The 51,402-nt window shown below is 42.5% G+C and overlaps 2 protein-coding genes across 5 annotated transcripts; one reads left to right on the top strand and one right to left on the bottom strand.

Annotated features, from left to right (window-relative positions):
• Positions 1 to 9,378: 9,378 nt before the first annotated feature.
• Positions 9,379 to 19,688, top strand: LOC124040203 (uncharacterized protein C16orf52 homolog B-like). Of its 4 annotated transcripts, none has more exons than XM_046357146.1 (4): positions 9,379 to 10,222; positions 10,444 to 10,854; positions 17,627 to 17,839; positions 18,841 to 19,688. In XM_046357146.1, the coding sequence occupies exons 2-4, from the start codon at positions 10,833 to 10,835 to the stop codon at positions 19,023 to 19,025; spliced, it is 420 nt and encodes a 139-aa protein (XP_046213102.1). In that variant the 5' UTR covers positions 9,379 to 10,222; positions 10,444 to 10,832; the 3' UTR covers positions 19,026 to 19,688. The 4 variants fall into 4 exon arrangements, with proteins under 4 accessions (XP_046213102.1, XP_046213099.1, XP_046213100.1 ...); XM_046357145.1 differs by having other exon boundaries at positions 10,116 to 10,231; XM_046357143.1 differs by lacking the exon at positions 10,444 to 10,854 and having other exon boundaries at positions 9,379 to 10,231.
• Positions 19,689 to 24,685: 4,997 nt separating this feature from the next.
• tmem235b (transmembrane protein 235b) lies at positions 24,686 to 35,924 on the bottom strand. Its single transcript, XM_046357147.1, has 4 exons — positions 35,406 to 35,924; positions 35,145 to 35,210; positions 34,832 to 34,969; positions 24,686 to 25,761 (listed from the first exon to the last, which is right to left on the bottom strand). Exons 1-4 carry the CDS (start codon positions 35,671 to 35,673, stop codon positions 25,508 to 25,510), a joined length of 726 nt encoding a protein of 241 aa, XP_046213103.1. The 5' UTR covers positions 35,674 to 35,924; the 3' UTR covers positions 24,686 to 25,507.
• Positions 35,925 to 51,402: the final 15,478 nt, after the last annotated feature.

Below are 51,402 nucleotides of genomic sequence, written 5' to 3' on the forward strand. Positions count from 1 at the left end.
TGATTTGATTTATGGGCAGAAAGCTTACATTCTTGTTAATCTAACTGCACTTTCTAATTTACAGTAGCTATTACAGTGAAAAAAATACCATGTTATTGTTTGAGGAGAGTGCACAACAACAAAACACTTTTATCACGGCAACTGGTTTGATACATTCACCTCTGAAGGAAAATAATGTTCTTACATTCAGAAATCTTGCTCTGATTTGTCATCCTGAGGGTCCCAGAGATAAAAGGTAGCATAGTTTTGTTTGTTTGTTCGAACTTTAAGCATCAGCTGTCAGAGCAGCTTATCGATCACTGTACCTGTACACAGCCAATCTGTAAATAGCACAACCAACTACCTCATCCCCATATTGTTATTTATCCTCTTGCTCTTTTGCACCCCATAATCTCTACTTGCACATCATCACTCCAGTGTTAATGCTATATTGTAATTATTTCACCTCTATGGCCTATTTATTGCCTTTACCTCCCTACTCTTCTACATTTGCACACACTGTATATAGATTTCTCCATTGTGTTATTGACTGTACGTTTGTTTATGTGTAACTCTGTGTTGTTTTTGTCGCACTGCTTTGTTTTATCTTGGCCAGGTCACAGTTGTAAATGAGAACTTGGTCTCAACTGGCTTACCTGGTTAAATAAAGGTGAAATAAAATGAAATAAATACATAACATGTAAAAAAGGATTACATTTTTATATTCAAATATAGGAACTGGGTTCTGTAGTTTGAACCCCTGCTGTCACTGTCTATATTCTCCTACATTAATTTCACATTTCCACAAACTTTAAAGTGTTTCCTTTCAAATGGTATGAATAATATGCAAAGCCTTACTTCAGGCCCTGAGTTACAGGCAGTTAGATTTGGGTATGTCATTTTATACAAAAATGTTAGAGAAAAAAAGGGTACGATCCTCAAGAGGTTTTAATTCCCATGATTTTTGGAATGAGATGTTCGACAAGCAGGTATCCACATACTTTGGTCATGTAATGTAGGAATGAATGGTGTCACGGTGATCGATGGCTTTGCCCATTCATACATTCAACAGTCTTGTTCGACATTGCAGCCCACAGTGCAGGCAACTGCCAGACTGAGTGATCTACAAATCACCTTGAATGACCTAAAAATGACCTTGAGTGATCTACAAATCACCTTGCATCATAAATAAAGACTCATTATGATTTGTAGATCAGTCAGCCACAATTGACCCATGATACATCATGATTTTGATGCTCTAGACACTGCCATTGGGCGCGTTCCACAGACATGACAACTTGCTATAACACAGGATGTGGTTAGCTGAAACTTAAAATACCTATCCAGGAGTTGTTCTAATGGTTCTTTCAAGACAGCTGGGAACTACGATTTTTTTGGGGAGTCAAATAATGAAGTCAGTGATCTTTGAAAAGTTTGAACGTCTGAGCTCTAGAACAATGCCAGAGTTTCCTATTTGGTATTCCGACCTGAATGACAGTTTTTTCCAGCCGGAGCTCATTTTTTCCTTAATTCCCAGTTGTCTTAAATTAACTGAGGTTGGAAGTCCGAGATTTCCGAGTTCCCAGTTGTTTTGAACGCGGCATATGCATAGGAATGTGCTCATTGAATCTGTCAGTTTATTCAACAGTCGATGACGTTGCACGCAAACATTGGGTGATGGATGCAACCTCTGACCTTTGTGTGACGGAGTTACCGAATCTCGCGAGAGCTGAGGTTAGCTAAACATTTGAGAACAAAGCTCCGTGAAATCAGCAGCATTTAGCGTTACGAACAGGTCCAAATCGCGCAAAAATAAAAGTCATTCGTTTACTTGAACACAAGATCACAAAAAGTTTTGTATTTTGCATGTTTCAAGATTCGTTCTGTTTCTCTGATCCTACCCTCTCATGTTCATGCTATTTCAGGAGGTATTGAGGCATATTTTTGCGTTCTAGTGGTTATATAGGTACTCTGCCAAGTTGGGTAAATGAAATTTTAAAAATGCAATCAGTACATGTTCAAAAGCGGACATCAACATGTTAATTATACAACCATGTTAAATATTGATGAATAGAAAAGGAATTAATGATTGATATTTCAATATTCTATATATTAAATCATATCTGGAATAATAGTTGAATTTTCATTCCAGTAGATGGCAATGTCCCCATGCTGATCCAAGTCTGGGGTCTGAAGATACAGAAACAAAAAAGTTTATGAACTTGAAATGCATCCTTGCATTGGTAGATGTGCTGTACATTGTTATAAACAGTAATGTTACACTGCTATAAACTGTTATTATCGCTGTTGTTGACTGTTATAGACACAAATAACATTATACTGTTATTACGTTGTTATAACAACAGACATACTATGAAGGTCTTTATTTAAAAAATATATATATTTGGAAAGTTTACATCAATTGGACAGGCAGCACATGTATCTGTTTAATTATTACTTGATTCAAAAGTTATGGACAGAAATGTTGGTTGAAATAAGGGAAGGGTGTAGTCTGTACAGTGCATTCAGAAAGTATTCAGACCCCTTCCCCTTTTCCACAGTTTGTTATGTTACAGCCAAAATACCTTATTTACATAAGTATTCAGACACTTTGTTATGAGACTCGAGATCAGGTGCGTCTTGTGTCCGTTGATCATCCTTGAGATATTTCTACAACTTGATTGGAGTCCACCTGTGGTAAATTCAAATGATTGGATATGATTTGGAAAGGCACACACCTGTCTATATAAGGTCTCACAGTTGACAGTGCATGTCAGAGCAAAAACCAAGCCATGAGGTCTGTAGAGCTCTGAGACAGGATTGTGTCCAGGCACAGATATGAGGAAGGGTACGAAAAGTTCTGCAGCATTGAAGTTCCCCAAGAACACAGTGGTCTCCATAATTCTTAAATGGAATAAGTTTGGAACCACGGAACCTCTGGCCGCCTGGCCAAACTGAGCAATCAGGGGAGAAGGGCCTTGGTCAGGAGGTGACCAAGAACCTGATGGTCACACTAACAGCTCGAGTTCTAATGTGGAGATGGAAAACCTTCCAGAAGGACAACCATCTCTGCAGTACTCCACCAATCAGGCCTTTATGGTAGTGGCCAGACGGAAGCCACTCTTCAGTAAAAGGCACATGACAGCCCGCTTGGAGTTTGCCAAAAGGCACCTAAAGGATTCTCAGACCATGAGAAACAATATTCTCTGGTCTGATGAAACCAAGATGGAACTCTTTGGCCTAAATGCCAATTGTCACGTCTGGAGGAAACCTGGCACAATCCCTACAGTAAAGCACGGTGGTGGCAGCATCATACTGTGGGGATGTTTTTCAGCGGCAGGGACTGGGAGACCAGTCGAGGGAAAGATGAACAGATCAAAGTCCAGATCGCTCAGAACCTCAGACTGGGGCGAAAGTTTACCTTCCAACAGGACAACGACCTTAAGCACACAGCCAAGACAACACAGGAGTGTCTTCAGGACAAGTCTCTGAATGTCTTTGAGTGGCCCAGCCATCTCTGGAGAGACCTGAAAATCGCCATGCAGCGACACTCCCCATCCAAACTAACAGAGCAGAGAGAGGATCTGCAGAAAAGAATGGGAGAAACTCCCCAAATACAGGTGTGCCAAGCTTGTAGTGTCATACCCGAGAAGACTCAAGGCTGTAATCGCTGCCAAAGATGCTTCAACAAAGTACTAAGTAAAGGTTCTAAATACTAATGTAAATGTGATATTTCTAAACACCAGTTTTTGCCTTGTCATTATGGTGTACTGTGTGTAGATTAATGAGGGGGAAAAACGATTTAATCAATTTTACAATAAGGTTGTAACGTAGCAAAATGTGGAAAAGGTCAAGGGGGTCTGAATACTTTCCAAATGCACTGTATTAACGAGTGATCTGCTACTGTATAATACAGGGTTGGTATAATGTAAAGTTAAAGTAAAATCATGACAAGCAAATCTTATTTTTTAACTCAGGTTTTATTCAAAGAATAAATAAATAATAAATAAATAAATTATATTAATTTAATTAAGAATTCATGTATACAGAATTGATTTATTAATGGTAACTTGGTTATCATGGCTATGTGTAATAGCATTGAGAACCCCTCTGGGACCAGAACTGACTTCACTATTACTGAACTGATATACTGACTATTATATACCCAACTACACAGAGAGACAGCAATACATATCAAGACTGTTTCAAGGACAGCTTTTTTCCATCTACATAACATTGCAAAAATCAGAAACCTTCTGTCCAAAAATGATGCAGAAAAATGTATCCATGCTTTTGTTACTTCTAGGTTAGACTACTGCAATGTTTTACTTTCCGGCTACCCGGATAAAGCACTAAATAAACTTCCGTTAGTGCTAAATACGGCTGCTAGAATCCTGACTAGAACCAAAAAAATTGATCATATTACTCCAGTGCTAGCCTCACTACACTGGCTTCCTGTTAAGGCAAGGGCTGATTTCAAGGTTTTACTGCTAACCTACAAAGCATTACATGGGCTTGCTCCTACCTATCTTTCTGATTTAGTCCTGCCGTACATACCTACACATACGCTACGGTCACAAGATGCAGGCCTCCTAATTGTCCCTAGAATTTCTAAGCAAACAGCTGGAGGCAGGGCTTTCTCCTATAGAGCTCCATTTTTATGGAATGGTCTGCCTACCCATGTGAGAAATGCAGACTCGGTCTCAACCTTTAAGTCTTTACTGAAGACTCATCTCTTCAGTGGGTCATATGATTGAGTGTAGTCTGGCCCAGGAGTGTGAAGGTGAACGGAAAGGCTCTGGAGCAACGAACAACCTTGCTGTCTCTGCCTGGCCGGTTCCCCTCTCTCCACTGGGATTCTCTGCCTCTAACCCTATTACAGGGGCTGAGTCACTGGATTACTGGTGCTCTTTAATGCCGTCCCTAGGAGGGGTGCGTCACTTGAGTGGGTTGAGTCACTGATGTGATCTTCCTGTCTGGGTTGGCCCCCTCCTTTGGTTGTGCCGTGGCAGAGATCTTTGTGGGCTATACTCAGCCTTGTCTCAGGATGCTAAGTTGGTGGTTGAAGATATTCCTCTAGTGGTGTGGGGGCTGTGCATTGGCAAAGTGGGTGGGGTTATAGCCTTCCTGTTTGGCCCTGTCCGGGGGTATCATTGGACGGGGCCACAGTGTCTCCTGACCCCTCCTGTCTCAGCCTCCAGTATTTATGCTGCAGTAGTTTATGTGTCGGGGGGCTAGTCTATTATCTCTGGATTACTTCAAATCAAATCAAATCAAATTGATTTATATAGCCCTTCTTACATCAGCTGATATCTCAACGTGCTGTACAGAAACCCAGCCTAAAACCCCAAATAGCAAGCAATGCAAGTGTAGAAGCACGGTGGCTAGGAAGAACTCCCTAGAAAGGTCTAAACCTAGGAAGAAACCTAGAAAGAAAACTAGAGAGGAACCAGGCTATGGGGGGTGGCCTGTCCTCTTCTGGCTGTGCCGGGTGGAGATTATAACAGAACATGGCCAAGATGTTCAAATGTTCACAGATGACCAGCAGGGTAAAATAATAATAATCACAATGGTTGTAGATGGTGCAACAGGTCATCACCTCAGGAGTAAATGTCAGTTGGCTTTCCATAGCCAATCATTAAGAGTATCTTTACCGCTCCTGCTGTCTCTAGAGAGTTGACAATAGCAGGTCTGAGACAAGGTAGCACATACGGTGAACAGGTCAGTGTTCTATAACCGCAGGCAGAATAGTTAAAACTGGAGCAGCAGCACAACCAGGTGGACTGGGGACAGCAAGGAGTCATCAGGCCAGGTAGTCCTGAAGCATGGTCCTAGGGCTGAGAGAGAGAGCATACTTAAATCCACACAGGACACTGGATACGACAGGAGAAATACTCCAGATATAACAGACTGACCCTAGCCCCCCGACACAAACTATTGCTGCATAAATACTGGAAGCTGAGACAGGAGGGGTCGGGAGACACTGTGGCCCTGCCTGACGACACCCCCGGACAGAGCCAAACAGGCAGGATATAACCGCACCTTCTTGAAGCACAGCCCCCACCCCACTAGAGGGAAATCTTCAACCACCAACTTACCATCCTGAGACCATCCTGAGACCATCCCGAGTATAGCCCACAAAGATCTCTGCCACGGCACAACCCAAGAGGGGGCGCCAACCCAGACAGGAAGATCAAATCAGTGACTCAAACCACTCAATGGATGCACATGGAAGAGCACCAGTAAGCCAGTTACTTAGCCCCTGTAATAGGTTTAGAGGCAGAGAATCCCAGTGGAGAGAGGGGAACCGGCCAGGCAGAGACAGCAAGGGCGGTTCGTCGCTCCAGTGCCTTTCTGGTCACCTTCACACTCCTGAGCCAGACTACACAACAACAAAGACTTAATGGTCAAGACCGAGTTTGCGTCTCTCACATGGATAGGCAGTCCATTTCATAAAAATGAAGCTCTATAGGAGAAAGCCCTGCCTCCAGCTATTTGCTTAGAAATTCTAGGAACGTGCGTCTTGTGAACGTAGCGTACATGTAGGTATGTATGGCAGGATAATAATAATAATATATGCCATTTAGCAGACGCTTTTATCCAAAGCGACTAACAGTCATGTGTGCATACATTCTAAAGACCCTAGGTTACAAGCGCCATGCTCTACCAACTGAGCTACAGAAGGACCAGAAAGATAGGTAGGAGCAAGCCCATGTAATGCTTTATAGGCTAGCAGTAAAACCTTGAAATCAGCACCAGCCTGCAAAGGAATCCAGAGTAGAGAGGCTACCACTGGAGTAATATGATAATTTTTTTTTGTTCTAGTCAAGATTCTAGCAGCCGTGTTTAGCACTAACTGAAGTGAATTACCAGTTGACAGTTGACAGTAGGGTTTCCTCCCAAAAATACCATAATGATGCAAATCTTCATGGTATGACACCAGATCCTATTAGTACAGTCTCTGAGGATTCAAAATGTCCCTCTTTATTGGAGACAACTTATATAGAATTAACAATATGCTAGCAACACGAATGAAGACAGTTGGTGGGGAAGAGAGAGAGAGAGAGAGAGAGAGAGAGAGAGAGAGAGAGAGAGAGAGAGAGAGAGAAAGAGAGAGAGAGAGGAAGCATGCCTAAGATCACACAGTACACCAGGTAAGACATCCAGTTCCTAGCCCCTAGGCACATAGGTTATTGCAGCATAAATATTGGGGACTGAGACAGTTGGACTGGGCCAATGTGAAAATGTTCTCTTCAAAACATGTTTAAATCGTGTTCTGTTAAGAGTTGACAGCAGTTATCTGCCGCAATTGTTGCACCCCCTATTACTAGCCTGTTCAACCTCTCCTTCATATCGTCTGAGATCCCCAAAGATTGGAAAGCTGCCACAGTCATCACCCTCTTCAAAGGGGGAGACACTCTAGACCCAAACTGTTACAGACCTATATCTATTCTACCCTGCCTTTCTAAAGTCTTCGAAAGCCAAGTTAACAAACCGATCACCGACCATTTCGAATCCCACCGTACTTTCTCCGCTATGCAATCTGGTTTCAGAGCTTTCAGAGTCATGGGTGCACCTCAGACACGCTCAAGGTCCTAAACGATATCATAACCGCCATCGATAAAATACATTACTGTGCAGCCATATTCATTCACCTGGCCAAGGCTTTCGACTCTGTCAATCACCACATTCTTATCGGCAGACTCAACAGCCTTGGTTTCTCAAATGACTGCCTCACCTGGTTCACCGACTACTTCTCAGACAGAGTTCAGTGTGTCAAATCGGAGGGCCTGTTGTCCGGACCTTTGGCAGTCTCTATGGGGGTGCCACAGCGTTCAATTCTCGGGCCGACTCTTTTCTCTGTCTACATCAATGATGTTGCTCTTGCTGCTGGTGATTCTCTGATCCACCTCTACGCAGACGACACCATTCTGTATACGTCCGGCCCTTCTTTGGACACTGTGTTAACTAACCTCCAAACGAGCTTCACTGCCATACAACTCTCCTTCCGTGGCCTCCAACTGCTCTTAAATGCAAATGAAACTAAATGCATCCTCTTCAACCGATCGCTGCCCGCACCTGCTCACCCATCCAGCATCACTACTCTGGACGGTTCTGACTTAGAGTATGTGGACAATTACAAATACCTAGGTGTCTGGTTAGACTGTAAACTCTCCTTCCAGACTCACATTTAGCATCTCCAATTCAACATTAAATCTACCTATTTCGCAACAAAGCATCCTTGACTCATGCTGCCAAACATACCCTCGTAAAACTGACAACACACCAATCCTTGACTTCGGCGATGTCCTTTTCAAAATAGCCTCCAACACTCTACACAGCAAATTGGATGCAGTCTATCACAGTGCCATCCGTTTTGTCACCAAAGCCCCATATGCTACCCACCATTGCGACCTGTACGCTCTCGTTGGTTGGCCCTCGCTTCATATTTGTCGCCAAACCCACTGGCTCCAGGTTATCTATAAGTCTTTGCAAGGTAAAGCCCCACCTTATCTCAGCTCACTGGTCACCGTAGCAACACCCAGCCGTAGCACGCGCTCTAGCAGGTATATTTTACTGGTCAACCCCAAAGCTTATTTCTCTTCGGCCACCTTCCTTCCAGTTCTCTGCTGCCAATGACTGGAACGAATTGCAAAAGTCACTGAAGCTCGAAACTCATTTCTCCCTCTCTAACTTTAAGCATCAGCTGTCAGAGCAGCTCACAGATCATTGCACCTGTACATAGCCCATCTGTAAATAGCCCATCCAACTACCTCATCCCCATATAGTTTTTTTGCTCCTTTGCACCCCAGTATCTCTACTTGCGCATTCATCTTCTGCACATCTATCACTCCAGTGTTTAGTTTCTAAATTATAATTACTTCGCCACTACGGTCTATTTATTGCCTTACCTCCCTAATCTTACCTCATTTGCACACACTGTATATCGATTTTTTTTCTATTGTGTTATTGACTGTACACTTTTTTATTCCATGTGTAACTATGTGTTGTTTGTGTCGCACTGCTTTGCTTTATCTTGGCCAGGGCGCAGTTGTAAATGAGAACTTGTTCTCAACTGGTCTACCTGGTTAAATAAAGGTGAAATAAAAAATAAATAGTTTAAAACGATTAAAAATTCCAGCAACAGTGATGTTATTGTTGTGCAATTATAGTAAAAAATATAGACAGCAAATAGATATTTGTTCATTTATTTCGTTAATATATTGTTCGTTTTTAAAAATGTATAAATACATGTTTAAGTCACTTTAAACTATAAATCAGAAAAACATCTTGTAACAGTCGTGTTACATTTTTTTCAGGGGGACTTTTATTTAGACATTTTGCCGAATGATCACGTGACCTTAATGTCGCTTGTTTCACATTGCCAGAGAACAGCGAGTTTTGTTACCGCTGATTCCATTGAGCTGATTCCCCCTTCACTACATTGCTAGGCTACATTATAACCTCGAATGGATACATCTGACGGGCATTACAGGCTACATTATAACCTCGAATGGATACATCTGACGGGCATTGCAGGAGGGACAAATAACGGTATTTCTATTGAAGGGAGTATTGGCAGATTATGAAATCTGACCATTGCATACAATATATGTATTTGATGGAATTTCCATTTGTTTGCAATGAAGACATCTCAGATGGAGAAGATAAACGGACACAGGAAAGAAGCGGTATAATATGCACTCTTGCAAGCATCTCTTAAATAACATAATTTCGGCGAAAATGGTCGCAGAACTTTTGAGTTTTCCTTTAACTCATCTTTCAAATATATTTTCCTGACACCATAAGCTACCCTGTTGCGATACTGAGCTATGGTAATGGGTGAAACAGTGGGCGTTCATAACCAGGGCCATAGTCGATAGTTATAAGGCAATGAAAGGAAACGGCTTTGCATAAATCCTACACCAGGACTGCTGCGTGAAGATGAGAGGCTTGCCCTTCTACCAAGAGGACGATGACAATACATCCACTGGGCATGACCAAAACATTGATATGGGACCTTGAAATCCATGCCCGAATCCCTTTTGTCCTATCTGCCCTTGGAGGGGGCGAGATAGAGGAGACTTTCCTCTTTGACTCAATTATAAAGGAGAAGAGATCGTTCACATCTGAGAAATGGATAAACTCACCGTCATATCAGGATGCCTCTTTCTAGCAGCTGATATCTTTGCTATCGCCAGTATTGCCAATCCGGACTGGATCAACACAGGAGATGCAGCTGGTAAGTTAGGTGAGCTCATTTAACTTAATTGACTATTTACTTGACAGCCGTGCACACACCATCTGTCTACCGTTGGTGTCTAGGCTGCTACAGCTGACTGTCAATAATGTGCATTGACACACTATTCTTCTAGAAATTCACTTCACATTGGCCAAACTTTTTGAATCACACTTTTTTCCAAATATAACACTTTGGCATTCTGGTGTCCTTCCTCTTGACAGGTCAAAGGAGCTCCAGAATGTACCGAGGCCTCATCTAAGACCTTCTAAATGTTGTGTTACACCTATAGCCTTCCTGCTCTCTTTCTCCCTACATCCACATCATCACTCTCCAAAATACAGCTGCTGATAAATGATCTGCCCTCTACTTTTCCGCCCCACCATGCTCCTATACCCCATGTCCCTTCAAGGCATATACGCCTTCCTGTACCAGCTACTGACCCCCGTTGACAAATAGTGTGTCAGACTGAGCGATGTGAAGTGAGTGCCACTTATCCAGCTATGCCCTTGGAGGTCTGTTCAGCTCTCCACTCACTCTCTGTCTGTTATATGCATCTGACACAGACCGACTGAGGCATTGGTATTTCATCTACAGTCACCAGTCTGAGGGCATGGTGAAGTGCAGCAGCAAAGGTAGGCTACGCCTTTTTTGTTGTTGTTGCTACAGCTACAAAACAGGCTACTTGGAATGAGCTGGTGACCTTTAGCTACAGCTGTAGTCAGCAGATTGTAGTTCTGTGCTGTGGCCTACTGCATAAACGATGGGGTGACATTTTCCCCTGGTTGGTGTGAGGTAGGAACCAGGACAGAGATGTAACTTATTGAGTCCTGTGTTTAGATTTTAAACGGTATCATTTGTGATCATACTTTTTCATGTTTTGATACATCATGTACACCGGGACAAATAATTAAAACATAGGAAGGACCAAACTAGAGATAATATCCCACTTCCCTCCCACAAGACCACCAACATCACATCATGAATCTGAGGTTTTAAAACATGGTTATAACAATGCTATAACTGTCATATGTGCCCAGCACATTGAGAATTTATGCAAACCTGAAAATGTACAATTTATAGCCTACATTACACTGTTACAACAGTCCATTAGCATTCAGGTAGAACACACAATGCACAGAAGGAACAGAAACATGCTTGACTTCCCTTGTGAGACTTCCTCCTTTCATCTCACACAACAGAGAAGGTATGAAATCAAGCAGGGTTAAAAGCCTTTTGTTCCAGCCTAATTTGCCTGCTAGTAATTACCAGGTGGAGAGAAGCATTGTTTGTAAATGGAGATGTGTGGAGTCTTTCCTGATGAGGTCCGCTGGGAGGTAGAATTCTTTCAGATGAAGCACTCACAACTCAATTATCAAGGAAATTGCCTTGACTGGAAGGCCCTGTTTGTATATCTGAGGTCCAAACATATTGTTTTGTTCATGTGAAATGGGTAAATGCATAGACCTAGTTGTTCCTGCCAATTAAGTTAATTTGCCAGTCTAGCATTTTGGCAGCACCCAGATGTTGATGCTCATTGCTCACAGATAAGAAGATGTTGACACTGACATCATCAGATTGGACAATGTTATTATAAATCCAAAAGTCTCTCTTTCATCCCCTGAACTTTATCATGGAAAGCCAGCATCATGGTTTATTTGTTGACAGCAAACCTCTGTCCTCTCTAAGTAGTTATCCAGGAGGTGAATCTTTGAACAAGTTTATAGAGGTGTGTGAGTTATACTAACGTGCCTCCTGGTTGTTACGCAGGTATTCTGTAGTGAAGTCTGTAGCAGCAGGGGACTGACTGGGGCTGCATGGGGAAGTGTTTACTAACTACAGACATTGGCCCACAATCACACACAGTCACACACACCTCCCTGTGTCTCTAAGCCCTGGCTATCAGACAAGCCGGATGTGTTACGCATCTAAAACAGTCCCAAGAATTAGAAATGGCCTCCAAGAGTGCCAAGGAACAAAAAGTAGCATTTAGATCATTGACAAGCTATGGAATGGGTGTGTAAGCTTGCTAAAGAGAGGGAGATATTGTGTCATGACAGGATATAGTTAGAATAATAGTAGAGCGAATGATTTATTTCAGCTTTTATTTCTTTCAGCACATTCCCAGTGGGTCAGAAGTTTACATGCACTCAATTAGTATTTGGTAACATTGCCTTTAAATTGTTTAACTTGGGTCAAATGTTTCGGGTAACCTTCCACAAGCTTCCCACAATAATTTTGTCCCATTCCTCCTGACAGAGCTGGTGTAACTGAGTCAGGTTTGTATGCTTCCTTGCTCGCACACGCTTTTTCAGTTCTGCCCACACATTTTCTATGGGATTGAGGTCAGGGCTTTGTGATGGCCGCTCCAATATCTTGACTTTGTTGTCCTTTAGCCATTTTTCCACAACTTTGGAAGTGTGCTTGGGGTCATTGTCCATTTGGAAGACCCATTTGCGACTAAGCATTAACTTCCTAACTGATGTCTTGAGCTGTTGCTCCAATATATCCACATAATTTTCCTTGCTCATGAAGCCATCTGTTTTGTGAAGTGCACCAGTCCCTCCTGCAGCAAAGCACCCCCACAACGTGATGCTGCCACCCCCATACTTCACGATTTGGATTGTGTTCTTCAGCTTGCAAGCCTCCCATATCGATATCGGTCATTATGGCCAAACAGTTCTATTTTTATTCAATTTTTTTATCAGACCAGAGGACATTTCTACAAAAAGTACGATCTTTGTCCCCACGTGCAGTTGCAAACCATAGTCTGGCTTTTTTATGGTGGTTTTGGAGCAGTGGCCGCTTCATATCCTTGCTGAGCGGCCTTTTAGGTTATGTTATTGTCAGGATTTGGCCAGGGTTGTTCCGGTTTTTGGTCACTAGATGCCCCCATTGTGCTTTTTGACCTTTTGTTTTCCCTTGATCCCCATTATTATTTGCACCTGTGCCTCGTTTCCCCTGATTGTATTTAAACCCTTAGTTTTCCTCAGTTATTTGCTCTGTGTTTGTATGTTAGCACCCAGCCCTAGTATTCTGTGTACTCTTGTTGATCCCGGTGGACTCTCTTGTGGAATTCTGTTTTTTGTTCTTGTTTATTTATTTTTTAGTATCTTTTGAGGCTTTTTATGCTTTACCTACCACCTTGTGGATTTACCTTTTTCCTGAAGGACTTCACTTTTTTACTTCATTAAATACACTGTCTCAAGTACTGCTGTGTCTGCCTCATCTTCTGGGTTCTGCTGACTATTCGTGGCTCAGTTGGTTAAGTGACTGTTTTTCACTCCGGAGACCTGGGTTCGCAACCGGGTCCTGACAGTTATGTTATGTTAGGTTACGATATAGGACTCGTTTTACTGTGGATATAGATACTTTTGTACCTGTTTCCTCCAGCATCTTCACAAGGTCCTTTGCTGTTGTTCTGGGATTGATTTGCACTTTTCGCACCAAAGTACATTCATATCTAGGATACAGAACGTGTCACCTTCTTGAGCGGTATGACGGCTGCATGGTCCCATTGTGTTTATACTTGCGGACTATTGTTTGTACAGATGAACGTGGTACCTTCAGGGGTTTGGAAATTGCTCCCAAGGATGAACCAGACTTGTGGAGGTCTACAATTTATTTTCTGAGGTCTTGGCTGATTTCTTTTGATTGATTTTCCCATGATGTCAAGCAGAGAGGCACTGCATTTGAAGGTAGGCCTTGAAATACATCCACAGGTACACCTCCAATTGACTCAAATTATGTCAATACGTCTATCAGAAGCTTCTAAAGCCATGACATAATTTTCTGGAATTTTCCAAGCTGTTTAAAGGCACAGTAAACTTCTGACCCACTAGAAATGTGGTACAGTGAATTATAAGTTAAATAATCTGTCTGTAAACAATTGTTGGAAAAATTACAATTGTTGAAACAATTGTTGGAAAAATTAACCGACTTGCCAAAACTATAGTTTGTTAACAACAAATTTGTGGAGTGGTTTAAAAGTGAGTTTGAATGACTCCAACCTAAGCGTATGTACACTTCAAACTTCAACTGTATCTAAACTAATGAAAGGGTTTATCTTCAAAACAAATCAGCTAAAGTAAAAAAACACCATTGATGGGAAGTTTTCCACTCAGATCTCTGTCCGGTACTATAACATGATCTGTATCAGGGCTGTTGATATATTATTCATATTCCATTCATTTGTGATTCTGGTCATTGGGAAGCAAACTGGACCACTATAATGAGTGAGGAAACATGACACTTTAGTTTAGTAATGATTAATTATATTCATTAGGATGCTATGTCAATAGCCATGGCATAACAGCTGTAGTCAACGTTACATACATTTACACTAGGCCTGCATGTGTGTCTTGACATCACAGGCGGCTGGTGGCACCTTAATTGGAGAGGATTTTCTTATAGTAATGGCTGGAACTGAATAAATGGAATATAGAATACATCAAACAGATGGTTTCTATGTGTTTGATAACATTCCATTCAAGCCATTATTATGAGCCGTCCTCCCCTCAGGAGCGTCCTGTGCTTTACATACTGAACACCGAATGGCAAATCACTAAATTGCTATTACTAAGCCTCAGTGCTGGCATCTAAGGACAAAGTTCCAATCTTTGGCAGCATACTCGCATTAAGGGCAGTATACTATGTCCTTAAACCTTTGAGGGATGCTCATCATATAAGTCCATACTCAATCTCTCCCTCCCCTCCCCTCCCCTCTTTAGTGATGTACAGTATGTTCTTGTTTCAGAGCCATAATGGGGTATTTGTAAGTCTCAGCAGGACTGGACCGATCTGTCCAATTACTAAATTCATCTCCATCCATCTCTCTAATCCAATAGATAAAAAATGGTTGTGCCAAGGCCACTGTTAGTTCCTCTCTCCTCTAGCCGCTCTTTCTCCATCCTCTGTTCTTCTCTCCACTCTGCCAAAGCCTCTGTTCCTCTCTCCGCTTCGTCCCGAGCCACTGGAAATGACAAGGTGCTGGCAAACTGCTCGCCTCATGAGAAACAATGATTTAATTTTACATTTCTCTCTTAAAAATCTATACTGGTGAATTGTCCTTAATAGCTGATGAGGGGGTTGAGTGTTGCTGAGTTGACATACAGTGGCAAGTCAAAGTATGTGAACCATTTGGAATTACCTGGATTTCTGCATAAATTGGTCATAAAATTTGATCTGATCTTCTTTAAGTCACAACAATAGATAAACACAGTTTGTTTAAACTAATAACACACAATCAATCATACGTTTTCATGTCTATATAGAACACACCGTGTAAACATTCACAGTGTAGGGTGGGAAGGTATGTGAACCCTTGGATTTAATAACTGGTTGACCCTCCTTTGGCAGCAACAAACTCAACCAAACATTTTCTGTAGTTCCGGATCAGACCTGTACAACAATCAGGAGGAATTTTGGACCGTTCATCTTTACAAAACTGTTTCAGTTCAGCAATATTCTTAGGATGTCTGGTGTGTACCGCTCACAAGGTCATGCCACAGCATTTTAAATCAGATTGAGGTCAGGACTCTGACTGGACCACTCCAGGAGGCGTATTTTCTTCTGTTGAAGCCATTCTGTTGTTGATTTTACTTGTACTTACTGTGTTTTGGGTCGTTGTCCTGTTGCATCACCTAACTCCTGTTGAGCTTCAATTGGCGGACAGATAGCCTTACATTCTCCTGCAAAATGTCTTGATAAATTTAATTCATTTTCCCGTCGATGATAGCAAGCTGTCCAGGCCCTGAGGCAGCAAAACAGCCCCAAAACATGATGATCCCTCCACCATACTTTACAGTTGGGATGAGGTTTTGATGTTGGTGTGCTGTGCCTTTTTTCCCACCAATAGTGTTGTGTGCTCCTTCCAAACGACTCCACAGAATGTCCACAGAATATTTTGCCAGAAGCGCTGTGAAACATCCAGGTGCTCTTTTGCGAACTTCAGACGTGCAGCAATGTTTTTTCTGGACAGCAGTGGCTTCTTCTGTGGTGTCCTCCCATGAACACCATTCTGGTTTAGTGTTTTAGGTATCGTAGTCTCGTCAACAGAGATGCTAGCATGTTCCATAGATTTCTGTAAGTCTTTAGCTGACACTCTAGGATTCTTCTTAACCTCATTGAGCATTATGCGCTATGCTCTTGCAATCTTCTTTGCAGGACGGCTACTCCTAGGGAGAGTAGCAACAGTGGACGGATGAACATCCAGGCTTTTAGAGATACTTTTGTAACCCTTTCCAGCTTTATGCAGGCCAACAATTCTAATCTTAGTTCTTCTGAGATCTCTTTTGTTCAAGGCATGGTTCACATCAGGCAATGCATCTAGTGTATATCAAACTCAAATTTTGTGAGTGTTTTTTATAGGGCAGGGCAGCTCTAACCAACATCTCTAATCTCATCTCATTGATTGGACTCAAGGTTAGCTGACTCCTGGTTCCAATTAGCTTTTGGATAAGTCATTAGCCTAGGGGTTCACATACTTCTCAAACCTACCCTGTGAAGGTTTAAATTATGTATTCAATATAGACAAGAAAAATACAATAATATGTGTGTTATTAGTTTAAGCACACTGTGTTTGTCTATTGTTGTGACTAAGATGAAGATCAGATCAAATTTTATGACCAATTTATTCAGAAATCCAGGTAATTCCGAAGGGTTCACATACTTTTTCTTGCCACTGTATTCTGAGTTGAGTCAGGGAAAGACAGGAAGGGTGGAGTTCGTATACGATCTTGTTGTTGTCGAAAGCGTTATGTCTTCAGCAGGCCTAACTAACTGACATAATTGGACCCACCAGGCTGTGGGGCAGGAGAGCAGAGGCTCTTAGGCAGTGAGTTCCTTTCTGATGTAAGGCCTCTCTTCCCTCTCTCTCCTTTATCTTATCTCTCTCTGTGGTGTCAGGGGCTCTGGTCCTGAGCCATCTGAGTCTTACGCCATTGATTGATTCCTCAGGGACCCCTGGCATTGGTTCAGGGCCTAGGAGTCCCACTCTTCAGCCTTGTTATTATACCAACCCTCCTTGAGCTCTACTTTGTGTGGTCACAGGGGACTGGAAGTGGAAACCGGTGTCACCAGGGAAGTCATTAGTCCAGTCGTGATGTAATGCCGTCATGCCTCATACAGATCTTAGCTTATCTAATGGTGACACCATCACAAGTTGAGGGATATTTCATAACTGATTCAATCTGCTGCTCTGGGTTATGCTTCTTCTAATAAAACAATGTGTACATCTTGTGGTGGGACAGCACAGTTGACCAGCGAGAGTATGCTATGTGTGTGATGAAAGATACTCTCCCTCTGTGTGTCTATGTGATTAAGCACTCTCTCTGTAGGTGCTCTGACAGCGGGACTGCCGGTCGTGTGTGATCTAACCCGGACTGATCTCTGTCTCTCTCTCCCTAGGTTCCCTGACGGTAGGCCTGGTGCGGCAGTGCCAGACCATCCACGGTCGTGACCGGACCTGTATCCCCCCGCGGCTACCCCCAGAGTGGGTCACCACCCTCTTCTTCATCATCCTGGGCATCATCTCCCTCACGGTGACCTGCGGCCTGCTAGTGTTATCACACTGGTACCGTGAAGCCACTCGTTACGCCCGCTGGATTGCCTTCACTGGGAGTATGTTTCATTTGGACTTATTTAACAGTTATTCAACCAGGCTGGTCAATGGAGAACCAGTTCTTGTTTACAGTGACGGCAAAGAGACAAAAACCACAATAGGATAAATACAGAAACTAGCCAACAACCCTTTCATTCATGAGTGGGGCCAGACATAACCCCCCATTATCCCCTATGTGGGCTCTGGGTAAAGTAGTACAGACTAGGGAATAGGCCAGGGTCATTTGAGGCATAGCCATTAGTTGGCCTACAGCTTCAAAGCACCTTAAGATTCTTGTTATATCACTAATGGATGTTAGCGAATGGATTTGAGATTAATGTCACTTGGGTTTCATTTTAGGAAAAGCTTTTGTGTGGTAACTGTGTCTGTGCTGAGTGGCTCCTTGAACACGTAGGCTACAGTAAATGGGTCTGTTGCTATTTTAAGAGGGAAAGAGACCATGGGGCTGCTATTAGCAGACCTAAAATCAGTAGGAGGGATTTTAGTGGTCCAAGGGATATGACGGAATAACTTTCTTTGTTATTATTATACTACGATAGGTTATTTTAGCTGAATCATTATTGGGCAAAAATGACCTTGAGGTATAATAATAAACTAATGACAATGTAATATGACAATGTAAATTGTTGAGCGCTCATGTGTAAAGATATATATTGTTAAATATCTATGGTCTATTTTGATATTATGGTCTATTTTGATATCAGAGGGGTGAGTAATGTCTGAATTAGTTTATTCTGGGAGTTATTGATCATAATGACTAGACATAACTGTGTGGTTTTAGGTATTCAGACTATTCACACTACATGATAACATGACATGTCACTTAGATCAGGCTACAATGCCGATGAAAACGCAATATAGAATTTAGCCTGACATTGTGTACACTGTTGCTGCCTATTTTTTCAATGTTGTAAGAGATATTGCTCCCTAAATTGTATGCACTGTGAATAGTGTTTTTAAGACGACTGTGTTTCTAAAATGTTTTCTCTCTCCTCCACAGTGATCCTGTTTTGTATGGCGGCTCTTATATTTCCTATAGGATTTTACATCGATGAGGTTGGGGGACAGCCTTATAAACTACCCAACAACACAGTGGTGGGGTCCTCATATGTACTCTTTGTTCTATCTATATTTTTCACTATAGTGGGACTACTGTTTGCAGGAAAGGTCTGCTTGCCTGGGTGACATATTGGACACTTAAGTGTCATGCTTGCGTCGCCTCATTAGCTAGCTTTTGAGGTGGCACCATCGGTTAAGACGCTTAAGGAGGGCGGCTACGTGTGTTTTGTAAGGCAGAGGTCCTGAGTTCACGCCAGGTATGGGCCAAATCGTGAGGAAGTGGTACTGGCTAAGCAAGCAGCGTGACAGCATGACGTTTGAAAATGGAAGCCTGGAAGGGAAAAATAGGAACTGTGAGAAACACACTTTCTCTGTGTTTGTGGAACTCTCTGATGCACCTTTGGATGACAGGTCTCTACAGCCCCTAGCCCTGGTCCCAAAAGCAGGTAGTAGGCACTAGCCTGTCTGTGGTCATAGATATGGGAGGAATGGACACCTATCCAGTCCCTTCACAGATCAGTGAACACAGAGGTTTTGTTCCACGAATAGAGTGCCTTTTCGGGTATAGTGTAACTTTTTATTTCACCTGATTTTAACATTTTGTCATAAAAAGCACGTTTTAACGTCATAAGAAATATGTTTCTCCAACTCCTTTTGAAAAAAAAATCTTTAAAAAGGAATCATTTCACCATATTTAAACGAGAGTTCAGTTGACGTAACAGGGTTGACCTTAAACCTGAGTGACATGAATCACTAATCAAATGAAATAAATAATAAATCTTCAGAAATCACTTTGTCAAAGCAACAAATGTTATTAGGGCTTTACATTGGTTATGAACACTTGGGGAAAGTTGGGGATGTTAAGTCGGTTAAAATCTTTAAGCCGGACAAAAATGACACAGGACATGCCAAAATGATCACAACTCAGGATAAGACCCAGATGCACAGTTTGAATCACAGATGTTTATTAACAAAACGGGGCAGGCAGTCGACAGGTCAAGGGCAAGCAGAGGTCGGTAATCCAGGGCAGAGACAGTAAGGTACAGAACGGCAGGCAGGCTCAGGGTCAGGGCAGGCAGAGGGGTCAAAACTGGAAAAACAAGAAAAATGGGGTAGAGAGAGAGAGAAACAGGAGTACGGGGAAAACACGCTGGTAGGCTTGACGAGACAAGACGAACTGGCAACAGACAAACAGAAAACACAAGTATGAATGCACGGGGAATAATGATGGGCAACACCTGGAGGGGCTGGATACAAGCACAAGGCAGGTGAAACAGATCAGGGTGACAAAAATTGGGATTTTCTGAGAAAACCAATGTATTTTAATTTAAAACACACTACAAATATTTTTTCAAATGTTTAGTTAGAGTGTAGATGTATATAGTGCCTTCATACCTCTTGATTTATTTCACATGTTGTTGTTACATACAGCCTGAATTCAAAATGGATACACACAATAGCCCATAATGACAAAGTGAAAACATGTTTTTAGAATTTTTTGCAAATTCATAGAAAATGTCATACAGAAATATATATTTTACAGAAGTATTCACACACCTGAGTCAATACTTTCTAGAAGCACCTTTGGCAGCTGTGAGTGTTTCTGGGTAAGTCTCTAAGAGCTTGCCATACCTGGATCATGCAACTTTTTCCCATTATTCTTTTGAAAATTCTTCAAGCTCAGTCAAATTGGTTCTTGACACATCATACTAAAATTAGTGTCTCGGATTTACATAAAGAATAATACAAAATGCTCTGAGACCAGGTTGGTTATAGAGCAGTAAAGCACAGCTCAGAGCCAGCTACTGGCAAGCAGGGACAAGGTTGGGCTGCTGAGAAGGTTACCTCTCTCTCCCACTGGCCCACTGTTGATAAAGGTCAAGCAGCAGTCATTCAAAAGCCTTTCTGCTCTGACCTTCCCTCCACGCACAGCACACCACAACCACTGCTATTATCAGCCCTGCGGAAAACACTTAAATCTTGGATTATTATTTTTGTTGTGTATGTAGGCTGCTGTGTCCTTGGCTGGGATTAATTCCATTTGCGTTTTGCCAGCTATGCACCTTTTAAAAGCTTATTTATTTCAGCATCCACGGAGATCACATTCACAGTAAAGCACGGCATCGGTCTGCTCAATCAGAAATGTAGGGCAGAGCCCCTTCTGATTTGAGCCCCACCTGTTTAGCAAACATTTTTGCTGTTGCCTGTTTTGCATGTTATTTTGGCATTAATATGTGTCACATATCAGTTTGCAATGTAAAAAAAATCATTGAGTTAATAACGCCACATACAAACATGGTCTCTTTTTTGTTTTCTTGAGTAAGGCAGCTCCAAAATGCTTGTGTTTCAGTCTAGCTCAGTGCCTTCTGTGGTGGGGCAGCCAGCGAAAAATAAAGAGAGTAGGGGTTTGTAATGTTTGCTAGTTGCGCCGTGATTGGCTCAGTGTTCTGTCACTCATGGGAACACTACGTCGCCGCAAAATCTGAATAGGGGAGCTCGAACATTTAAGCCCCTTGGGTGCTGCCATTGAGTTACATTATACGTGCCCATCCAAGAAGGCTCAAGGTCATTGGCCACAGATAAAATTACGTTAAATCTACCGTAGCTTTGATTGGACTGACAATGTCAACATCATACTTTCAAAATCTTAGCAAGCAAGCGACGAACAAGCATGAATCACATCGAACATCTACTGGCAAATCCTTTTCAATCCTTGTCATATGAAGAGAAATGATAGATAAAAAGTATCGGTGCTCATCGGATATTGGACATAAACATTACACAACAAGTTGGAAATCGCAAATTCAACATTGAGTGGTTTGGAAGGAATCAGTGGCTAACTGCAAGTGTTGCAAAGCAATCACTAGCCTGCTATTCAGTGGAGAGGGTTTGCGGTCCATGTCTGGGTTTAAGGGTCTCTTTTATAAGCTTAAAATGATAAACATTCACATTCAACCCCATGGGCCAGAAAAGGTTGAATACATTGGCCATGCTGTTAATCCATCATGACTTTGCCACATTCAAAACAACTGGGAAGATGCGTTTTGAACAGTCATCCAACTCGGAATTCCAAGTCAGGAACTCGGGCCTCTTTCTAGAGCTCCAACCTGAAGATCACTGATGTCATGATTCAACCTTGTTTTTTCCCTCTGAGTTCCCAATTGTCTTGAAAACCCCATAAATCCAAAGAATGACAGGTTTTGATGATGAAATTTGCCCACAAGAAAGACCACCAACACCACCTTCCTGTTCATGTAAGCACAGCACAACAAAGTGAGTCCAAATATGTCTTGTATGCTGCTGCATAAATTATGTAAGATGCCAGGAAGATATGTATACTGTAGCTAAGAAAGTAATACTAAGTGTATGTTGTGTAGTAAACTGTTAGTAGCCCATGTGTCTCACCCTAATAATTTGGTCCCTTTCCCCCTCATAACTTAGACTAATGTTGTGACTTGGTGGTGCACATGTAGCCTATAGCCTGTTTTAGAGAAATTCCATCATCGAATATTGTAAGAGTTTTCATTGTCTGCTTATATGCCTCCTTTATTCCCTTTGTTTATCCTACAGTTCTGACTTGGTGTACAGGGAGAATACTGTAAGAACGGGTTCTGAATTCTGTCGCTGCACATTTCAAAAGTGCTGAACAAATTGTTATATTGACTACGTCCGTTTTAGCATGCTCATTTGGTATTTTATTAGGATCCCCATTAGCTGTTGCAAAAGCAGCTGCTACCCTTCCTGGGGTCCACACAAAACATGAAACATGACATAATACAGAACATTAATAGACAAGAACAGCTCAAAGACAGAATTACAGTTGAAGTCTGAAGTTTACATACACCTTATCCAAATACATTTCAACTCCGTTATTCACAATTACTGACATGTAATCCTAGTAAAAATTCCCTGTCTTAGGTCAGTTAGGATCACCACTTTATTTTAAGAATGTGAAATGTCAGAATAGTAGAGATAATGATTTATTTCAGCTTTGATTTCTTTCATCACATTTCCAGTGGGTCAGAAGTTTTACATACACTCAATTAGTATTTGGTAGCATTGCCTTTAAATTGTTTAACTTGGGTCAAATGTAGCCTTCCACAAGCTTCCCAGAATAAGTTGGGTGAATTTTGGCCCATTCCTCCTGACAGAGTTGGTATAACTGAGTCAGGTTTGTAGGCCTCCTTGCTCGCACATATTTTTTTTAGTTCTGCCCACAAATTTTCTATAGGATTGAGGTCACTCCAATACCTTGACCTTGTTGTCCTTAAGCCATTTTGCCACAACTTTGGAAGTATGCTTAGGGTCATTGTCCATTTGGAAGACCCATTTGCGACCAAGCTTTAACTTTATCTGATGTCTGGAGATGTTGCTTCAATATATCCACATAATTCTGCTGCCTAATGATGCCATCTATTTTGTGAAGTGCACCAGTCCCTCCTGCAACAAAGCACACCCACAACATGATGCTGCCACCCCCGTGCTTCACGGTTGGGATGGTGTTCTTCGGCTTTTTTTGGGCGGTTTTGGAGCAGTGGCTTCTTCCTTGCTGAGCGGCCTTTCAGGTTGTGTTGATATAGGACTCGTTTTACTGTGGATATAGATACTTTTGTACCTGTTTCCTCCAGCATCTTCACATGGTCGTTTGCTGTTGTTCTGGGATTGATTTGCACTTTTCGTACCAAAGTACGTTCATCTCTAGGACACAGAACGCGTCTCCTTCCTGAGCGGTATGACGGCTGCGTGGTCCCATGGTGTTCATACTTGCGTACTATTATTTGTACAGATGAACATGGTACCTTCAGGCATTTCGAAATTGCTCCCAAGGATGAACCAGACTTGTGGTCTACAATTTTTCTTGGCTGATTGGCTGATTTCTTTTGATTTTCCCATGATGTCAAGCAGAGAGGCACTGCGTTTGAAGGTAGGCTAATTTACATAATTTGAGTCAATCAGAAGCTTCTAAAGCCATGAAATAATTTTCTGGAATTTTCAAAGCTGTTCAAAGGCACAGTCAACTTAGTGTATGTTAACTTCTGACCCATTGGAACTGTGATACAGTGAATTATGAGTGAAATAATCTGTCTGTAAACAATTGTTGGAAAAATGACTTGTGTCATGCACAAAGTAGATGTCCTAACCGACTTGCCAAAAGTATAGTTTGTTAACAAGAAATTTGTGGTGGTTGAAAAACTAGTTTTAATGACTCCAACCTAAGTGTATGTAAACTGCCGACTTCAACTGTACATACATTTCTTAAAAAGGTACACGTAGCCTACATATCAATGCATACACAAACTATCTAGGTCAAACAGGGGAGAGGCGTTGTGTTGTGAGGTGTTGCTTTATCCTTTAAAAGAAAACAGGTTCTGTTTATTTGAGCAATACGAGATGGAACAGAGTTCCATGCAATAATGGCTCTAAATAATACTGTACATTTTCTTGACTTTGTTCTGGATTTGGGGTCTGTGAAAAGACCCCTGATGGCATGTCTGGTGGGGTAAGTGTGTGTCAGAGCTTTGTGTATGTTGACTATGCAAACAATTGGGGATTTAACACGTTAATGTTTCTTATAAAAAGAAGTGATGCAGTCAGTCTCTCCTCAACTCTTAGCTAAGAGAGACTGGCAGCATAGTATTTATATCAGGCCTCTGATTACAATGAAGAGCAATATGTGTCACTCTGTTCTGGGCCAGCTGCAGCTTAACTAGGTCTTTCCTTGCAGCACTGGACCACACAATAATCAAGATTAGACTAAACTAGAGCCTGCAGAAATTGATTTTTGGAGTGTGGTGTCAAAACAATCAGAGCATCTCTTTATTACGGCCAGATCTCTCCCCATCTTTACAACCATTGAATCGATATGTTTTGACTATGACAGTTTACAATCTAAGGTAACGCCAAGTCATTTACTCTCCTAATTTCTTAATGAGAATTACGGATTGCCTCTTTTCCACTCATCACTCCCTAATGCCATAGTTTGTACATCTCAATTGTCAGTAGAAACCACCTTTGTTTAGGCAAGTCAGCCATGTCAGATATGTTTTTTTTTTAAACAGGCAGTAAATGAGTCTGAATGAACTGTTTTTCTGCCAGACAAGGCTCCGCTGATACCACTGCTACATCTGGCTAAAGATTCACTTGAGATGCACCCTCAGTCTGCTCTGAGCATTTCTACTATGGCTTTTGCTTTGAGTACATCCACTCATGATACATACTTCTTTCCTATAGCCCTTCACTTGCCCAAGTTCTAAAATGAAACCCCTTGACCGCTAACAGCCATTCAGAGTGACTTGTGGTTGAGGCCTGTAGTTCTAGTACGTTTAATTTCTCATCCTATAGGACCACAATAATACAATTTGGTATTTGGGGGCATTTGTCAATTGAAATGTAGTGACTTATCACACCAAAAGATGGCACTAAGTCTCAACTGTTTTGCCTATAGACTAAACCACATGGCATTTTGGATGAAAAAAATAATACTTAAAGAACAATTTTTGGTGCCAGATTTGTGGTGCCAGATACGAGCACATACAAATCATTAGAAAATTGAAGGTACAGTTCAGGGCCAGTTGGTTATCCAGTTCTTGTGACATCTGCCTCTTGGGTTAGGTTACAACATGGAGAGGCCAGCCGTGGCCTTGTGGTCCGTGCTGCAGGGTGGCTAGGCGGGCAGCTAGCAGCAGCAGCAGGCCAGCGAGGACCTCCAGGCAGAAGGAGAGCCAGGCCAGGCCGAGGGACCAGCCGAAAGAGGTGCTGACCACCTGGGCCAAACGCTCAGCCCCCACCAGCCTCTCAGTCTCAGCCATCGCCTGTTGGGAGTAACTGATGTACAGGCTGACACCAGAGAGGGTCAGAACACCTGAGGAAACACACACACATGTAATTGATGTAGCTGGGGCTCACTTTGAAGCATGTCAGCAAACCTGGGGAGACAATAACAGTAAGTCATTGCTAATATACCAAATGCGCACACAAGCAGTTGGAGAGGGAGATTGAACACTATTTTCATGTAAGCACAAGTATGTACAAGTGCTAACAGGGTACACTTGGCTTGGAGAGAAGGATCACCTGAAAGGTGGTAGCATTGGAGGACAATGACGCCACAGTCACTTAGACAGCTTCTTACACATAAGAGTAGGATCAAAAGGACAGCCAGCGAAAGAGAGGAACACTTGAATGTTGTATTTGGTTTTGTCTTTACAACCCACATATCACAATGAGAGAAACAAGAAGTAGACCGAAGCATGCACCATCTGATGATATCGGAGTTTAAGAGCCATCAGAGTCCTGTTATGTTGCCATGGAGGAAACTCCTGTCTTTGGTTCCGGCGGAATAGGAAAAGTCAATAAACTATAACGTCTTTTGTATCCAGCTCCCTGCACCCAGCAGCCCAAATCACCACGTATTGCTGGCAGGGGGGCTAGGTGGGCATAATTTTAATTTATCCCTATGTCACCCAAGGGTGTCAAGAGCTAAGAGGGAGGAAGGAGTAGAAGGTGTGTGAGTGAGAGAGTCAGTTATTATTGAGTTGACCTACAATCCTCAAATGGACCATCAGACAGCCTTACTTTTCCCTCAGACTCCATCTACACTGGACTGACTGGCGACTAATACAAAGATACTCATAAAATTCCAGAAAAGCATAGAGCCATCAAGCCAGGAACATTAGAAAGAACATCAGTGACAATTACACAGAGGGCTTATTCACACAGGATTGAAATAATAAAAGTGATCTGAATGACTTACAATGAGAAAACCAGAGACAGCACCACAGGGAGTATAATCAACTACCTTTCAGCCTGCTCAATGATTGGTGGATATGGTTGCTGGCTATGACAGAGACATCGTTTGTTAGCAGAAATTGAAAATAAACAAGTTCTGGATATTCCCTATTGACACGGACCCCAGATGACAGAGGCTCGCCTCGTAATTACTTATGAGGTGTGGTAGCCTTGTGGTTCGTACGAGGCTAGAGGTGTGGTAGTGTTGTGGTTCGTATGTGGCTAGAGGTGTGGGTCTCTCAGACACTTATAGATTCCAAGCATCACCCAGGTGGAGTCTACACTTTCGCTGGTGGATGTTTCAGCCTACCGACAGAGGATGAGTAGTTGTGAACTTCAGAGACAGGGATGCCTGATAAAGAGCTCCAGTCCGGCTTGTCTGACTGATGTTTCTCCCTACCTGGCTGTACCATCGACGCCATCTCCACTCAAGGTATTCCTTTATTTAACTGCATTCTCATCTAGCCATAGTTATGACCTGTTAAATCTACTCAGCTCCGTTCAGAATCACTAGAAGCAGCAGACAAGGAAATCCAATTTCACCTTTGCTATTCTTACTCATGGAACCCCTGGCTCAGGCAATTCATCAATCGAAGGAAATAACACAAATTTCCCCAAAATCTACTGATCACTTAATATCATTACATGCTCGATTATACACTGCTCAAAAAAATAAAGGGAACACTAAAACAACACATCCTAGATCTAAATGAATGAAATATTCTTATTAAATACTTTTTTATTTACATAGTTGAATGTGCTGACAACAAAATCACACAACAATTATCAATTGAAATCTAATTTATCAACCCATGGAGGTCTGGATTTGGAGTCACACTCAAAATTAAAGTGGAAAACCACACTACAGGCTGATCTAACTTTGATGTAAATGTCCTTAAAACAAGTCAAAATGAGGCTCAGTAGTGTGTGTGGCCTCCACGTGCCTGTATGACCTCCCTACAACGCCTGGGCATGCTCCTGATGAGGTGGCGGATGGTCTCCTGAGGGATCTCCTCCCAGACCTGGACTAAAGCATCCGCCAACTCCTGGACAGTCTGGTACAACGTGGCTGGTGGATGGAGCGAGACATGATGTCCCAGATGTGCTCAATTGGATTCAGGTCTGGGGAATGGGCGGGCCAGTCCATAGCATCAATGCCTTCCTCTTGCAGGAACTGCTGACACACTCCAGCCACATGAGGTCTAGCATTGTCTTGCATTAGGAGGAACCCAGGGCCAACCGCACCAGCATATGGTCTCACAAGGGGTCTGAGGATCTCATCTCGGTACCTAATGGCAGTCAGGCTACCTCTGGCGAACACATGGAGGGCTGTGCATCTCCCCAAAGAAATGCCACCCCACACCATGACTGACCCATCGCCAAACCGGTCATGCTGGAGGATGTTGGAGGCAGCAGAACGTTCTCCACGGCGTCTCCAGCCTGTCACGTCTGTCACATGTGCTCAGTGTGAACCTGCTTTCATCTGTGAATCCATCCACCTGACAGGTGGCACATCAAGAAGTGGATTAAACATCATGATCATTACACAGGTGCACCTTGTGCCAGGGACAATAAAAGGCCACTAAAAATGTGAAGTTTTGTCACACAACATAAAGCCACAGATGTGAAGTTTGAGGCAGGCATGTTCATTTCTCTACTATAAGCTACCTCCAACTTCGTTTTAGTGAATTTAGCAGTACACCCAAACGGCCTCAAAACTGCAGACCACATGTATGGCGTCGTGCAGGCGAGCGGTTTTCTGATGTCAACATTGTGAACAGAGTGCCCCATGGTGGCAGTGGGTTTATGGTATGGGCAGGCATAAGCTACGGACAATGAACACAACTGCATTTTATTGATGGCTGTTTGAATGCACAGAGATACCGTGAAGAGATCCTGAGGTCCATTGTCGTGCTATTCATCCCCACCATTACCCCATGTTTCAGCATAATAATGCACAGCCCCAAGTCGCAAGGATCTTTATACAATTCCCGAAAGCTGAAAATGTCCCAGTTCTTCCATGGCCTGCATTCTCACCAGCCATGTCACCCATTGAGCATGTTTGGGATGCTCTGGATCGGCAGCGTGTTCCAGTTCTCGCCAATATCCAGCAACTTCGCACAGCCAATGAAGAGGAGTGGGACAACATTCCACATTCCATAGCCTGATCACCTCTATATCATCATTCATTGAATAGATGGCTCATTCATCACAAAATCAACTGATATTTCCAACTCCTTTAATATTTTTTTTTCATTGGCAAGATTAGCAAACTTAGGCATGACATGCCAGCAACAAATGCTGACACTACACATCCAAGTATATCTGACCAAATTATGAAAGACAAGCATTGTAATTTTGAATTCCTAAAAGTAAAATATTGTTTATCAACAATGACAAGCCACCGGGATCTGACAACTTGGATGGAATATTACTGAGGATAATAGCAGATGAAATTGCCACTCCTATTTGCCATATATTAAATTTAAGCCTACTAGAAAGTGTAGTTATTCCCCTACCTAAGAATAGTAAAAAACCCTTAACTGGCTCAAATAGCCGACCAATCAGCCTGTTACCAAGAATTAATAAACGTTTGGAAAAAATGTTTAACCAGATACAATGCTATTTTACAGTAAACAAATTGACAAGACTTTCAGCATGCTTATAGGGAAGGCCATTCAACAAGCACAGCACTTACACAAATTACTGACGACTGGCTGAGGAAATAATGGGAGGAGCTGTTTTGTTAGATTCAGTGCGGCTTTTGACATTATCAATCAAAGTCTGTTGCTGTAAAAACTTATGTGTTATGGCTTTACACCCAATGCTGTATGGTGGATAAAGAGTTGCCTGTCTAACAGAATAGAGGATGTTCTTTAATGGAAGCCTCTCCAACAAAACCCAGGTAGAATCAGGAATTCCCCAGGGCAGCTGTCTAGGCCACTTACTTTTTTCAATCTTTACTAAACATGCTTTCAGCAAAGCAGCAGGGTAGCCTAGTGGTTAGAGCGTTGGACTAGTAACCGAAAGGTTGCAAATTCAAATCCCCGAGCTGACATGGTACAAATCTGTTGTTCTGCCCCTGAACAGGCAGTTAACACACTGTTCCTAGGCCATCATTGAAAATAAAAATTTGTTCTTAACAGACTTTAAAAAGGTTGAATTTTTTTTTAAAGTGTGTGCTGATGACGCAACACTATACACGTCATCTACCACAGCGACTGAAATGACTGCAACACTTAAAAAAGAGCTGCAGTTTCAGAATGGGTGAAACTACAGTCCTAAATATTTATAAAACTAAAAGCATTGTATTTGGGACATAATTCACTAAACCTCAACTAAATATTGTAATGAATAATGTGGAAAGACCAAACTGCTTGGAGTAACCCTGGATTGTAAACTGCTATGGTCAAAACAAATGTATACAACAGTAGCTAGAATGCGGAGAAGTCGGTCTATAATAAAGCGCATTCTAAACAGCACTATCCACAAGGCAGGTCCTACAGGCCCTAGTTTTCTTGCACCTGGACTACTGTTCAGTCGTGTGTTCAGGTGCCACAAAGAGGGACTTGCAATTGTCTCAGAACAGGGCAGCACGGCTAATATTAATAATATGCATGTCAATCTCGCCTGGCTCAAAGTGGAGGAGAGATTGACTTCATCACTACTTGTGTTTGTGAGAGGTATTGACATGTTGAATGCACCGAGCTGTCTGTCTGAACTACTGGCACAACTCGGACACCCATGCATACACCACAAGACATGCCACCAGAGGTCTCTTCACAGTCCCCAAGTCCAGAACAGACTATGGGAGGCGCACAGTACTACATGGAATTCTATTCCACACCAAGTAACTCATTGCTAGCAGTAAAATTAGATTTACAAAACAGATACACCTTATGGAACAGCAGGGACTGTGAAGCAACACAAACATCGACAGATGCACACAAACACACGCACTATACACACACGTACACATGGATTTTATGTAATAGATATGTGGTAGTAGAGGCCTGAGGGCACACATTTAAAATGTTGTATAATCTGTTATGACTGTATTGTAATGTTTTTAAAATGTATTACTGCCTTAATTTCGCTGGACCCCAGGAAGAGTAGCTTCTGCCAAGGCAGCAGCTAATGGGGATCCATAATAAATACAAATAAGAAGGAGGTGTCATACTGCATGAGGCAAATGGTGGTCACACCAGATACTGACCCGTTTTCTGATCCACGCCCCTACTTAAAAGGTATGTGACCAATAGATGCATATCAGTATTCCCAGTCAAGTGAAATCCATAGATTAGTGTCTAATGAAGGTATTTCAATTGAGTGATTTCCTTATTTGAACTGTAATCATTTGAAATTGTTGCATGCTGCGTTTATATATTTTTTTCAGTGTAATTCCAGCCTTGATTCCATTTCACACATTGCCATGTGCTGTTGATTAGGTCTGAAGGCATTTAGAGTCTTGTTCCTTAACTCAGTTCTCCTGCATCACAAGGCTTTCTTTATCAGGGTTATTCTAGGCCTAACTGGCAGTGTCACGGGGAGAGAAAGGGCACCAGTAGAGTTAGAATTAGTAGAATCTAGAATGTTCCTTCCACTCATTCAAATTGTGTGGGGACGCCCATCGGTCAAGAGCGGAGTGTTGGCTGAAGTTGCTGCATTGGTCACTCTTGATTAAGTAAAACAGTAAACAACGCTCTACCCTCAAGTTCATAATCTATTGGGCCCCTTTTCTGACCAGAGTTAAGCGCACGTAAAACTAACGTAATTTCCATTTTAGGCACTTCTCTCGCTATGTGTATTCTGACCTTGAATCTAAGTAGGAGAACAGCATGAGTATTCTGACATTGAACCTAAGCAGGATAGCAGCATGCTATTCACCCGCTATTTGTTCGGTGTGGAGATCTAAGAAATGAAGTTGTAACGGAGGTGTGTCTACAGATAAACCTTAGTCTGACCTTGGTTTAGTCGCCTCATTATTCCACGTTTACGCGCGAGGACTCCATGAATAAGGTCGAGCGAACCTGCCCGTTCCAAGAGGAAAAAGCATATACTTTATTTTTTTGCTTGGAGACGAATGTGAAACCAGCTATACGGAAGCAAACTGAAACTCAACATGACATGTAATGCGGCCCCTTTTCCACAGTGAAAGATGCTACAAATAGCTGTGCCGTTGTTACGAATTTTAAATGTGCCCGCATAATTTGCGTGGATGAAATTTGGACACCCAAACTATAGGCTTCTGTAGGGCCGAACCTGCAGAGTTAATGCATGTTCATTAGAATGTCTTAATATGCCCGGGCTTTTCTCATGTTTTATTTTACAATGTGTGTAATGTTAAATATCAGCACTATCGGGGAGCCACCGTCAGTAATACCCACATACATTTATAACTCACTTCAGTGTTAGTTTTCTTCCATTTGTAGCTTATATTTTGCATCATTCCATTCCGTTTCCCTTTAATTCCTCTGTCACGTTCGTGTAATTGTTCCTGATGGTCGCTAGCATTTGTGGCTCATATTAGGCTAACGTTGTGCAATAATTTGGGTCACGTAGCCTTTTTGAATCATTGAGTAAATCATACCACACGTAGCAGGTTAAGCCTGGAACCTTGCGCACGGTTCACGACGAGTGGACCGTTATGTGTCATGATTAGTAAAGAATTAGGGTAAATTCATATTGTACACTTTTTTCCACCTTTGAATATTTTATGGATTATACTTGAATATGACAATTTTCAGGATTAATCAAACCACTTTTTTTATTCATCAAGGTATGTAGTGCGTAAAGGCTCTCTAACCCGGTTTATGATTCCTAACCCTAAAATATACCTTATTAATCTACAAGATCAGAGTATTTTTTATATCTACCAGTTGGTGCTGAAACGGAGACGCATAGATGGCATTCTTTCATTGATCCCCATTTTCTGAACCCATTCTCTCGATGTATTCTAGTATTCTAGTCTTTCGATAAAATTATAATTAAAAGGTATACAATATTTAAAGGGATGGCTTAAGATACATGTACTGAAAAGTTGTTTTACATTTATTCAGCGCGCGCAAGGGAACCACGCCTGCAAATCCCGTAATGCACCTTCACAAGCTAAATCTGAATACCAACTACTGAGAAGTGCGTCGGAAAGGCGTGTGCAATAGTAATTTACTAAATCAGAATCGGGCCCCTAAAGAATGAGGTGCTAAATCCTGGTAATGTTGTCCAACGATGAAAAGGAAAACACTTTCCAGTGTGTTGTCCAATTAATTGATATTCCTCTCAGAGGACATACAGTACTGTGTACTTGCACTTTCCATAGAGAAGGTCTTTACAACTCTAGCGCCAAGTGACTCTATAACGATAATAAAGGATATACTGTACGGTTGAGAAGGTAATCCTCATAACTGGATTGGTAATCAACAGGCTAGGCAGGGGTGCCATCAAGCCATCTGTGGTCTGTTCCTTCTCAGTGATATGGCCTTGTAATGGGGGGGGGTCGGGTCGGTGTACAGTGTAAATCTATCATCATCCATCGCTCTCAACCTAGTTCTCTCTCTACAAACCTTTATTTTTACAATCTCTCCATACCCTCATTTCTCTTGTTTAAATCCCAAACACTAATCTCTTCATCTCCATCCAATTTAAAGCCCATAACCTCCACCTCTTTCTCCAGCTGGCTGAAGTCATTCCCATCCATATCTTGCTCTCCAGTACCTTCCCTCTTCTATTCTCTCCACCCCCCTCACTATTACACAAATGACTTATTTCAGTGGATATAACCAAATCATTGCTCTCCTCAGCAGCCCCCTTTCATCAAAATGAAATTAGGAAGTGAAAGTGTTTGAAAGCAGAGGGATATTGCAGTGTTGGCCATCCCCAAAGATCAGTAACAGATATACTAATCCCGGTAATCCATCTACTATCTGGGAGGCAAACAAACTAACATTTCCACTAAGTACAGGAGAGAGATGTAGGGCTGAATATACTTTGTATTTTTGTTCTACTGTATTATTGACTGTATGCTTTGTTCATTCCATGTGTAACTCTGTGTTGTTGTATGTGTCCAACTGCTATGCTTTATCTTGGCCAGGTTGCAGTTGCAAATGAGAACTAGCTTACCTGGTTAAATAAAGGTGAAATAAATCAATACAATTGAAAAAGATGGACTGGTGGGCAGTGGAGAGAACATCCATCTTAAAATATTCTTCCTTCCTCTGTGGTCAAGTCAAACCCATTATTATCAGTCTAGCTCCAACCACATGGAGATAGTTTAGTGTGTGTGGAGACTGACATTGTGCTAAATAACATTGCCGACAATAACAAGACCTTTCCAAGTCGTTCTGTGATGCAGAGCCAGATGGTGTGAGACTTTCTGTGCTCCAATTAACCACACCACCACCCTCTCACTTCAACTGTGAAACTACAGGGGTGAATCTCAATGATCTAAAATTACCCTGATGCCTCCAATTGTCCTCCTTTGTACGATTGAGTTGCACACAACTCTAAGTCAATGGGCTGGCTCTAAAGCAGTCTTTCTAAAGCAGTCTTTCCTCGAGCACACCCAACAGCACATATTTATGTTGTAGCCTGAGACAAACTCACCTAAATCAACTCATTGAGGGCTTGATGATTAGTTGACTAGTTGAATCAGGTGTGCTTGTCCAGGGCTTCATCAAAAATGTGTACTGTTGGGGTTACTTGGTACTGGAGTTGGGAAACATTGCTCTAAAGCAGAGGTTGGCAAATCCAGTCCTCTAGGGCCTGATTGGTATCACTTGTTCTCAATCCCTAGCAAACACAACTGATTAATCAAATTGCATTCTAAACTGAAGATCATGATTAGCTGATTATTGGAGTCAGGTGTGTTAGCTGGGGCAAAACTGACACCAATCAGGCCCTCAAGGAATTGCCCACCCCTGTTCTAAAGACATTATGGATGGGAGTATGTTGCATAGGAGTGCATTTGGACATGTAGGTGTCAGGTAACCTTGCCCTTGTCCCAGATCTCCTTGTGCTATCATGTCAACTTCGTGTCATGCCAAACATGACAATGAGTAACAAGGCGTTGGCATGGTAGCACAAACAGAGTAGCACTAAGACTAGGAGTTAGGGCCCTAAGGATGAGCGATAATGGATGACACACTTACTGCAGAGGATGAGATAGGAGGCAGTGCCAGTGAGGAGGGTGGGGCTCCGGGCCAGGGAACTGATCAATCCACAGATGCCTCCGAACACCAGCAGGACCAGGCTTAGAGGCAATAGGACCACAATCGCACTGTGCATGTCTGGGGAAACAAACAGACACACAATATTCCAACCATAGGAGCACTTCTATCACCAACACTTGAGACACAGATTGTGGCTTCATCAATAAGAGAATCTATTCACAATAGCAATAGCTGTAAATGTTTTATTCTATAATGTCTTGTTTAATAAGGTGATCATGGACAGGTAACTCACTCAACATGTGCATCTCAGGTTCAGAATAGTTGGGGGAGTTAAATGTGTAAGAATACACCTTCTGACCTGAAAAGATGGATAAACACATTCAGAGGACCAAATGGATTATCCACAGATTTGATTCAGTTTTCATTGTGACAATACAACAGTGTCTTGCTACAGGAAAAATGACAAATAATCCTAACTGATACTATAAAAGGCATCCATCTAAGAAAGACATTGGTTTCAAATGACTTCATCCAAATGCATAGGAATGCATACCTTCATAAGTTATCCACAATCCGGAATGGGAATCCGAAACGTCTGTATCGGTCCGGTTGGTTCTGTTCACCTCAATAATGTACCAGTAGTCGCTCCCGATCGCTGTAGCCAGGAACGCGAAACTGAGGATACCGAAGATGCCAGCGGTGATCACCAGAGAACTAAAGGACAGCTTCATCTCGCTTGATTGATGTAAAGTACAGTATTTGCTCAGATAAAAATAAGTGTGCATCGAGTCAACCCCCAACCGTATAGGGACTGGTAACATGCCCTATTTGTACGCACTGTTTCTGTGGTTGACTAGAAGGGTTAATGCCAGTAAAAGGCGAAAGTACTATAGAGTATAGTTCAATTAAGTAAATTATCACAACTAATCAAAATCATCTCCACTGGTAATCTTTATTTCCATCTCTTCAGGATGGCGCGCTTTCCCGGTATATCCTGCAAATTCACCGCCCAATAGAGATTAAACAAAAATAGGTTACGAGGTTGAGGCGTGAACCATTACTGATGATGGTTGACCACTACGCTGAGGGATAACATTTTTTTTCTGAGCAGCAGCAGAGTACAAGCAGGCGCGTCCTTTTATTTTATGTGCACCAGGCGCACAAGTCTCTCGCTCTCCCATTTACGCATGGCTATTACGCATATCTACTAGTGCACAACACCAACATATTGTAGCGATCCGCAATGCTTAGGGTGTTTGCCTTTCACTCCAGCGACCCGGGGTAGCTTCTCTACCCCAACATTCACTACAATTTGTCAGCAGGTTTAACAGCAGATCCTCACATTCCAAGTTTATATAATCAGTTCTAACAAATGAACACAATATATGATAAACGTATCTTCAGATAATACATTTTTTAACTCAAAGATATGCCTGTATTTACAGTGCATTTGTAAAGTATTCACACCCCTTGACTTTTTCCACATTTGGTTAAGTTACAGCTTCATTCTAAAATGTATTCAATCAATTGTTTTCATCAATCTACACACAATACTCCATAATGACAACAAGGTTTTACATCAATTTTTTCATGAATTTTTACAAAATTACATAAGTATTCAGACCCTTTGCTATGAGACTCGAAATTGAGCTCAGGTGCATCCTGTTTCCATTGATCAACCTTGAGATATTTATACAACTTGATTGAAGTCCACCTGTAGCAAATTAAATTGAATGTACATGATTTGGAAAGGCACACACACACGTTTATATAAAGGTCCCACAGTTGGCTGTGCATGTCAGAGCAAAAACCAAGACATGAGGTCGAAGGAATTGCCCATAGAGCTTTGAGACAGGATTGTGTCGAGGCACAGATCTGGGGAAGGGTACCAAACAATTCTGCAGCGTGGAAGAAGTTTGGAACCACCAAAACTCTTCCAAGAGCTGGCGACCCGTCCAAACTGAGCAATCAGAGAGGTGACCAAGAACCCGATGATCACTGATAGAGCTCCAGAGTCTCTCTCTGGAGATGGGGGAACCTTCCAGAAGGACAACCATCTCTGCAGCACTCCACCAATCAGGCCTTTATGGTAGTGGTCAGACGGAAGCCACTCCTCAGTAAAAAAAAGCACATGACAGCCCACTTGGAGTTTGCCAAAGGGCACCTAAAGACTCTCAGACACTGAGAAACAAGATTCTCTGGTCTGAGGAAACCCAGATTTAATTATTTGGCCTAAATGCCAAGCATCATATCTGGAGGAAACCTGGCATCATCCCTACGTTGAAGCATGGTGGTGGCAGTATCATGTTGTGGGGATGTTTTTCAGAGGCAGGGACTGGGAGACTGGTCAGGATCGAGGGAAAAATTAACAGAGCAAAGTACAGAGAGATCTTTGATGAAAACCTGCTCTAGAGCACTCAGGAACTCAGACTGGTGGCGAAGGTTCACCTTTCAACAGGACAACGATCCTAACCACACAGCCAAGACAATGCAGGAGTGGCTTCGGGACAAGTCTATGTACTTGAGTGGCCCAGCCAGAGGCTGGACTTGAACACGATCAAACATCTCTGGAGAGACCTGGAAATAGATATGCAGCGACATTCCCCATCAAACCTGACAGATCTGCAGAGAAGAATGATGTGTCAAACTTGTAGCGTCATACCCAAGAAGACTCAAGGCTGTAATTGCTGCCAAAGGTGCATCAACAAAGTACTGAGTAACGGGTCTAAATACTTATGTAATGTCAGCTTTTTTAAATAATTTGCAAAAAAAATCTAAACCTGTTTTTGCTTTGTCATTATGGGGTATTGTGTGTACATTGATGAGGGGGGGAAATTATTTAGTGCATTTTACAACAAGGCTGTAACATAACAAAATGTGGAATAAGTCAAGGGGTCTGAATACTTTCCAAATTGACATTATACGAGACGTTTGACCTCAATGTCACCTGATGCATGTTCTTCTGCATTATGATTTTTCTAGCCAAGTTACAGGCTGTTAAGAAATAACATTCTCAGCATTAGTATAGACCTATTTTTGAACCAGTGACTTTTCAGTTACTGGCCCAATGCTCTAACACAGGGGTGTCAAAGTCAAATGGACGGAGGGCCAAATAAAAAATTTAGCTACAAGCCGAGGGCCGGACTGTTCGAATGTTCATTGAAAATTTTTTAAATGACGCATATAGTCTAGTGAACCTAATTGAACCTACTGAAAACCTAACAAATATATTCCAATATGATCAGATAAATAAAGCAATATTTTCTTATGGCTCTGTCAATAATCTTTAATTTTCAACAGACACAAAAGACAAATTTCCTTTATATAAAAATCCCCATAACATGAACATTAAATGAAAAATCCTCAGAATTGAGTGGAGGTGTTCAGCAGTAAGTCGACTTCTGTGTGATGTTTTGTTCAAGTTCATCAAAGAAAACAGTTGTTCACACAGGTATGTGCTGCCAAACATAGACAACGTTTGAGCAGCCTGGATGCGCAGCTGGGGCATTGTGTCGGGGAGGAAACGGGCGAACTCCGCAGCACCCACTGCCGCATATTTTGCCCTCAGTGCATCATTGCATTGGAGGTCAATCAACTCCATTTGGAGGTTTGGTGGTGAGCTTTCCACGTCAACAGCAAATGGGTTACCGAGCAGTTCCAACCTGCTTTTTTGTGCTTCAAAGTCAGCAAATCGGCGTCGAAAGTCAGCGGCAAGCATACCTATTTTATCAGCCAACTGTGCGCTCGGGAACGCACTGGTAGAGAGCTTCTCTTTCATGGTCTGGCAGCTGGGAAAGTGGCTCAAATTTTCTTTCCGCATCTGCGTCTCCCACAGAGTCAGTTTGGTTTTAAATGCCTTCACTGTACTGTACATATCAGAGATGACACGATCCCGACCCTGCAGCTGCAAGTTCATTGCATTCAGATGACTCGTAATGTCACACAGAAAAGCCATTTCACACAGAAACATTTCGTCTCGGAGTTGTGTTGTGTCTTTCCCTTTGCTGTCCAAGAACAGACAAATCTCCTCACGAAGCTCGAAACATCTTTGAAGCACCTTTCCCTGGCTTAGCCATCACACCTCTGTGTGATAAGGCAAATCACCATGCTCCGTTTCTAACTCCGTCAGAAATGCCTTGAACTGGCGGTGATTCAAACCTTTGGCTCTGATAAAGTTAACTGTGCGCGTGATGATGCTCATTACATGCTCCATTTTCAAGGCTTTACCGCACAACGCTTCCTGGTGTATGATACAATGATAAGCTGTCAGCTCACCTGTCGCGTTTTCCTCTTGCATCTTTTCCCGTATCTTCGCCACCAGTCCGCTCCTGTGTCCACACATCGCAGGTGCTCCGTCGGTTGTCAAACCCACGAGTTTTTCCCAAGGCAGCTCCATCTCATTTACACATCTTGACACCTCTTCATACAAATCATGCCCCGTAGTTGTGCCATGCATAGGACGTAAAGCCAAAAACTCCTCTGTCACGCTTAGGCTGGAGTCCACTCCGCGGATGAAAATTGACAACTGGGCAATGTCAGAAATGTCGGTGCTCTCATCCACAGCCAAGGAATATGCAATGAAATCTTTTCCCTTTTTCACAAGCTGCTCTTTTAGATTGATGGACAACTGGTCTACTCTCTCGGCAATGGTGTTTCTGCTCAGACTCACATTTAAAAAGAGTTGCCTTTTTTCTGGGCAAACTTCGTCACAAACTTTAATCATGCAGTTTTTGATGAAATCCCCCTCCGTAAATGGCCGGGCTGATTTAGCGATCTCTTCTGCCAAAATAAAACTGGCCTTGACAGCAGCCTGGCCTTGTGATTTGGCTTTTTTGAACAGAGCCTGTCGAGATTTGAGGCCTCGTTTTAATTCCTCTGCCTTTTGTAGCCTTTGTTCCATGTCCATATTCTTGTTTTTGTCCGCGTGTTTCGTTACATAATGTCGTCTCAGATTATACTCTTTCAGTACCGCCACACTTTCTCCACACAGAAGACACACAGGTTTTCCAGCTACCTCCGTGAACAAATACTCCGACTCCCACCTTGTTTGAAACCCCCGGTTCTCAGTGTCCACCTTCCGTTTTGCCATTTTTGATGGGTATCTGAAAGTTAATTTTACTGTGATGCTGACAACTGCTGTGCCAATAAATATTGAAATGAAGCAGCCTACTGCTCGGTGCGTCACCGTTGCATTGTGGGAAATGTAGTATTGGTGCGTGTAAAAGATCTGCGGGCTGCCGGCTTGCTGCGGTCTGCGGGCCGGTTCTAATAACAAATCAAGATCATCCCAGGGGCCGTAAAAAACCTTCTCGCGGGCCGGATGTGGCCCGCGGGCCTTGACTCTGACATATGTGCTCTAACATGTGTTATTTTTATTGTAATGTAAAAGTATTTCAGTGTTTATAATGACTTTAAGAACCTGTAATAATACTCTAAGACCAATAAACTAAACTACAATACGGTTCAAAATATATATACTAATATGCAGAAATCGCTAGGCTATCGCCTGGTTAAAAAAAAAATGATTTCATCTTTATTTAACCAGGTAGGCTAGTTGAGAACAAGTTCTACTTTGCAACTGCGACCTGGCCAATAAATAAAAGCAGTGTGACACAGACAACAACAGAGTTACACATGGAGTAAACAATAAACAAGCCAATAACACAATAGGTCAATGACACAGAAATAAAGAAAGTCTATATACAGTGTGTGCAAAAGGCATGAGGTAGGCAATAAATAGGCCATAGGAGCAAATAATTACAATTTAGCAGATTAACACTGGAGTGATAAATGAGCAGATGATGTTGTGCAAGTAGAGATACTGGTGTGCAAAAGAGCAGAAAAATAAATAAAATAAAAACAGTATGGGGATGAGGTAGGTAGATTGGGTGGGCTATTTACCGATGGACTATGTACAGCTGCAGCGATCGGTTAGCTGCTCAGATTGTTGATGTTTAAAGTTGGTGAGGGAAATAAAAGTCTCCAACTTCAGCGATTTTTGCAATTCGTTCCAGTCACTGGCAGTAGAGAACTGTAAGGAAAGGCGACCAAATGAGGTGTTGGCTTTGGGGATGATAAGTGAGATATACAGTGGGGAGAACAAGTATTTGATAACCTGCAAAATCGGCAGTGTTTCCTACTTACAAAGCATATAGAGGTCTGTAATTTTTATCATAGGAACACTTCAACTGTGAGAGACAGAATCTAAAACAAAAATCCAGAAAATCACATTGTATGATTTTTAAGTAATTAATTAGCATTTTATTGCATGACATAAGTATTTGATACATCAGAAAAGCAGAACTTAATATTTGGTACAGGAACCTTTTTTTGCAATTACAAAGATCATACGTTTCCTGTAGTTCTTGACCAGGTTTTCACACACTGCAGCAGGGATATTGGCCCACTCCTCCATACAGACCTTCTCCAGATCCTTCAGGTTTCGGGGCTGTCGCTTGGCAATACAGACTTTCAGCTCCCTCCAAAGATGTTCTATTGGGTTCAGGTCTGGAGACTGGCAAGGCCACTCTAGGACCTTGAAATGCTTCTTACGGAGCCACTCCTTAGTTGCCCTGGCTGTATGTTTCGGGCCATTGTCATGCTGGAAGACCCAGCCACGACCCATCTTCAATGCTCTTACGGAGGGAAGGAGGTTGTTGGCCAAGATCTTGCGATACATGGCCCCATCCATCCTCCCCTCAATACGGTGCAGTCGTCCTGTCCCCTTTGCAGAAAAGCATCCCCAAAGAATGATATATCCACCTCCAAGCTTCACGGTTGGGATGGTGTTCTTGGGGTTGTACTCATCCTTCTTCTTCCTCCAAACACGGCGAGTGGAGTTTAGACCAAAAAGCTCTATTTTTGTCTCATCAGACCACATGACCTTCTCCCATTCCTCCTCTGGATCATCCAGATGGTCATTGGCAAAATTCTGACGGGCCTGGACATGCGCTGGCTTGAGCAGGGGGACCTTGCGTGCGCTGCAGGATTTTAATCCATGACGGCGTAGTGTGTTACTAATGGTTTTCTTTGAGAATGTGGTCCCAGCTCTCTTCAGGTCATTGACCAGGTCCTGCCATGTAGTTCTGGGTTGATCCCTCACCTTCCTCATGATCATTGATGCCCCACGAGGTGAGATCTTGCATGGAGCCCCAGACCGAGGGTGATTGACCGTCATCTTGAACTTCTTCCATTTTTCTAATAATTGCGCCAACAGTTGTTGCCTTCTCACCAAGCTGCTTGCCGATTGTCCTGTAGCCCATCCCAGCCTTGTGCAGGTCTACAATTTTATCCCTGATGTCCTTACATAGCTCTCTGGTCTTGGCCATTGTGGAGAGGTTGGAGTCTGTTTGATTGAGTGTGTGGACAGGTGTCTTTTATACAGGTAACGAGTTCAAACAAGTGCAGTTAATACAGGTAATGAGTGGAGAACAGGAGGGCTTCTTAAAGGAAAACTAACAGGTCTGTGAGAGCCGGAAGTCTTACTGGTTGGTAGGTGATCAAATACTTATGTCATGCAATAAAATGCTAATTAATTACTTAAAAATCATACAATGTGGTTTTCTGGATTTTTGTTTTAGATTCCATCTTTCACAGTTGAAGTGTACCTATGATAAAAAAAATTACAGACCTCTACATTCTTTGTAAGTAGGAAAACCTGCAAAATCAGCAGTGTATCAAATACTTGTTCTCCCCACTGTACCTGCTGGAATGTGTGCTATGGGTGGGTGTTGTTATCGTGACCAGTGAACTGAGATAAGGTGGAGCTTTACCTAGCATAGACTTATAGATGACCTGGAGCCAGTGGGTCTGGCGACAAATATGTAGCGAGGGCCAGCCGACTAGACGGTGGTATAAGGTAGAGGTGATTTGGTAACAAAATGGATGGCACTGTGATAGACTGTGATGACATCACTGAAGTCGAGGATCGGTAGGATAGTCAGTTTTACAAGGGTAAGTTTGGTGGCGTGAGTGAAGGAGGCTTTGTTGCGAATAGTTAATTTCAGTTTGTGACAAAACAAGCAAATGTAAAGTGTAGAGAATAATTGTACCAGCAAACCCCAGTGGCGCAGCGTTTTAAGGCACTGCATCGCAGTGCTTGAGGCATCACTACAGACCTGGGTTTGATCCCAGGCTATGTCACAACCGGCCGTGACCGGGAGACCCACGAGGTGCCGCATAATTGGGCCAGCTTCGTCTGGGTTAAGGGAGTGGTTGGCCGGCTGGGATTTTCTTGTCTCATCGCACTCTACCGGCTCCTTGTGGCGGTGCAAGCTGACGGTGGATGGTGTTTCCTCTGACACGATGCGGCTAGCTTCTGTTCAGTAACCCAAAATATAGTATTTTCAGCTAGTGTACAAAACAAGGTAAAACCAAAACTTAAGAACGGGAAACATGAAAATAGCACACACAGAACAGATCTACCGCTTCTTAGACTTGCTTTCAATGAGAATGACATATTTATAACTCACGTTTCGATTTCAATTTGGTCAGGTCGCCCAAAACGTTACAGATTGCAGCTACACTGTTTTAACCAGTATTTTTCAGTTACAAGCTCTAGTGATGGGGAAACAAAGCTTCCTGAAACATTGAGGCCTTTGAGCCAAATGTGTCGAAAATAGGTAAATTAGACACTGATCAACAGTGTACACAATAGTGGCTCCTGCTGGTCAAAAGAATTTAGAGCAGCCAAATTATTATAGATTCAGAGTTTCTAAACCCAGAGTTGCAACATCGAGACTTCCGGGAACGCTTGCGAAACAGACCAAACATACCAGGCTGCTCCACGCTCCAGCCAAACTCGATCCACTCCAGCTCCACTCCGAGACAGTAGTAGAACATGTTATTATTTCAACCTCGTGAAAGCGACAAACTGACATAACTGACAAACAACTTTATATCAAAGGAGTACCTTCATTTTGTCCACAAAGTTGATGACTAAAGTGACTTATTAGGAATTTTCAAATGTGACTTCTCTATGTGGCCATCAATGGGAATTGTCTTTCTCAGTCATGATTCAGTTAAACTGCAGTACCTAAGTACTAATGTAAGTGCAGTCAAAAGCCTGCTTCCAGACCAGAACCCTGGCCAATTAGCTCGCCACCATCAGCACAACAGGCAAAACGGTTTCCAATTGTTACCACTGCCACAAAGCCAAAATCTTAAATTCATGAAAACATTTGCCTTTTGGTTATGTGCTGAGTGATTAACCAAAACGTTGGTTATTTTTTGGGTTTTAATTAAACAACCAATTGACCGACGTCATTACATTTAGTAGATTTTTTTTCTATGAGCTCAATGTGCATATCGCAGTTTCTTTAGAGCAGAGATTGCTAACCCTGTTCTTGTAATGCCTGGGTTTTGCGCTACCTGACCCAATGCATAGTGCCAACTGTACAGTTTGATGGAAGAGAAATAATGGTCTGGGGCTGTTCTTCATGGTTCAGACTAGGCTCCTTACCAGTAAAGGAAATTCTCAATGCTACAGCATACAATTACATTCTAGACAATTATGTGCTTCCAACATTGTGGCAACAGTTTGGGGAAGGCCCTTTCCTGTTTCAGCATGACAATGCCTCAGTGCACAAAGCGAGGTCCATATAGAAATGGTTTGTAGAGATCTGTGTGGAAGAACTTGACTGGCCTGCACAGAGCCCTGACCGCAACCCCATTGAACAACTTTGGGTTGAATTGGAATGCCGACTGCGAGCCACGCCTAATCACCCAACATCAGTGCCCAACCTCACTAATGCTCATGGCTGAATGGAAGCAAGTCACCGCAGCAATGTTTCAACATCTAGTGGGAAGTCTTCCCAGAAGAGTGGAAGCTGTTATTGCAGCAATGGGGGGACCAAAACCATATTAATGGCTATGATTTTGGAATGAGATGTTCAACAAGCAGGTGTCAACATACTTTTGGTCATGTAGTGTATCTCTACCTGAAAATACATGATCTAAAGCCTTGTTCACATTGGCAGTTTGAAGTGACTCAATAATAAATAAAAAAATTGCTTATCCGATTTGAATCTCTTCTTTTTCCTTCAGTCTGAACAGCCAAAAAGCCCATGGAATCAGATATGGGGCAGCAGGGTAGCCTAGTGGTTAGAGCGTTGGACTAGTAACCTGAAGGTTGCAAGTTCAAACCCCTGAGCTGACAAGGTACAAATCTGTCGTTCTGCCCCTGAACAGGCAGTTAACCCACTGTTCCTAGGCCGTCATTGTAAATAAGAAGTTTTTCTTAACTGACTTGCCTAGTTAAATAAAGGTTAAAAAAAAATATATATATATTTCAAGTCACATTTCCCGCCTTGGTAGGTGGTTTGATGTCATATACAAATCTGATTCCTAGCATTGCGACTTGTGTCTGAATGGTCAAATCTGATTTATTTGCCCTGAAATGGTTTAAAGATTTTTTTTGGCATATCTTGTTGCTTGCTAGCTAATTTGTTGACAGTTTGACAAGAACATGTGAAAGCTAACTAGGTTATTAATAACTTACAAATGAGTGAATCTGCTAAACAGGTGTGGTTAGCCAAGTTGGATCATCTTATCCTTTTAGGCTTTAAAAGTGTTCTTACACTATGATTTCGAACATTCAAAGTAATCAGGAAACATCCATGATGTCGGAAGTCTGAGATTTCCCAGTTCCAAGTTGTTTTGAACATGACAAAAGATGCCAGAGTTTCCGACTTGGATGACCAATCAAAACGATTTACCTCGCTTTCCCCCTCCCCAGAGTTCCCAGTTGTCTTGAACAAACCAAAGTCAGAGATTTCCAAGTTCCCAGTTCTTTTGGCACAACATCAGAGTTGCCAACTCTTGCTGTCCTAAAAGTCACAAAATAATGTCCTCACCTAATTTGCATAATTGGCCATGTGCATGTAATTGTGATGGACGCTGTAGGAGAGAGGAATAACGTTGTGGGAAAGACAAAAAGTTTGTAAAAAACACCCTAAATATGTTTAGAACTACAAATGAACTTTCTTCTGTCGATTCTTGTTTTTTTTATGTCACAATTCCAACCCTCCTCCTTTATCTGGGCTTGGGACTGGCAAAAGTGACCCAAAAGAGACACTCAGGCGGAGTTACTTAGTTGTTTATTTGATTTTTTTGTTTCCTTAATTTGTTTTTTTAACCTTATGTTCCACTTAGGAACCTACAATAAGTCACAGTAAAACATTTTTAAAAATTACATTTTCTTTGTATACAATCTACATTAACAATCTAAATGGACCAAAAAGAGACAATAGAAAAAACTGTCAATGGCAATGTGAGAAAATTATGGTAACTAGTCTGGCCCTAATTCAGGTTAATTGTTTTTTCCCCCAGACCCCCCTCCACACACACACACACACAGGCTGTGCTGGCTCACAGAAAGAGTGGGTCGTCGTCATTTTGGCAAGGCTCTCTATGGCAGGTTCAGCAACTGAGGGAACTGACTTAAATGAGTAAGCAGCTGATGTGTCAAAAAGCTGCAAAACATTATCAGTGCTCATAGTAAGCCTCACCAGACAGCTTCAGTACATATCAAATGTACAGGATGGAGTTAAGGGTCTGCAAGGACATGCGATTTCTAAGTTTGCTACGTGGCAAGGACAACACAGACACAGCAGCCATGGCAAGTTCTTGAAACGGGTTGATGTCAGCTGCATCCCTGAACTTCCAAATCCCACTCCAGATTCCCAGTGTGTTTTGTGTCTCATTCCATTTATTAAGATGGATGGCACGCCATTGCTGGACCATCTTGTCTATCTCTGCAGGGGAGGAGCCAAGGAGCTTGGCTATTTTTTTCTATTCCTCCAGGGCTCTTATTGTGCTTTAGAGTTTCCTCCACATTGAAAACTGACATGTACTGCAATGCTTCGGTGTTGCCCGGCAGTCTCACCCTCAACTCATTAGTGAGGGAGATGGTGAAGGCTACACACCGCTTTCGGACATTGTTTTCATCCTCAGGCGCAAGGTGGAGCTCAGCTGCCCTTGACTCAAAGAGGTAACCAAGGTACGGTTTGGGACTGATGTATCCATCTATTGGCCCTTGGAGTACATCAAAATGTGCCAGTGGATTCAGCACCCTGCTGCTCACAGACTTGATCAGGCTAACCAAGCTGTCAAGTAGCTTAAGAGGATCTACCTGCTCTCTCTCAAAAGCCTTGATGGCCAACTGTACCTCAACCAGCATTGACTTAAAAAAATCAGATACAATATGTTTTGAGGATCACTGTACATGGAGTATAAATCCTCAGCCATGTAGCAGTGTTCACTGGACTTGGTGACTGCAAAATGCAGCCTAAGCTCCTCCCACTTGTCCAAAATGCATGAAACCGCGGGTTCAATGGAGAGTCAACATGTGGCACACACACCTTGGTTATCTGTAAAGGTTTCTCCCCACAGTTGATGGTCTCATATATGGCCTTGTAGGCCTCCCTATGCTTTGGAGACACTGAAAACCAGTTATAAGTCTCTCGTACCAAGTACTCCTCACTACGGGGGGTGGTGTCATTGGAAGCATGATTTACAGCAAGCTGCAGAGTGGCACACAGCGAATAAGAACCAGATATTTGAGGCCATACTCCTCCTTCAGCACTTTATGTACCCCATTGTTAATCCCCGTCATAACAGAGGCATTGTCAGTCCCTATCTCCAGGAGTTTCTCCTTTTTAAGACAACACTTCGAGGAAAGCCACAACAACACGGGCTATAGATTTGACATCTCCTCCCTCCAACTCAACAAGCCCCAGAAATGTTGATACAATTGTCTGCTTGGTGTCACTAAAGTACCTTATCACAACCCCCAGGTACATAGAAACACATCCGTGGACCCATCGAGGAGGAGGCTGAAACGCTGGTCACCCACATCGGCGACCAACTTTTTCAGAAAGTATGGTGCTAGAACACCATTAATCATTTCTGTGCACTTTGAAGTGGGTAGCAGCAGTGGAGTCTGAGAAAGCAGCTCTACATGTTTCTTTAATGTGATCACATGCCAGCATGGAACAGTGTTCAGCGATAGCTAATGCCATGGTGGCCTCAGCATTTTTTGCAGAGTCAATTTTTTAAAACCATAAATGGCAGCTTGTTTTGGGTGGAACTGTTATAAGGCTTTGCCTTTTGAGATGTCAATACACGGCTTCAACCAGCCTTTTAATTCAGGGTTTGATTCCCACTGCTTTCTGTATTTTTGAGTGTACAGTTTAGACATGAGCTAGCCAGCTAGATGTTTAGCTTATGTCACAGAGAGGCACACACAGTGGACAAGGTGAGTAAGTGACTGAGGCTGTGTGAGTCAAATGCATTGATTTATTTTAGACAAAGAACATTTTGCATCCCGCCCTGAGCGGGATCAGCCAGCAGAGAATGGGGCCCAAGGCAGCACCCGTGGCTCATTGAGAAGAGTAAGAACGATATGTGCTTTCACGTCAGTCTCAAAGTCTCCAATAACACCAGAAAAAGGTCGCTAGATTTGTTGCTAGTCGATTTAAAAAAATGTGTCGCTAAGTTGGCAACACTGCACAACATTACTAGTTACATGTTTCTGGCGGCATTCTTTCGTTCACGTTACACACATTGAAATAAAGGACACAAAGAACCAATTTAGGGTTCTTTAGCGATAAGTTGTCCAACAACTCACTCTGGGTCATCTTCTGTCTCCCAGCCCTCCAGTTCTTTGAGACAGAAGAAGCACTTGGCTAAGTCCAGGCCAGAGTATGTGTGAGCGGAGCGAGAAGCGAAGCTTGCCCAATTTTACTGGAGTGCGGAGCAAGAGACCCTGTTACGAATCCCTTTTGGCCCGACAGTCTAGGGGGGGATGGTAATGAGACCCGTAACATAACGTAACATTATTATAACGTAACATTATTGTGACAAAGTAAAAGTGTGCACGAAATAACCACGACAACAGAAATCTACCGTCAAACTCTAGGTTTATTTATAAACACACGGTAATGGGGGGAGCAGGAAAAGGGGCTGAGCTGGACCCAAGGAAAGAAACAATAAGTATTCAAAAACACCCCTAAGCTAGACTACCCTACTTTAACAACAGCTAACTAACCAACCAAAAATACAGTGGGTGGTCCGCCCAGTTCTAACTAGTGTTTTTAACAACGTTCACCTACGGGTAGTGTATGCCCATGGGCGACTTGTCTTGGTTTCCCCCTTTTCCCACCAGCAACAAACAAAAACCATAACCAAAAACCATAACCAAAAACAATACTCACAGGTGATGACAAAGTGCTATGGAGGTGCTTTAAACAAAAGAGAGGTTAAGACACAAAGCGAGAGTGAAACACAGCGCCCTACAGACATGGCATTTACAGAGAGATTGAGCTAGAGATTTGAGCTTTAGAACAAACAAATGATGGGGTTTTTAAACCATGGGGAAGGAACTGTGATAGGTCAGGAAATAGGAGGAGGTGTGTCTTCTGATTGATGATTGATTGTTGACTGATTGGGGAGTGATGGTTTTCACCTGTGAGGGGAGAAGGAGAGAAAAGAAACACACACACAGGATACACACACACAGGATAACTGTATCCGTAACAGACCCAAAGGCTGGAGTGTCGGCCTTCTCACCAATTCCAATTGTGCTCACATCACAAGCTCAGGACATGCCAGGCCCCGCATGCGTTTGTAGTCAATGTGTGTGGTGCTGTAGACCCTTGCTTCAGCTACTGTCATGGAGTTAGCTAGATATTTTCATAAAGAAATTGATAAAACACACATGTGCAAAATTAAGGTGACTTACAAAGATGAGGACCGAGAGGAAGAAAGGGATGTTTGACTAAAATATAATAATTTTAAACCTTGCTTACATTTGTATACGATCATGTGTCGATCATGTGTCTCTCTATTATGCGTGGGAATACTTGGGGACAGATTTCTTAAATTAAAATCACTGAGCTGATTTCCTGGTGCTTTTGTAGTCTTATGTCCAACAATGAAAATTCCACAAAGGTTTTTTAGTTGTTGCTCGGAATACTTGGGGGGTCAAATAAAACCACCAACAGCCAAATTCAGCCCGGGGGCCGCCAGTTGGAGAACCCGGCCCTAGACCCACTTCAATTTCCATACCACCCCAATAGACCCACAGTCAATGCAATCGCCATCGCACTGAACGCTGCCCTATCCCATATGGACAAGAGGAATAGCTATGTAAGAATACTGTTTATTGACTACAGTTCAGCCTTCAACACCATAGTACCCTCCAAGCTCATTATTAAGCTTGGGGCCAGGGTCTGAAACCCACCCTGTGCAACTGGGTCCTGGACTTCCTGACTGGGGCCGCCCCTAGGTGGTGAAGGCATGAAACAACACCTCCACTACGCTGATCCTCAAACAAAGGGACTCCACAAGGGTGCATGCTCAGCCCAATCATCAAGTTTGCAGACGATACAACTGTACAGGCCTGATTACCAACAAGATACAGCCTACAGTGAGGAGGAGGTGAGGGCCCTGGCGGAAAATAACCTCTTCCTCAAAGTCAACAAAACGAAGGAGCTGATCGTGGACTTCAGGCAGCAGAAGGAGCACACTCCCATCTACATCGATGGGACCGCAGAGGAAATGGTGACAAGCTTAAAGTTCCTCGGCATACACATCACTGACAATCTTAAAATGGTCCACCCACACAGTGTGGTGAAGGCACAACAGCGCCTCTAACTTCAGGAGGCTGAAGAAATTCAGCTTTGCACCTAAGACCCTCAAAAACTTTTACAGATTCACCATTGAGAGCTTCCTGTCGGGCTGTACTACCCCCTGGGCAGCAACTGAACTGCCCTCAACCGCAGGGCTCTCCAAAGAGTGATACCGTTTGCCCAATGCATCACAGGTGGCACACTGTCTGTCCTCTAGCACACCTACAGCAACCGATGTCACAGGAAGGCCAAAAAGATCATCAACATCAATCAACATCAACCACCCGAGCCACGGTATGTTCACCCCTCTATCATCCAGAAGGTGAGGTCAGTAAAGGTGAATCAAAGCTGGGACCGAGAGACTGAAAAACATCTTAAGGCCATCCGACTGTTAAATAGCCATCACTATATGGCCATTAAATAACACAGCAGCATTTAAAATTAATGTAGAGGCTACATTTAGAGGCCTGTGAGCTAGGATCGAGCTAGGATCTCTTTAAGGGGAGGCCTATAATAAATAAATAATTATAAAACACAAATAAAGTTCTAAAATATTTCCATTGTGTGATAGCCTAAATTGCAATGCATACAATGCCTATTTTTGTGTTTGGATAGGCCTAAATGAAAGATTGAATTATTAATTACTAAAGACCTTTGGATAATTCTGATACTTTTGAATACACACATGGATTTCAATAAACACATGAATAAGACTGTTCCATTCTTCTTTGATTTAGTTCCTATTGCCACTCAGACAAATTACAGAATGGATGTCAGACTGACTGAACTGAATGAAGGATGATTTAAATGTTAAAATATGTTAGAATGATGAGTTGCCCACATCAAGCATGCTCTGCACTTGATTTGGCTAGTAGGCACATGGGCCTACATTAGAGTATAATGACTATAGCTGCATGCCTT

The sequence above is a fragment of the Oncorhynchus gorbuscha genome, linkage group LG07 (assembly GCF_021184085.1).
Source record: "Oncorhynchus gorbuscha isolate QuinsamMale2020 ecotype Even-year linkage group LG07, OgorEven_v1.0, whole genome shotgun sequence".
NCBI lineage: Eukaryota > Metazoa > Chordata > Actinopteri > Salmoniformes > Salmonidae > Oncorhynchus > Oncorhynchus gorbuscha.

What these genes read in the sequence shown, in the direction of transcription:
- tmem235b (XM_046357147.1), bottom strand. Translation starts at nt 35,673, where the DNA reads ATGTTACCAGTCCCTATACGGTTGGGGGTTGACTCGATGCACACTTAT. An exon ending in ATTGTGGATAACTTATGAAG is followed by an intron (nt 35,211 to 35,405) that starts GTATGCATTCCT and finishes CCATCTTTTCAG; the next exon opens with GTCAGAAGGTGTATTCTTAC. An exon ending in CTCCTATCTCATCCTCTGCA is followed by an intron (nt 25,762 to 34,831) that starts GTAAGTGTGTCA and finishes GTGTTTCCTCAG; the next exon opens with GTGTTCTGACCCTCTCTGGT.
- LOC124040203 (XM_046357143.1), top strand. Translation starts at nt 10,117, where the DNA reads ATGGATAAACTCACCGTCATATCAGGATGCCTCTTTCTAGCAGCTGAT. An exon ending in AGATGCAGCTGGTAAGTTAG is followed by an intron (nt 10,232 to 17,626) that starts GTGAGCTCATTT and finishes CTCTCTCCCTAG; the next exon opens with GTTCCCTGACGGTAGGCCTG. An exon ending in CTGGATTGCCTTCACTGGGA is followed by an intron (nt 17,840 to 18,840) that starts GTATGTTTCATT and finishes TCTCCTCCACAG; the next exon opens with TGATCCTGTTTTGTATGGCG.